This window comes from Globicephala melas, chromosome 10, assembly GCF_963455315.2.
Source record: "Globicephala melas chromosome 10, mGloMel1.2, whole genome shotgun sequence".
NCBI classification, from domain to species: Eukaryota; Metazoa; Chordata; class Mammalia; order Artiodactyla; family Delphinidae; genus Globicephala; species Globicephala melas.
Genome location: NC_083323.1, coordinates 79,940,172 through 80,001,119, shown reverse-complemented (window position 1 = coordinate 80,001,119; position 60,948 = coordinate 79,940,172). Strand labels below are relative to the sequence as shown.

Here is a 60,948-nt window from a genome sequence, read left to right as displayed (position 1 = left end):
AGTAAGTCAGAAAGAGAGAGACAAATACCGTATGCTAACACATATATATGGAATTTAAGAAAAAAAAAATGTCATGAAAAACCTAGGGGTGAAACAGGAATAAAGACACAGACTTACTAGAGAATGGACTTGAGGCTATGGGGAGGGGGAAGGGTAAACGGTGACAAAGCAATAAAGAGGCATGGACATGTATACACTACCAAACGTAAGGTAGATAGCTAGTGGGAAGCAGCCGCATAGCACAGGGAGATCAGCTCGGTGCTGTGTGACCGCCTGGAGGGGTGGGATAGGGAGGGTGGGAGGGAGGGTGACGCAAGCGGGAAGAGATATGGGAACATATGTATATATATGGCTGATTCATTTTGTTGTGAAGCTGAAACTAACATACCATTGTAAAGCAATTATGCTCCAATAAAGATGTTTAAAAAAGAAAAAAATAAATAAAATAAAAATAAAAGAATGTCTATACAAATAATTTTTAAAAACAGCTTCCTGAATAACTTAAATATTTTAAGGTAATTTAAATCTTGATATCCCCCCCAAATTGCCTGAGTTTTTTTCCCTAATGTATTAAGAAAGAAATTGATAACATTTATGATATGTAATATGAATAGCAAATTAATGTAAATCGATTATATTTTAAAAATTCAGACTTATTTGTGGTTAATATTCTGAGGGAAGAGTGCTATTTTATTAATCTTATAATAGGATTTCCTCTTTATTCATTATGCTTAAATGGCTGTCTTTCAATGTCCTCACATTAAAAAATATTTTCAGAGATGAGATTAAGGGCCTAAAGTTTAAGATCATTAGAGACTTGAATTACAGTTTTCTACGCTTAAGAGTCAGAGTATAAGATTTAGGGGTGAATCTGGTGTAAGTGGACAGAGCGTGAAATACCTAGAGCTAATATTTGCACCTGGGAAAACAACTTATACAACTGAGGGACATAAACTAAAAACTCCCAAGATTTATTCAACAGAAGTCAACAGAAAACTCAAAGATCTTAGTGCCATAATTATTGAGAGGCATGTCAGTTTTTGAAAAAGAAGCTGATCGATTAAGATTGAGAAAGATTAATCAATTGAACATAAAAAATTATATAAAAATCAGGAAACTTTTGCTCATGGGTTAGTAACTGTAATCGTTTATAGTGCTTTTCTGCTCAAGCCACTAAAAGATTTCATTAAAATATGTGACAATAATGTGACCTTGACAGGAACCAAATATGATGTTATGGTGTTTTCCTCCCTGTATCTTTTTTCCATACTCATTGAGAAAATGGAGGCTTGTAGTCCAACAGTGATTTTGAGCATGGACTTTTTAACCATGTTGCCTATTAAGTCAGGCTTTGCTACATACTAGCTGTGTGACTTTAGGCAAGATACTTAGCCTCTCTTTCCTCAGTTTCCTCATCTGTAAAATGTGATAAGAACAGTGTAATAGTTAACAGTAGTATACTTATCTCACAGAGTTCAAGGAATCAACAAGTTAATACATGTACAGCACTTAAAACTATCTCTTACATGGTGCTGAATAACTGCAGAGATTAGAATTTTCGAACTTCAGCCAAAGGTACACTATTCAAAAAATGGAAATAATCAAAAAGACAATTATGTTTATCAAACATTGGCATTCTTTAGAGATTGGTAAGAATGGGTATCTGTGCTTTTTGTTTTTTTTTAACCAAACTGCCCTCGTCTTACAGAAAACTACAAATGATACTCTTAAAAGCTTACAATGCTCACATCTTTTACCATTAAGAGCGCTCCTTCAGAATGGTACATTTTTTAATTTGCTTGGATCCTGACTTTCTCTGTCCTAGTTTATACTGGCCCTGGTGCTTTCGACAGCATCCAGATGCCAGGATGACTACACAACAGCAGAGGAAGGTGACAGAAGTGCAGAGGACCACAGGAACCAACCACGTCTTGGAAGTCACAGGTGCCCCATCAGGTGTTGTGTCTTCATTCTCAGATGTACGGTTTCTGCTGTTGTACCCTTTGGTTTTGTTCAGTACTTGTTTGCTACTGTTGAGTTGGGATGGAAAAGGCACATGAGAAAGTTTTGTGTCTGTCGGCACAAAGAAAGGAGAAATAGTCTTGTTATCTGGATTGCTGATGAACTTGGTACTGGCTGACACCATATTTATGTTTGTGGTAATGGAGTCATTCAGAGAAATGAATCTTGCCCAAGAGTCTGTGGTTAATTCCTTGGAATACCTAGTATCATTTGTGGTTGCAAACAAATCTTGATATGTGGTTGAAGATGGAGCCTCTACTGATGGTAGCATTTGGTTTATCATGGTCGTTTGTTGTTTATCTAAATACATAGCTTTTAGAATCCTTAGTCTCTCCCGTATGTTAGATGAATAACGGGTGTTTAGATATGTGGGCAGTGATTGTTCAAAAACCAGCAAATCTGGATCTACACCTGAAATATAAATAAGGCATCATTTAAATTTTATTTTTAATTTAGAAGACAGGACCTTAAAGTACAGTTTGGAGAAGTCTTGGATTTTGCCACTATAAGTTATTGAACTAAGCTAATTTCAAGTTCCACCTAATTTCAAGTTTCAGCCTACTTCTGAAAGGCTTAGAAGCATACTAGCCATGTTTGAATTTTTCTTAACTTTCTAAGACATTTTCTGTTGCAAACGAACTTGGCTACATCACACGTGGAGAAAACTGCCAGGGCTTTTGCGCAACAATAGCAGTATTGGGCAAGAGCTGCAGAAACAGTAACCATTTGATATGTATGACAATTAAAGTCAAACAAAATGGGGCCTGAGAAGTGTAACTATTCAAAATTATTAGCAGAGCCCTAAATCTCATCCCTTCCCAGTGCCTGAGGGTCCAGTGCCTGAGGACCTTCAGGGTTCTCTCTCTTCTTGTAAAACTCCTGTCCCTCTGGCTTCAAAAACTCTCAACAGCTTTACAGTTGTCACACTGTTTCCCTTTCAGTCTCTCTTGAGCGTGCTCTCACTCTCAACACACCATCACCTACTCCCTTCCTTTCCTTTCTGACTTTGTTTTGTGCCTTCTGTCATTTTGTTTTCATCCTCACTATTCTGCCAATTCTGCTTCTGGGGTGATCAGTACTTTCCCTATTTCCTGATCACTGTATCTCATTGCTTTGGCTTCTCTCTTGTTCTTGATACTGATGGCCACCTCTCCTTGCATTCTTCTCCCGTGACTCCCTGGACCCCAAATTCCTTTGGCACTTTATCTCAGACTGCCTGCCTCTCGCTTTTCCCTTCCTTTGTGCTGGTTCTCTCCTTGGTCCTCACTGATTGTCCGATAATCTTTAGTCTTTAGTCCTTGGTTTTCTGCTGTATTTCTCGTCATCCCATACCAACCACCCTCCCACCCCCAGTCACCAAAAGATTATCCTCATCAACTGTCACCACTACATTGATGGCCCTGAAATCCACATCCCCAGTTTTTTCCTCTTTCTTGAGCTCTGATCTCAGTTCTCCTGTGCTCTACTGGAGGTTCCCACCTAAACATCTCACATCACCGCTGGCATTCTCAAAACCATCATCTGGTCTACCTCTTTGTCTTTTTCAGCAGCATCATCATTCTTCTGTCACCCATGCTGGACTCTGCACTGCAACGGGATTTTTGAATCCTCAGTTCTCTTCTTCTTTATCCAAAAAGCATCTAAGTGCTATCCAAGCCCTTACCAATATGCTAGCAACCATCCCTCCTCTTCGCTGCAACTATAGTCACCTTGTCCAGATATAACATTACCCTGACTGCATTTTCTAATCTGCATCCTACACATAATTTTCCTGGGCTAAGATAACCAGACATCACTTTAATGATAGTGCTTTCTCATGAAATACCTTTGCTGGTCCCATATTTCTGACAAAGTCAAACCAAAACTCTCCTCTGTCCTTTTGTTACCTGGCCTACCCTATCCTGCCCATATTTCCATTGCAGCCCCAAATGTGCCCCTATTGGAGCCACACCAGTGTTTGTGCTTTCCTGGGGTGTGATACGGAGCTCCTTATCTTGCCTCTACCTGGCCTCTTCCATGAAGCCTCCTCTGAATAATTGAGCTTTCTTTAGTCTCCCCTTCTTGTGAGCCTTTGTACTTGGGGCAGTATCACACATTTTTGTATTTAATTGTACATCTTACACTAATTGTAAGACTTGTTGCATCAACTAGATTAGAAGGAGCTCGAGGGCAGAGATATGGCTGTAATCTCATGCAGTGTGGATCACAGCATGGAGCATTATGTGTTCAATAAGTACAGACTGATCAAAAAATTTACCTCCTTTGTATCGTGTTGGCAAAAATCTATTCTTTGATGTTTACTGATTTGTACCCTGAGATTATATACACGGGAAAGGACACTTAAATATGTATTTTTCTAAAGGAAAATGCAGTCGTTATCTTGGGACCAATGCTTGCTAATGTGTGGCTGTAAGTGCATTTCCCCATCCCTGACATCCATCTTTGTAGAATCCTTGTATACAGCATCAGCGAACCTCAAAACTGACATTTAGCATTTTCTTTATTTCCTAGTGGTATCCTTAACCACTACAGTAGAAATACCTATTTTGGTTCTTGCTGAAGGCTCTTGGAATAAATGAAATACAGTGCTCTTGTTCAGTCACATATGATTTGTATCTGGGATGAACTCATCCTTGCTGAACATGCCAAATGAATGGGAATTTCCTTTTAGTTTTCTGCCCTGGAAGTCCCAAACTTTTCCAGACAGACTTCACTGGGAAATAATGATTTAGATTCATACATGGCTACTGCCCACCAATTTCTAGGTTTTATGCCTCTACTAAAATATCACTGACATTCTTCAAAATACATACAAAGGACATAAATCATTACCGTCTGTTATGTTGTATAAAATGGCGCTGGTTCCGGGCTCCAATATGCAGCTCTCCAGGGTTGGGCAGTGAATATGGAGGCAGTTGACATCGCCATGAATAGGGTCATGGAAGAAGACAGCCAAGTTACAGAAAACTGAAAAGGAAGCAGGCAAAGTACATCTGCAGATGGTCTTGATTTCTGCAGCTTGTTGAGCTCTGAGTAGCTTACATTTCTTTCAAGAGCACTGGATTAACAGTACGTGGCAGGGCTATGTTCAGACATCTTACAGAACATTATGAACTATCGCAAATGCTTCTGTGAATATGGGAAAATGCCTCTTCAAAAAAATAGCTGCAAGAGGGAAGAGATATGGGAACATATGTATATGTATAACTGATTCACTTTGTTATAAAGCAGAAACTAACACACCATTGTAAAGCAATTATACTCTAGTAGAGATGTAAAAAAAAAAAAAGAAAATAGCTACCAATATTCTCAGTAATCTTTCACACACCCCATGCTACACAGATTACCTGGAATCATTTCCCAGTCCCAGTATTTTATGTTCAGGAAAATCCAGTTGGCTACAAAAACCTCTGGGGATTTATATAGATCAGATTTCTAGATGCAATACCCTCTCAGAATACTAAGGCACTGAAGTTCAACAGAGAAAGAAAGAGGGAAAAAAATAGACAAAGCCTGTAACAAAAGGGGGAGTGATAGGAAGGGCAAAAACAGTAATGACCCGTGTTGTTGGGAGAGGCCCAGGTGGCATAAAGGCAGCAGGCTGGGTGAACATTACCTCGACCCCGACTGCGGGTGTGTGCTAGCCCCATGCTGCAAAGCCACGTCCAGTGAAAAGCTGATCGGTGTCATTCAGAGAGGAAGGGAGTAGACAGACAAGGTGGTTAGCATTTGGGATTCTAGTGGGGATGGGCTCCTCACTTGCTCTTGCCGGCTCCCCTTTTCTAAGTAGATTTGCTCCATAAAAGATACCATGTTATTTCTGGAAGGTCAGATTTGTTGAATGCAAATCTTCAGTCTGTCCTCCTTTAAGTGCAGCACAGATTTTCCTCCTGCTGTAGTGTAGTAGGAACCATGTGATGGGAAATATTCATTGGCCCAAAGGTATCAGCTTCTTTAATAAAATGAGATTACGGAGGGAGAGTGTACGATTACCAGACCTCCGAGTGTGCCTACAGCTGCTGTGGAATTGCTGGCAGAACCTGCTCTGCTTCTGTGTAAGGTTAACTGCGGGGGTTACATCTCCCCTATTACTTCTGGGACACCCCGTGTTTCTACACTCTATTTTTCCAGAAGGAGACAGAATAGGACAAAAGTCAATTAATAATACATTGCTAATACATTATAGATTACAAATACATTCCCTGAGGACTGTGCTGTAAAGTTTAAGGAAAAGGAAGAAAGAATATTCAAATTTAGACATCTAAATTTCTGATAAAGTAGTGGATGCTGTAGGGAGCAATTTTTCAAGCTCTTTTACATTCTTCATGCATATTTCAGAGTCCCAGTTCTGAGTAGGTTAGCTATTGCAGGATTGTGCATTTTAAAGTTCTGGCTTCTAGGTAAAAACTGGGATGTGTGTTCATGCCTTTTCTTCTTCTGGAGAAAGAAAGCCACAACTTGGAAGCCACAGAGGCTCTAAAATCCTGGAATTCTACTGGATGCTTTTAGTATCCCCAAAAGTCCAGAGGCCACAGCTTCCCTGGTGTGGAGAGTCAGGTAAATTCATGCCACGGGAAAATGCTGAAAAGGTATCACCCCTCCCTCATCTCTTCTCAGTGAAGGCTTCTGGGGTTATAAGCATCTGAAAGCAGAATATCTAGATTTGCTACCTTTTCCAAAATTTCCCTTTTATAAATTAATTGCTCTCTTCTGTGCCTGATTAACTTTTGAGGGCTAAGCCTGTGACAACTTCTCACACTGTGGTCTCTTGACAGTCGGTTTAGACTCTCCAAGGAGCTCCAATTTGCATCCCAGAAATCTTACATGGATAATTGGATAGGAGGCATTGGCAATGAGAGTCAGTAAGAAATCACGGGAAGAAAATGTGGAACAACAAGAGAATTATTTTAAAGTGCTGTGTTGCTTTTGTTGTTTCTTTCCAAGTAGCTTTCAAATCTTGGAAAAATGAAAAATAAATGAAGTCTTTAATCAAATGTAACTTGAAATTCTGCAACAATGAAATGTTTTCCTAGTTATAGGCCTTGATTATATTATATGAATGATATTTAACCCTGAATCCAGATTTCAGACAAAAAAAAAAATTCTGTTAGGATATTTTGAAAACTAACTTTCTCTCTCTCTCATTCTCTCTCTCTCTCACACACACTCTCTCTCTCTCTCCCTCCTTTCCTCTTTTTCTAGTTGACATATATTTCCCTATTTCTTTCAAAACATGAATCACAATCGAAATTCCTGTTCAGTACATCCCCACACTTGGTCAACCCAAGCAAGCACATTTCAAAAGTGTGATACGACACCAATATCACCAAAAGAACCTTGAAAAGGAAATATTTTTGAAATCATATATGCTATATTCTGGGCTATAGAAATATTGTTAGCCAGCCCTCAAGGCAATATTTTCATTTAGCACTTTAGTGAAGAGAAGAGGTTCTCTGTTACCTGTAGGTTCATAGCCTCCCGGGTCATTACTAGATTTGTAAATGGAGCCTGCACTGGCCCCAGCTGCAAAATCAGTCTCAGTGTCTCTCCCTCTCTGCCCACTGACTCATCCCAGGGCATCTTGTTTAGTCCCCATCAACTGTTCACTGCACCCTCTGCCTAAGGGTCCTTTCTTAGGTCCTCATTTTGCAAGTTTCCCCTGATTTTTGCTCAGGTCTATCATCGACACTTACCATCCTTCCTAAGACAGCAGCTCCGACTGCACTTCTGACCAGTGCTTTCGGAATAATACTTCAAGAACTGGGCCCCCAGCTTCTGAGACTCCTCCAGGTCAATTAGGAGACCTGGGAAGCGTCGGATCCAGCAGTCTCTGTAAAACACAGTGGGTGAGCAGAGAGAGTCTGAGGTCCACCCCATGCTTAAGAGCAAAATCACGTCTGCTGCCACAACCACCACATGCATTTCCCTGGGATGAAGACTCGGCAATAAGTCTGATGACCAGACAGACGCTGAAGCTGACCATCAGGGTTTAGAATGGTTTCTGGAACTTCAGGACTGTTGCTAAGGGAGAAGGCTCCCTTGGAACTCTGTGAAGGGTCACTTTCTAGAAAAATGAAGTGGCTCTTTGACTGCACGTCGATTTTTCTTTTGTTTCTTCCCAGTTGCACCCCAGGTGAACATTTGACTTGCTGCTGTTAATGCTGAACACTTTCCAGGCCATTTCAATACTCTGTCCTTTAGCCTTTGGAAGACGTAGATTCTTTCCTCTGCTTTTATTCTTTCTGTGAAAGTGAAGTCACAGACACCTTATACTAAGTAAATATAAAGGCAAATTGAAAGCCAAGAGTGTTTCTGAGGAAAACAATAGTTTAGTCACTTGATGTCAGATAAAGGAAGGATCCATTTCACCAGGAACAAGACATCATTTTGTCAGGACACTTCTATAAAGTTTTTTAAGAAACTTGTGACTGCAGGGTTTTTTTTTTTTCAATTATCTTATTTTCTTTGATTTGAAGTTCTAATTCAGGTTCACTAGAAAACTAGTTTGAGCATGGGTTTAAATTCTTTGTTTTCACCAAAAAAAAAAAAAAAAAAATCAAAAGTAAATGAAAACTGAAAATGAAATAAAAAATTTAAATTTTGCAGTGATTTTGAAAACACTGAATATGAATCCTGGTCACTTCTTAGTGCCAGGCATTTTTTTGCAAAGGCTAGCTGCAAGCTTTTTAAAAAGAAGATTAAAGATCCAGCCAAAAGAATATCCTTATAACATAGATGAAGCACAACACCCATTAAAGTGTATTTTGTTCAATCAAGACTAAAAAGCATAATTGAAAATTGTGATGAAGTTCAAACTGGGGGTTGCCTAATCTGTTTTCTGATATTTATGTTTTCAAGTTACAAAGAAGTCTTTGGGAAGCACACACATAAAGGCATCTCTGAGCAGATGTAGTTACAAGAAATGTGCATTAGGGAAATAGTTTTAAATTTCTACATATTAATAAAGTTACTTCCACTGCAATGCCAAAACATTTGAAAAAAATATTAAAAACAGTGAAAATGGCTTCCTTTGTGAAGACTGTGTGTTCCATATCCCATACATTCCAAGATGAAATTAGTTCAAAGCATGGAACTGTTGCTTTTTTGTATCCATTTTTATACAAAACATTAGTGGTAATTAGTTTGGGGCATAAAGTACCATACTGCTCTTTTAAAAAAAGAAAAAAAAAGAAACTTTTTCTCTCTGGTGATCTGTTTCTCTTATACTTTTTTGCACACTCACTTGACACAAAAATGTTAACATTCTTTGAACTTTCATCTCTTCACCTGTCTATTAATAAGTTTAATAATCATATCTTTTGATTTTTAGAAGCATAGTATTAACGATTGATAACAAAGAGGATGACAGTCAAAAGACAGAATAACTTTAAAAAAATTTCACTTTCTTCTGAGCAAAAATTATATCATGGACTAACACCTAACCTTCCATAAGCCACATAAAATGCACTAAAAATAAAAAATATTTTATTCTAATGAACTTCTCTTAGAAAGCAAGTTTCAGTTGCTTACCTGCAAGCAATCTGACTGTTTCATCTGTTCGGAGGAAAGAGGGAAGAGAGGTTTCCTAAAGGCAAAACAGGAGACAGATGAGGAACAAAAGAGTACTCCCTGTTTTACCATGAGGTTCCATAGCTATTTTGATTAGTTCATGCCCTGGGGACATAAACCGGAAAGTCAACTTTCTAACCTTCTAACCTCCACATCTTTCAGTCGCATTAAATGTGGTTTCTTTCCTGTGATATATAATTCCTTGAAGTTCTCATGTTCCCTGCAGGGATAGTGGAACAATCCACAGTTGTTTAATCCTTTTGCTGTCAGAGGATATTCAAGGGGAGACCAAAGTTGCATTTTAAAGAATCTACAAGTTCCAATGTAAAAGCAGGCTCTAAAATTTTTTAAAATAAATTTTGGGGTGATTGATAAACATTGAGTCTGGAAACAGGTAACTTCTTGGAGCTGGGTATTTTGAAAAGGAGAGATTAAAAACTGAACAGCAGGGACAGAGGGAGAAAACTTCAACCAACTGAGATGTGGAGCAGAAACATCCCCGCATGAGCCTGATTCAGTAGCTCTGGTGTGGGAACCAGAATTCTTATTTTTATAAAAAGTGTCTCAGGTGATTTCCTAAGATGTTTGGAAAACACTGAAATAGGTGACTGAAATAAGTGAAAGTTTTGCCTACATGAAATGCTCAGCCTGAATTAAATAGAATCATTTTAAGAACTGTGCTACTTTAAACTCATTTAAATTGCCCCCTATGCTTTAATGAAAGCAAGATATTTCAGTTTTGCTTATTAAAAAAACAAAAAAGAAATAAAGTTGATTTAGAAGTATTGGAGGTACTAAAAAATAGAGATAAACAATTTTTAAGTGGTAGTGAAGTAATAGCATAGGTTTCCTAAATTCAAAAGATTAAAAAAAGTCAATATGTCATCCTTGTTTTAAAGATGCTAATTGTAGTATTTACTTAACATTTTCATTTCATCAGTTCATAAAATTGGTGGAAATCATTTTGTAAAATGGGGCCTGAGAAATTGGAATATATCATTAATTATTAAAGTGACATGCATTCACTTAAAAAACCCAAACCATACCGAACAGTACAATAAGAAATAATAACCATCCAAGATCTTACAATGTTAACATTTTGGTAAACATCCTTCCAGACATCTCCATTCAAAAAATAGATACTTATATACAATTTTACAAAAATGGATTCACAGTTTCAGAAACTGTTTTTTAAAAATCCAGTGTAAAATTACATGTTCAGTGTCTCTCAAGAAAGCTCTACATCTAAAATTGTAATAGCTCTATGGTATTTCATTCTACCCATGTACCAAAATTTACTCTGAGCCATAGTTGTAAAAGAGTATTAAAACATTATAATCTACGGAGAGCATTTACAACATGTAATAAACTTTCAATAAATGTTAGCTACTCCTAACATTATACATTGTTTTTCAATTTTTTTATTATTCAAAGCAACACTGTGACAAACATCTTGTACTTTGATTTTTTTCCATTCTAGGTCAAAAGGTATATATACCTTCCATAAAAATTCTTGAAGAAATAGCCTAACTCTGTGTTTGACCATTACTTTAGGGTTTTGTTAAACAGATCATTATGTGTTTGAAGTGAATCATGGTGCCACAAAGGCCACTCTTTATTATTCATTAATCAGTGGATAACTATAAAAGTATACCTCCAGCTATAGACAAGCAACATTTTCATGAAGCTTAAAAATAATTTTTTATTTAAAATAGTTTATCTTGCTTTGACTTTGCATTTCTAGTTTAACAGAAAACTTACTTTGTGAGTTATTAAAATGACTTGATCTTTAAGAGGCTTTCAATTCTAAATGAACTTATGTCAGGGGCCAAAAAGCTTACAGGATCAGTGCCCAGTACTATCAAGCTGACACCCCAGATTACCTGCCCAAGATCTGCTCCGATAATATTACTGTCCGTGAATTACCTTTCTAGTGCACATGGGTTTTTTTTGGTCTGTTTTTAAAAAGCAAGAAAATACCAGTCTGAGGCATATCTATGATGGCTGGGAAACAAAAGCATCCACTGGTGAAAGATTCTAAAGGGACCAAGGAGAGACTAAGAGCCTGTTCTTCGCTGCCCCACTGAATCTGGCACTGTCGCTGATGGAGGGACAAATAAATCCCAGGTCCAAGACTCTGACACAGGGGGCAACTTCCAGCAAAATTTCCCCAGCTAAATGCCTAATGCTGGACGTGGAACATTAGAGGATGCTAAATTCATGACCACCTACCCCCAAAGAACCTTAGATGTCTCCACTACATGCTCATTGAGAAAAGAAGTGTGAAAGGGCCAGGTGAGAACTGAATTGTATCAGTAAGGATTTAAAGGCCAGCTGAAACAAGGTGAAAGCTAGACGTTTTTCCCAGGATCCAAGAAAATATCTTGAAAGAGGCAAGTCATAGGTCCATCTTTGTTTCCTTCACTTTTCCCAGGGAGGCCAGAACCTACTAGAATTTTTTTCTGTCTTCAAAATTTTAGTTTCTTGTTCATGGTGTATTATAAAGAAAATAAGGGATGACAACACCTCACTGTGAAGCTGTTAGTTACACAGAAAGAAGTGCAAATGTAACCGAACAATGTGTTGAAAGAATTTCATGTTTTACGACATGACTTTCTCCTCTGTTTTTTAACCCTTCCCCTTCCTAACATAAAATGTTAATTAGCTTTGTAGGAGGTATCTTTTGTTTGAAATACCCGGCAATGTACTTACGAAGAAGTTACTATTTAACAACTTGTCATTCATGAAGAAAGCTAAAACTTGTTAAAAAAAAAAAAAAAGTCCAAATACATATTCTCTCCCCAAGTAGAGGACTACTATTTGGTTCTCAGTCTCTGGTCTGAGAAAGTTTCCAAGCGGTTTTTGGTTAAGATAAGGGTGAAAACAACACACACACACACACACACACACACACACACACACACACACACACACACACACACACACACACACACACACACACACACACACACACACACACACACCACACACACACACACCACACACACACACACCACACACACACACACACACACACACACACACACACACACACACATTGCTCCCTCCCAATACTATCCCTTCTTCTACTCAAAGGTAACCTAACAATTACCGCCTACTCCGCCTTTTGAGGATTAATTCATAGCTCATGAGCAGCACAAGATCCTTATTATTTGGGGTGACGTTTCTATTTGCAATGTTCGGTGTAAGAAGATGGGGAAGAAGTATCCTTCCTTATGAAGTCCTCAGACTGCAGGGTCAGGGGTAAGGGAAGGGTAAGAGGGTGGCGAGAAGAGCCACCTCTGAAGGCAAATATGCGTAAAAGCGGCCAGACCTTTTGCTCAGAGGTAACATTCCGTGATGGCTAGTCCAACCAAACTGAAATTGGGAATGCAATGGCTGTTAGAAAATATTTAAAAGGCACGTGATCTAACTTTATTTAGTTGAGTTGTACTTCTTTCTTTTAATAGCATAAAGAGAACAGGCCCCAGCAGCAAATACAAGCTCCTCTGCTTCCCAGCCCTTTCTATCGGGCGCACCCCGTGCGCCGAGACCTGCAGAACCTGCTACCATCTGGCTGGCCCTTCTTCCTGCAAGATGGCTCCTACGCGATGACCATTCCGAAGAATCAGCTCGAGGTGCCACCTACACGCTCAGAGACGGCCCGTGTGCCTCGGCCCCCCCGGGACACGATGCCGGACTCGACAGGACTGGCGATCCCCGATGTGATGTCTTTTTGACTCCCGGACCCCGACTTATTTCATCCCTTTCCTCCCACGCCCGTTTCTTTTCCTTATCCCTTCCCGCTGGTAAGGCGCCTTGGAAGAAAAGGCAACCGGCTTCATCCCGCCTCCCGCGCGCCCGGAGCATAGCCGCAGATCCGGCGGGCGGCAGGGTCTCGGCGCCCGGCGCGCGGGGGCGGCCGCGGGGACGCGCCTTCCCGAGGCCCGCCGCCGAGGCCTGCCACCTCCTACCCTCCGCGAAAGCCGGAGCCGGGCGGCGGGGGTCCTGCGGGCGGAAGTGAGAAGCCAGGCGTGGGAGGAGGCTGCCTGCTGGGGGGCTGGGATCCCCTCCCGGCCGACGGCCCGGGACGACCCGAGCGGGGAGCTATCGCCGCCCGGGCCTTTTTTGGCGCGGACGGAGGCCGGAGGGGCTGAGCCGCCGGTCCCGGGGGGCGAGGCCGAGCCACCGCCCCCGGGACCGGGAGGAGGGGCCGCCTTGGTCCGGAGAGGCTGGGCGGGCGCGGGCGGGCGGGGGCGGCCCTGCGCCGCCGCCGCCGCCTCCGCCGCCTCCTCCCGGCGCCCGCGCTCGGCGACCGACCCGGAACCCGGCGAGCGAGCGGGGGCGGGAGGCGGGCGCTCAGAGCTGGCTGGAGCCCCGGCCGCCCCCGGGCCCCCGGCCATGTCGACGGAGGAGATGGTGCAGATTCTCCTGGAGGACCGCTGCTACCCGGTGAGCAAGAGGAAGCTCATCGAGCAGAGCGACTACTTCCGCGCCCTCTACCGCTCCGGCATGCGCGAGGCCCGGAGGCCGGAGGCCGGCGGCCCCGAGGTGCAGCAGCTGCGCGGCCTCAGCGCCCCAGGCCTGCGCCTGGTGCTGGACTTTATCAACGCCGGCGGCGCCCGCGAAGGCTGGCTCCTGGGCCGGCGCGGGGAGCCGGGCGGTGTCGGGGAGGAGGAGGAGGACATGGACGAGGTGAGCCTGCTGTCCGAGCTGGTGGAGGCCGCCTCGTTCCTGCAGGTCACGTCCCTGCTGCAGCTGCTGCTGTCACAGGTGCGGCTCACCAACTGCCTGGAGCTGTACCGCCTGGCGCAGGTGTACGGGCTGCCCGACCTGCAGGAGGCCTGCCTGCGCTTCATGGCCGTCCACTTTCACGAAGTGCTGTGCAAGCCCCAGTTCCACCTCCTGGGCTCTTCTCCTCAAGCCCCCGGGGATGTCAGCCTGAAGCAGAGGCTGAGAGAGGCCCGGATGACAGGGACTCCTGTCCTCGTGGCGTTGGGGGATTTCCTGGGGGGACCCCTGGCCCCTCACCCCTACCAAGGGGAGCCCCCGTCCATGCTCAGGTACGAGGAGATGACTGAACGCTGGTTCCCGCTGGCCAACAACCTTCCTCCTGACCTGGTGAATGTCAGGGGCTACGGGTCCGCCATCCTGGACAACTACCTCTTCATCGTGGGCGGCTACAGGATCACCAGCCAGGAGATCTCCGCGGCGCATTCCTATAACCCCAGCACCAACGAGTGGCTCCAGGTGGCCTCCATGAACCAGAAGAGGTAAGCACCCAGCCGCGGTGCTGCTTTCCCATGCATCCACCTGTTCGGGACTCCGTTCCCGCGTGTTTACTGGGCAGTCACAGGAGGTTGTGCTGAGGTGGGAATGACATCCTCGGGAGTGTTGCTGGCCTTGACTCTGGCAAAGTTCCCGATGGACTAAGAACTTGCTAGGAAGCAGAGGCCCTGGTGAGGTCAACTAGCTGAGTAGTTTCCTCGCAGGTATTGCGCCGTTAGACAAATTGCCTCTTTTTGGCATCTCAGTGGAAAAAAAAGATGTCTGTGGTTTCCTAGAAGGATACTTTCAAAGAAAGCTCTCTTTAATTTTGCTTGTATTTTTACCTTTTTTTGTTTTTTAGGAACTAATCGTGATTATAATGACACATGGGCAGTAACCTGTAACACTGACTTTGGAGGATCTTGTTGTTAATGACTTTGAAGCTTTCCGCACTGAGGCACCAGGCTATGATCGGAAAATAATCATTGGACTTGTGTTAATATTAGCTATACAGGATTACCTTTCTTACTTTTTGTCCTCTCTTTTGCATATCACTTTTCTTCCCAGACAGTCTTCATTATGGACCCAAGACTTGAACCTGGCATTGGTCACCTAAAGAATTAGAACATTACCATCCACACCAGCCTTCTCCCTTCCCATTCTGCAAATCCCTCCCAACATGCACTTGGGTGACTTGAAGAAAGGCAGAGAAAAGGAGGAGATTGCGGGGAGGAGGAGGGAACAGAGCCAGGAAAAGTATTGGAAAATAAGAGCAAAGAGCATTATAGGAAGAAGTGGTAGGGGAAAAAAAGATGGTAGGGCCCAAGATGGCCCAGAGCCATTCAGAAGTGGGAAGAAGAATCAGTGTAACCCAAGAAAGGACAGGAATACCTTTTCTTCTTGTCCACCTGTACCCATCTCAAGACCCGCCATGGCTCCTCCTCTGAAGTGTGGAACGAGGAGTTGGGGGACTCACAGCCAGGCAAAAAAAAACAAACCCAAAAAACTCTTAAAGGAATGGGAAGGTCATTACACATATTTACTTGACTCAAGGTTCCCCCCCACCAGCCTAAGGGGGGGAGGGGTCCACTGGTGTTATTTCTACTATAATATAAAATTCAATTTGGAAAGTTTTTTTCTGATGATAAAAAATACATAGTTATGCTAGAAAACTGGGAAAATGTCAAAGAATGAAGAAGCAAAAAGACTATCACTCCCACTCCCTCTGATAACCATCTACAGGTTGGCTTATTTTCTTCCAGCCCTTCTTTTTTTTTTTTTTTTTTTTTTGCGGTACGTGGGCCTGTCACTGCTGTGGCCTCTCCCGTTGCGGAGCACAGGCTCCAGACACGCAGGCTCAGCGGCCATGGCTCACGGGCCCAGCCGCTCTGCGGCATGTGGGATCTTCCCGGACCGGGGCACGAACCCGCGTTCCCTGCATCGGCAGGCGGACTCTCAACCACTGCGCCACCAGGGAAGCCCCTTCCAGCCCTTCTTTAGTGCATTATTTACACCATTGGGATGATGTATTCAAAATTTGATATCAGAGTGTTATTTTTAAACGGATTCTAAGAGCTTTAGTTGAAGCAACAAGGGAACATGCAGTGGTGATGGGCGGTGCTCAGATGAGGGGTACAAGGCCCAGCAGGTTGTCACCTCTACACATGTGTCTCCTGCTGTACATTTGGTGCTCAACGCGCCACCCCTAGCTCCAGAACTCTAACACGGCACCTCATGGGATTCTCTTTTCTCCACAAATCCTTGGTAGTCCTTTCCCCCCACCCCCAGGAATGCCCTTACTGTCCTCTTTAGGGGGGAAAAAAAAGTATTTGAGTAATGCATGAATACATGCTTAGAAAAATTGTAAATGACAAAAAACACGGAGTAAAAAAATATGTGTATCTGTAGACATGTTATAGTTATGTAAGTCTATAAACATTTATATTTATACATTATAAAGGTATATTTATAAATATGGTGATAGTGGTTAACGGGAAAATGTCTGCATCTTACACATATTTTTACTCTAAAATTGATTAGCTTATGCTGATTATTGTGGCCCTTGATATTTCCACTCTGAGCGTCTTGTCTATATCAGCACATATAGATCCACCTCACTCTTGTTAATGGCTGTTCAGTGTTCCAGCCTATGGATGCACAGGACTGTAATTAGTTCTTCCCTTATTCGTGAGCATTTAGGTCATTTCCATTGGCCATTAATAAACAGTGCCATGTTGAACATCTTGGTGTATGTGTGCCTAGCTTAGTAGGCATATGTGAGTTAGTTCTATATGGCAAATGCCTAGAATCCCTGGATAGGTGGGGCAGAGCGTACATGCATTTAAAATTTTGGTAGCTCCTGCCAAATCGTCCATCAAAGGATTGTTCTAGTTTCCTCTCCTGTCAACAGTGTTTGGGCTTGCCAGTTCCCTAGACTCTTGCCAAGATAAGACATTATCATCATTTTTAAATTTTTACCAATCTAGTAGGCAGAAACACTGGTGTGAATGTCTTTGCTTGGAAGAGAGATTGTTTGTTTCATATGTTTATTGGCCATTTGTATATCTTTTATAAATGGCCTTTGCCGGTTTTTAAAACATTGGCTTATCTTTTTCGTATTCATTTTAGAAGTTCTCTTTACGTATATAGATATTAGTCTCTCGTCTCTTAGGTAATGTTGCACATGTTTTTCCCCTGCTGTTACTTTATCAGAAGGCTCAAAAGTGAAATGCCTTAAGTGAACAGGCAGGTAAGGTCAGTGAGTAGAGGGGTGGGTGACAGTTACGATGAACCAGAGAGCTACTGACCCACCGCAAGAGGGCTCCACCTCTTGGCCGCAGCTGGTTACTGCCGCAAAGGCGTGAGGAATGGTGTTGGCAGACATCCAGCTATCTTGATTTTTTTTTTTTTTTTAGATGTTGGGGGTAGGAGTTTATTAATTAATTTATTTAATTTTGCTGTGTTGCGTCTTCGTTTCTGTGCGAAGGCTTTCTCTAGTTGTGGCAAGCGGGAGCCACTCTTCATCGCGGTGCGCGGGCCTCTCACTATTGCGGCCTCTCTTATTGCGGAGCACAGGCTCCAGACGCGCAGGCACGGTAGTTGTGGCTCACGGGCCTAGTTGCTCCGCAGCATGTGGGATCCTCCCAGACCACGGCTCGAACCCGTGTCCCCTGCATTAGCAGGCAGATTTTCAACCACTGCGCCACCAGGGAAGCCCCTGGATATCCTGATTTTTAAATGTTGACAACTTACTCCATTTAAAAAGCAAACAAGTCAACAACAACACAAACCTTGTAGACAAAACAAAGTGTAGGCCACAACTGGCCTTGTGAGCGTCCAGTTTTGGACTTCAGGTTTATAGGGTATTCTAATAGGAAGAGATGTTAAATATTTTGTAGTCAGATTGGTCACGTGGGTCCTGTGAGCTTTTTGTCTTGCATACGAAAGGCTTCTACAAGCCAGGACTAAATACTCATCTGTCTCGTGCTCTATTACTTTTATAGTTTTGCCACTTTACCTTGACATCTGAATCTGCTTGGGATTTATTTCCATATGAGGCATACTATAAGGTTATAACATGTTCTCTGAATGTCCCAATAGCCTTAATTCTTCACTGTGATTTGCCAAATCAATTATCCTATGCTAATTTTCCTGTTTTCAAACTGGTAGATTGGCCATTCCTCTACCTATGACACATTTTTAAATTTTTATAGCTTGGGAATCTTGTCTGGTAGAACAGACACCCATCTGTTCTGTTTTGTTTTATCTTAATTCTCTTGGTTATTCTTCATACATTTTCTCCTTCAGATATACTTTAGAATCGCCTTGTCAAGTCCTGGTGGAATTTTGGCTGGAATTACATTGTATCATAGGTTAATCTGGAGGAGGATTCACAGATTTCTGACACTTTGTAGCTGGAAAAATGGCTTGTTTTTCCATGTATTTATTTGGGTCTTTTGGTCCTTCAGAAAAGGTTTCTTTTATTACCTTTGCATGGTCTGTGTACTTTTTGTTAGAATTATTCTTAGGTATTTTCTAGTTATTATTGTTCTTTTTTTATCCTTCCACTTTTTTTCATTATATTTTTTTAAATTGGGTTCCATATCGGAATTTGTACCCTTCTTTATCTCCTTCATACTTTGACTCAGATCTGACATGGTCTCAACCAGGAGTCCCTTCCTGAACCCTCAGTTGGGCTAAATGATCAAACTTCATGCTTTTCTAGCACACTCCTCACCTTGAATTGAAATCTTCTGTTTATGTTTGTTTCTCTCCTTCCAATTGGGGCCTATTGCTTATTCAATGCTTATGTGTATTCATACTGCTAACATGGTGTCCAATAAATAATGGATGCTTAAAAATACTTGGCTTTTTTGAATCGTGGAATATATTTTACATTATTGTAATAAAAGTGAACACATATATATATATGTTTTGTTCTTTTAAAATGTAACATTACAGTGAATATTTTTATCTTGTAACAGTCATTATAGTTATTTAGAATAGCTGAAAAATAATAGTAACATTTAATTAAGCATTTACTCTGTACTAGGTACTGTTCCTACTGCTTTGCATATATCCTCTCACTTATTCTTCACAAAGATTATATTAGGTAGGTTCTCATTTTACAGAGGCAGAGACTGAGGCACAGAAAGTGAATTGCTCAAGGTGTGTAAAAAGTAGAGTAACCGAAATGTAAATATCCGTTGACTAGATATAATGGTTTAGAGAGTTTATAAGTTTTGGCTTAATGACTGACAGTGACCATCTTCATGCAGACCTTTAACTTTTCCTTTTAAAAGTGATTTTCTTCCAAGGAGTGGAGCACAGATATTTCATGCTACTTGCATTGCTTTTCAGAATTTCATTGTGTGTGCCTCAGCCTCACCTCAGCCTCTGTGCCAGCATTAGTCTAGTCACTATTGAATAAACAACAAAGGTGATATGGCTCCCTCCCAGAAGGAGTTTATAGTTGAGTTTGGATGATGAGACAAATAAAAATGAAACCTAGAGTGGGATTATCCCTGGATAATGCGTTCAACACAGATTCCGAAAACACTGGAGGAAACTTAGAACCTTGAGTACAAAGGGCACCTTTAGGCCTCTGGTTACACAGCATTTCACATCTACCTCGATTCACTGCCTTTGCGATGTATTCGGCTGGTTGACAAAGGGGTCAAAGGCAGAGCAGCCCGCTTTCCCCAGGGACTGAACAGTGCAGTGATCCCAGAATCTTAAATAACAAGAGATAGGCGGGAACTCTGGGACTGGGAGATTTTATAAAGCCCTTTGCACCCTGGAGAAAATGGTACAAAAACAAACAAAAAACACAAAGAAACGTTTAGTGCTGTGCTCACTACTTGAAAACAGCAGTGTGAGTACACAGCACTGTTGGAGAGGCTGCTTTGAAGTCCAAGTACACAACACTGCCCGGTGGTCTGAACGTGAATTTGATCTCAGGCGTTGTCAGGACATAACTTTTTACGTGTAAAGGCTTGTGTGCCCATGGAGTTGCTTGCTTCCCTTCCTCACTTTAATTAGCAATAACTTGCCGGAACTGGCACTGTTGCAGCCATCAGTTCATTATTTTCTGTATTTCTAGAGTTATCTCTAGTAACTTCTGTTGCCTTGCACCCTTGCTCTGAAATCGGAGTCGTGTTGTGCCATCCTGTTCTGTGTGTGAACACAGCAACGTTGGGAGAGAAACCTAACAGACAAGTCTCCCGGCAGAGAAGTAATTGCAGTTGTCAGCTTTGACTGTCCCCTTTCCTCTGAGCCAAAGTTTAGTATTTTAGAGCATTTCTAGAGGCATGAAACCTTCGAGAGATTTTGTCCTCTGTGGTTAATTGCAGTGGAGCACAAGGATAGTATGAAGTAAACTATATGTTCACCTCCCCCCAGTATAATTTTGGCCAGCAGTTTAAACTGGTTTGTGCATTAGGTTTGCTCAGAGGTGGTAGGTAGTAGGGAGCAACCATGACTTTTTTTGTTGCGGTTCGCGGGCCTGTCGCGGCCTCTCCCGTTGCGGAGCACGGGCTCCGGACGCGCAGGCTCAGCGGCCATGGCTCACGCGCCCAGCCACTCCGCGGCATGTGGGATCTTCCCGGACCGGGGCACGAACCCGCGTGCCCTGCATCGGCAGGCGGACTCTCAACCACTGCGCCACCAGGGAAGCCCCACCATGACTTTTTCTGTCTCCTAACCTTCCCTTCTCCCCTCCCTAGTCCCTAGGGGAGGGTAATGCTTGGGGGAAGTGGCAGAGGGGAAAGAGGAGACAAAAGGCCCTGATGGTCCACAGGCTGCACAGTCCTCCCCGGAGAGCTGGAGAAAGGGCTAGGGAAAGGAGCTTGCCTTTGATTCTAAGTTTTACCCTAATGGTAACAACTTTTCTAAGCAACAGATCCTAACAGTGGTTTACATGTCTTGAGCTGTCACTCAGGGCTGCATGTCGTGGTCACTACTTTAAATGTCCTGCTCTCTGAGACGGGCATTATTATTGGCCCCATTTCCCCAAAGGGGAAGCTGAGGCTCAGTGAGTTTCATTAACTTGCACATATCACAGGGCCCGCGCTCTAAGCCACTCAGACCCCGAATCATCCTGCCCTTCCGATGGTTACAATAGCTCTTGTTAGTCTTTGATACCTGTGTGCTGGTGGTTGGCTGGGTTCGTGTTACTCAGCTTTTAAGGATTTCAAAAGCTTTTTATTTCTTCTAAGTGAAGTAGAAATTAGATCGTCATCTCAGTTTTGTCACTTTCATTTCTATTTACTGTAAGTCAAGTATGTAGCTACAACAAATCGTTATTTGATTTAAAATTCTTTTTGCCTCCTGAATGGAGTATGTCAGGGATCAATATTAAGAAAACACTGTAGGGAGTTCCCTGGTGGTGCAGTGGTTAGGAATCCGCCTGCCAATGCAGGGGACATGGGTTTGAGCCCTGGTCCGGGAAGATCCCACATGCTGTGGAGCAACTAAGCCCGTGTGCCACAACTACTGAGGCTGCGCTCTAGAGCTCATGAGCCACAACTACTGAGCCCGTGTGCCACAACTACTGAAGCCCGCGTGCCTAGAGCCCGTGCTCCACAGCAAGAGAAGCCACTGCAATGAGAAGAGTAGCCCCCGCTCACCGCAACTAGAGAAAGCCCACGTGTAGTAACGAAGACCCAACGCAGCCAAAAATAAATAAATAAATTTATAAAAAAAAAAAGAAAGAAAACACTGTAGAGGTGATACTTTTTAAAAATCAGTGATAGCTTGGATTCACACCTTTACCCTTCAGAATGTGGAGAGTAGAAAAGTTATTTTCAGAAAATGGGAAAAGGCAAGAATTTATGGAAGTGAAAGCACTTTGTACAGAAGTCCAGCACTTTGTCCATTACAGCCAGTGACTATTGCAGTTGACAAATGAGAAACCCATCCTCCTGAGGTTAAGAAACGTAGGCAGTGACATGCAGGCAAGCATTCCCTCTAGTGACCCCTTTCTGCAAGTTACCCTTTTCAACTCTTACAACGTGCTTTTCTTTTCCCTACTGAGACTCAGATCAACTGAGATTTAATGACTTGTTCAAGCTCACAGAGCTGTTGAGTAGGGGAGCTGAGACTTCCCTGTACAAGCCTGGGTTCATAATCCTTGGCAGTCTGCCTCTTCATCAAGTGGCCTGTTTTGGGGAGGCAATTGCATCATAAAACAAATTCAATATTGGAAAAGTGTTTCTCTTTTCAAGTGAATTTGAGCATGTTGGGGTCTGGAGAGACAGAGTTGTTTACTTTTAACTGCCTATTCGTTCAGCCTCAGAAAGAAGCCCCTCACATATTGCTTAGGACAAATGATTATGCTGGAGGAATATCAAAAACTGTTCTGATCTTACAAAATTTACTATCTGTGTACCTTTGGGAAGCAAACACAGATTGTGGGCTGGTAAAATTTTAAGCTTTCTTTCCTTCGGATCCCCAAATTTGCACACACAGGGAGGGCATCATGGTCAGATTTTAAGGACCATTGGCAGCAGGAAAGGTAAGCAAAATGAACCAAGGGCCCCCCAGTAACTGCCACCCCGGTGAAGTCTATTGGCGTGAAAAACTGAGTGGCTGGCTGAGGTTAGTGGACAATATGAGGTTCTTGATGAAGAGTACCCTGTTTACTCTCTGATTTGAAAAACAAAACTAAGCTAAAACTCATTTTTTTTTTTTTTTTTTTTTTGCGGTACGTGGGCCTCTCACTGCTGTGGCCTCTCCCGCTGCGGAGCACAGGCTCCGGACGTGCAGTCTCAGCGGCCATGGCTCACGGGCTCAGCCATTCCACGGCATGTGGGATCCTTCCGGACCGGGGCACGAACCCATGTCCCCTGCATCGGCAGGCGGACTGTCAACCACTGCGCCACCAGGGAAGCCCTAAAACTCATTTTTAATGTAACGTAAACATTACAGGGAACTTTGAAAAAAATCTTAATTTTTTAGTAGGTGACTATTACCAACATATGTTCTAGATCATAATGCACCATTGTTTATTAAACATCTGTCAGGAGATCAGGCGTGGCTACTTGTTCACTGCTGCTTTTTAATCTACCCTCTGACATGCTTTTTCCATTTGGAGCCTCTACCCCCATTCTTTCTTAGGATGTTGTTACTTTTGAAGAGCTCATTGTGTTGGCATTAGATGAGGTCTCTAAATTCACCGGGTCTAGCTTCTTTATTTCAAACACTAGAAAACTGAGAAATTTTAGTGATGGTATCTTTTCTCTGTGTAGTACTTTCTGATAAGCTGTGTGGTGTAATTGTCTCGACCACCCTGTGATGGGTATGGTCCCCACGCTAGAGACAAAGGTCAGATAGCTGGTTATCAGCAGAGCGGGTCTAGAAGCAGGTCTCCTGCTCCTACAGTAATGCGAAGCTGCTCGTATTACCGTAAACTTGAGATGGTTGCACGTATCACAGTCGGCTGACCCAGCACTTGCAAATGCTTATATCCTCCCTGGCCTTCAAAGAGTCCATTAATGTTTATGTACTACACTGAAAGAAATTAATTTTTTTCTTTTCGATTCAAAAGTCATGAGGCTTTTATTTAGTATCTGAAGCCGATAAGCAGAGTTTAGTTGTATTACTGAATATGGGCCTTAAAACCAATGCATTTCTCTTCTAAAAATTATTTACTCTTGTTATAGGTGATCATTTGTTGATAGAGGTGTTTGTTAACATGTGTGAATACCCTAAGAATGCCAGATCAAAATAGTTTTAATTACTTCACTGCTTACCTCCCCCTACCTTATATGTTGTGAAGCAACATAGAAGACGCCCTCATATCGAGGAGGATGGGCGAGTGATCTGCTTAGGTGAACTCATGGTAAAGGGGTGTCTGGACCACCCTGTAGCAAACAACCTTTGCATGTGCTTGTCTGTGTAGGCAAGCCCTGGTGTGTACGTAGGATGGAGCCTACCCACGGGGAATAGAGAGAGGCGAGGGAATGGGGTGGGTACTTGCTCCCACTCTTGGAAGAGGTATTGAGTTTATTTTATTTATTTATTTTTGAGGTATAGTTGATTTACAATGTGGGTTTTTTCTATTTTTTATTGAAGTGTATTTTTACATTTATTTTTCTTGAAGTATAGAGGTATTGAGTTTAGCACATACAAAGTGGTTCTTGGTTTAAGCAAAGCAAGATTAGTCCTTGTTATACTGAAAATTGCTTATCTTCAATACCTAAAGTTTGGAGAATGCACCAAACTTGTGGATTCTTGGGGACAAGAGTGAAATTTGAGATGCCGTTCAGTCATTCCTTTGTCCCCAGGCAGAATAGCACCCAAATTGGAGAGCTCATTTCCTTCAAATATCCAGCAGATTCCTCACGCTGCTTTAGCAGATCATGCCGTTGTCTTACTTCTTTTTCTTGTTTATACTGGCCTAATTTTTCGCTTTCAAAAGCTGTACATTTTATTTTTGGCTGTGCCGTGCAGCTTGCGGGATCTTAGTTCCCCAATCAGGGATCAAACCCGTGCCCACTCCATTGGAAGTGCGGAGTCTTAACCACTGGACCGGGAAAGTCCGTTTTGTCTTACTTCTTCTTTTTTTAAATTATCCTTTATTTATTTAATTTACGTTTTTGGCTGCGTCGGGTCTTAGTTGCGGCACGCAGACTCTTCGTTGTGGTGCGTGGGCTTCTCTCTAGTCGTGGCGTGTGGGTTTTCTCTCTCTCGTTGTGGCGCGCGGGTTCCAGGGCGCATGGGCTCTGTAGTTCGCGACATGTGGGCTCTCTCGTTGAGGCGTGTGAACTCAGTAGTTGTGGCGCACGGGCTTAGTTGCCCCGAGGCATGTGGGATCTTAGTTCCCTGACCAGGGATCGAACCTGCGTCCCCCACATTGTAAAGTGAATTCTTTACCACTGGACCACCAGGGAAGTCCCTGTCTTCTGAATGATCAAAAGAACTGACTTTGTGGGCCTTTGTGTCTCTCTTTCAGGTCTAACTTCAAACTCGTGGCTGTTAATTCAAAACTCTATGCCATTGGTGGGCAGGCCGTTTCTAACGTTGAATGTTACAGCCCCGAGCAGGATGCCTGGAATTTCGTGGCACCCTTACCAAACCCTCTGGCTGAGTTTTCTGCGTGTGAGTGTAAGGGGAACATTTATGTCATTGGAGGATATACTACGAGAGGTAAGTAAAGGGGCCTAGTAAGTGGTCCTCCTACACGTGAGCTTTGGCAGCCTGGGAAAGGGCAGCAGGGGCTGGAGGAAACCCTCTAGTGTGATTTTATGTGTTACATAGTATATATTTACGTATCTGGAAAAAAGAGCATCCTGTATGACAGGGGCAGTTTGGAGAGGAGGGGCCTTTGATGCCTTTGTGTGAGCATGAAAATTGAAAGGGGGAGGGGGAGCTGTGCACAAAATGGATTTTCTTCCTGCTTTGGAAACCCCACCTTGTGGTCAGCCATTCTGTGACTTGGCTGGGTAACTCCCATCCTTCTCCCAAACGCACACTGAATCCGCCCCGTCCAACACTATGGAATTTAGTGCCACAGCATTCTTGCAGATCTTTGTTTTCACTTTCTCCCTTGTGTTTGGGCACAAGCATATCAGATACAGATTCCAGAAGTTCAGCTCCAGGCGGTTGTTCCCATATCATAGAAGGAGCAAGTACATGAAGAGGATTCTTTCCTGACCAGTGATGGGAAGGGGTTGTGCTGGTTATTAAACCGTACATATGTGTTTTTCACTTTTGTGGGTGGGCATTTTATAGTTAATGATATGGAAACAAAAAGTTTCTCCAGAGGTTTTATACTGCTGGTCTTGGTAGGAAGCATCTCACAGCTTGGTTTTCTGTTACTTGGTTTTCTATTATTAACAGTAAGAAAGGCAATGGTGGACCACCAGGAAGAGGTGTGTCTTTCCTGTTATCTCTTTCCTTCCCATAAAGCAGTTGTTTCCAAGTTTTCTCATGGCCAAGGCAGTTTATTTCTTCTTTTGGTCTGTCTGACTGTATAGTGCCCAGAACTTTTAGAAAAGGCATAACTGGACTCTTAGCCACATTGAAGTAGTAGAGTTACCATTATATTTGACGTAGTGAAATAACCTATCACCCCTGTATGGTGTGATGTGGGCAGGACAGAGCTCTCCAGCCCTGGCTGATAACAGGCGTGTGCTGATGGCCCCAGGAAGCTGCATGTGACCATTTATAACTTTGCAAAGAACAGAAATCCACATAATAATAATATGAAGTAGGTGGCAAAAATTCTTTCAACATAACCAGATGTGTCTTGTTTTGGGGATATATGTTTGAGGAAGAAGTTAAATGTAAGGTATTTTATGAGCATTTGATTTACTTTTTTTTTTTTTGGTGACAGCGAAAGATTTTGATGAACACTTCTTAGAGTACCTCTAAACAGTTGATTGGTGGGGAGGGTGGTAGGCGGTGTTTTTGTTTCCTGTGGCTGACTTAACAAATGACCACAATCTTGGTGGCCTAAAGCAACAGAAATGTATTCTCTCACAGTTCTGGAGGCCAGGAGTCTGAAGACAAGGTGTCAGGAGGATCACGCTCCCCCGAAGGCTCTAGGGCAGAAACCTTCCTTGCCTCTTCCCGGCTCTGGTGGCGCCAGGTGTTCCTTGGCTAGAGGCTGCATGATTCCAATCCCTGCCTCTGTCTCCTCTGTGTGTATCCGTGTCTTCCTCTTCTCTTATAAAGACACACATCTCATTGGATTTAGAGCCCAGCTGGGTAATCCAGGATGACCTCGTCTTGAGATTCTTAACTAAATTACATCCAATAAAAAGTCACATTCAAAAGTTCTGGGGGTTAGAAGATGAACGTATGTTTCAAGGGGTCACCATTCAGCTTTCTGCAGGTGGTTATGTTTATTTATGCGTTTAAGAAGATGCAGTGGTGACATGGGAAGAGGAGAACAGTGAGGCTTTTTCTTTTTCACTCCAAGTTTTCATTACTTGTCCCTAGTGACTCTCCACTGATGATAAGATAATTGCCAGCTTTTCCTTTGCGGATACTTGAAAGAAAATGAGACCGAGCAGTCATTTCTTTCACCTTCAACACTGGTGTTCAGGTTACAGTGCTCAATTTTATAGACTTGACTAAACCATAGACCCGGGTGAATTCCTGTGCGTGCATATGTACCTCTATGTGTATCTGTGTGTCTTCTCTCCTAGGAAAGTAAATACAGTTATTTACTTTTGCACATTTCTAAGAATTCTGATTCCTCCCTAGATTTTGTGACACAGCATGCACCCTGTGGGCTGACCCAATGCACACATATCCCTTGGCTTCTCTTCTAACCAGGAGCTGGGAAGCGCTGACAGGAAGCACTGTAACCTGAAGACTATGCCCCTGGTAGATTTCCTAGTTTTTCCATGACCCTGACTGAGCAAATGTTCTTTAGAGTTGACCTGGAAAACCCTTGCTTGTGTGTTTTCTAGTTTCACAAGCTGCTACTAAAGTGCCTTCTTGACTTGGGCCACCCACTGTGATTCCTGTCCCGGCTTCCCCGAGCCAAATCCCCACGATGGGATGGTTAGGTGACGTGGACGGATGACTGTTTGTGTAAGGACTGAAAACGAGTTTTCTACGATGGGAGGGCAGGACAGTTCCTCGTCCTCTGAAGCCCCCCCTCCTCCTCTGCTTGGGCTCTTCCCAGCACTTCCTAATAGTGCCTTGTCTTGAAAACAAGAAGTCATAATTGTCATGAAAAAAAAAAATTCAGGACTTAAGGTTGGCTTCGTAGCCTGCCGACTTCTTACGTTAGGTGAGACTTTTAAAATTTAGTAAGGAAGAGTTTGTGATTTTTATGATAGCTCTTTGATTGTTTTAATTCTTTGGCCGGCACTGAAGAAATGAAATTCGATAGAAAGTAGTAGTAACCACTAAAAGGAAGAAAGGTGATTTGTTAAATGTCAGAATCAACTCTAAATGTAAAAGCAGAAAGATCTTTCCGCCAACTCAAACGACCTCATCATGGTCTGAGCCCTTGTTGGGTGAGGAGAGAAAACATTTACAGAAGACCTGGAAGGACCTTCAGACCTGGACCTGAGAAATAAATACATTGAAGCTGTGCTAGAATAAGTCTTTTATTCGTGGGGTGGGGAGGGGTTACTGAGGGGCACTAGTTGGATAGATTAGTAACCAAACTCCCTAGGGCTGACTCCTAGGATAAGCTGTATCACAGTCGCTACAAAGAAAAGAAAGAGGGGAGGTCATAGTCTTGGTGGAAAACAGAAGTTGTAACAATTTTGACATTTCTGCAGGCTCCGGACGGGTGCACACACAGGATCTGGATCCTTTCCCTTCCCTCTGTGCCCTCTTAGGAGACACTTGACTCGGTATCAGAGAGCACAGTGGAGCTCTAATTACTGCCCACTGTGAGTGGGTCCTTCTGTCTCAGGATCAAGTACTCCTCCCAGCTTCTGCAGCCATCAAAAGGCTGTGCGCGTCACTTGGACATCAGTTCCCAAGCTGGACTGTCTCGTACACTGATTTTGTTGTTTAAAAAACAACAACAAACAGAAAGTTCATTATTTTGGCTAATTCAGAGCATTTTTAGTTTTTTTTTTCTAAGTCTAAAATATTCCATTTATTCTTTCCTTGAGGAGAAAAGGAGAAAAAAAAGAAGAACGATAGAAAAAAAGAAAAATGAAACTAGATATTTTAAATTTCACAAGCATTTTTCAAAAAGAGAGTAGGCAATAATTTTCCTGGAAAAAGCTCTTCAAAATGATGTCAGGGTAGTCTTTCATTTACCATCCGATTTTATCCACACAATAATTAACCATCTCTTGTGAAACGGGTGGGGAAGGGGGAACGGCCTTTGCCAGTGTCTCTGGTGTTACAGTTGGGAAACAGAATTGCCAATGATTCTGTGGCTTGAAGGTCAGAGGTGAGATTTGCTTGCATCTCTCCTGACATGCAGCTCTGCGTCCTTTCCTTTAGACAGCTCCAGAGATCCTGCTCGGCTCGCTTGGCTTGTTTTGTAGAATCTGTTGTCAAGGATAGATCCTCTTGGGGCTCTGCCAGTCGTCTGCGTTAAGCAGTCAGTCATTCAGTAGATACTGATGAGGGTTCTGAGGCTCGGATTCTTTGTACGTTGGCCTGGTGGTTCTCAAAGTTGCAAGGGTCCCAGGGAGGAGGGGGTGCTCTGTCACAGCGGCTCATCTGCCTGGCCTGGCCTGACCGACTCTGACAGCCTCCCAGGCAGGGGACGTACCCGGCAGGCCAGTGGGGATGATTCTGCACGGATCTCCTCCCAGCCATTTCGAAAACTATTTCCCCAACCTCGGCTTTCCTGAAATAGTTTTGCCTCTGTGTTAGCCAATCACTCAGGTGGAGGTAGGCATGTATGTCCAGCCCAGGCAGCCGGCCTTGCTCCCGGTCGCTGTGTCATCATGCGGCTTCTTCCTGCCTTTCAGACCGGAACCTGAACATCTTGCAGTACTGCCCCTCCGCTGACACCTGGACACTCTTTGAAACGTGCGACGTCCACATCCGCAAGCAGCAGATGGTGTCCGTGGAGGAGACCATCTACATCGTGGGGGGCTGTCTCCACGAGCTGGGGCCCACCCGGAGGGGCAGCCAGAGCGAGGACATGCTCACCGTGCAGTCCTACAACACTGTCACCCGCCAGTGGCTCTACCTCAAGGAGAACACGTCCAAGTCGGGCCTCAACCTGACGTGCGCGCTTCACAATGACGGCATCTACATCATGAGCAGAGACGTGACCCTGTCCACCAGCTTGGAACACCGAGTCTTCCTCAAGTACAACATCTTTTCGGATAGCTGGGAAGCCTTTAGGCGTTTCCCAGCCTTTGGACACAACTTGCTGGTCTCTTCACTTTATCTGCCCAATAAAGCAGAGACATGACTGAATCGACTTAGTATTTAAAAGAAACCTGGTTCAAGACCAAAAAACAAAAGAACCATGTCTAATTTCGAGAGAGACTGATTTTTAAAGGGAAAATGTGGGGTTTAGGTCATTTATACAAAAGCTGTAAATACACCTACTTGAACTAATTACTTGAAAACTTGTGGAAAAAAGAGACCAACTTTATTATTTTTTTAATTATTGATTTTTAAATTATGGGAGCAAATCCATGATAATGTTTTCATACAAATGTGATACCCTTCGGCCGGTGACTGAAACTGATTCTCAAAAAGAAGATTCATTGTGCCTGCTTGGTAAAGGGCCAAAGTCAATAATTGGCATGAATGGTAAAGATGATTTTAAAATCAGTTTTATTTAGGTCACTTGAAATATCATTGATACCTTAAGTGAGAGATTATTTTTTTGGTTATTAATTTACTTGACAAACATATTAACACTGTCTTTCTCCCCCGGTCACACCCGCATATATTGCAGTGTATTTAAAATAGGTTCTATGTTCGTATATTTTATTTGCACACGACTTCCCAGGAAACTTACACCAGTGGAACCAGTACCCAGTCCTCCCCAAAACCTGCATAAAAACATTCTCAGCTATTTTTCCAGTCTTCTTTTACAGTTATGAATGCTGAGTAAATAGGAAGGTATAACCTCTTATTTCATTTACGTAGCAGATTGCAGATTTATGTGGTCAGATGAGTTGTATTGCTAGGTGTTCTGTATTTCTTAAAAGAGAGGATATATTGTTTCATTCTGTTCTTTTAAAAGGACAGATCTCTGTGTTTTTAAAATCGAGTCTTAAATTTAAGTGGGAAGGAAAGGAAGCACCAAATAACGGGGAAAAATGCCTTTGAGAGTTATTTTATTGACTGTATTTGACTTAGTTCTTTTTTTAAAGTTTGAAACAGTAACTTTATATTTCGGTCAGACACCTTTCTAATTTAATCTCGGCTTTTTAATTCATGCTTTGCTTTTGTGGGGTAAGGTGAGGGTAGCTTTGAAACGTTTGTGCTGGAGAGAGGGGAAGAAGCCCCTACAGAGATGGAATGGATCTGGTAGGATTTCTGGAATCTGGTAAGGTGCTCTGCTTGCCTTGGTTGGTAAATCAAGTGGAACCCAGCTCAAGCAGTTGTTTACAGTAAGTCAGTTAACAAATGAATACAATCTTCTGCCAGTTACAGATCAGCATTTCTTTAAAAATATACAGGCGTATCTCAGAGATAGTTCAGTTCCAGACCACTGCAATAAAGCAAGTTGCAAGAATTTTTGGGTTTCCCAGCATGTATAACGGTTATATATACAGTATACTGTCGTCTGTTAAGTGTGCAATAGTACTATGTCTAGAAAAACAATGTACATACCTTACTTTAAAAATGCTCTATTGCTAAAAAATGCCAACCCTTATACCTGACAAGCTGGGGTTGCCGCAGATCTTCAATTTATAAAAAACGCGTTATCTTCGAAGTGCAATCAAGTGAAGCGCAATGAAACAAGATATGCCTGTATACACGCACGTAAAGAAATTTTATTTTCATTGAAAAACACTTTCTGAGATTCCCTGATTTTCTGTGATGGAATAAGTTTAAACTGTGAGCTGGACCGTATCTTTCTGTCCTAACATTCCAGTTTCAGCATGCCCCGCTTTAAGAAACTCCCGTAGAAAAAGAAAAACTGTTGCAGCAAATTCATGCACTCAGCACACGTGCTGAGCGCCTCTAGTATGCATTCACCATGCAGCTGTCACAGAGGAGGCGGTAACCTTGACAGGCTTCACTTTACCCAAGGAGTCACCCCAGGGTTTCCGGGCAGCTGTGGCGTCCCGTACATATATTATGGTATTTTTAAAATTAGGGTCTACTTGTAAAAATTCTAGTTGCATAACTTTTCAGCAATACTTCTGTTAGGTAAAATGAGGTGTCTTTATTGCGGACCTCGAGACAGATCTTTGCATCTTGTCACCAAATCTTATCAGCACTCTCCTTTCAACGCTATTTAAGGGTTTCTAAGCCAGATCCATTTGTTCTCAAATACTTAGCCTTTCTTTTTCTTTTTTAAAAAAACAACAACTCTGAACTGAAATCTTCCTGGAAATGGTACTTTAATAATAGAGTTATATTAATTTATATTCACTATAGAATTGAATTTCCAATGACCAAGAATTTCATTACATATATTTAAAAATCTAATTTATTTTAGATAGCATTAACTTTTGTTACTATAGATCTTAACATCTTTAAGGCTTATCCTTATATATTCATAAGATTCTAGCCAGCTGAATTAATTCTGGACAAACAATTGGAGATTAGCTTGTAAATACCCACATTGTAAAAACTACAGTATTATTCCTGCCAACCAGTTCTCTTCCTCATTACATTCTTTGGGTCCATTTTCTGAATGCTGACAACTAGATGCTTGGACCAAGTGAAGGCATACTCTGATCCACAAAGCTCTTTTTATAAACCAGGTTTGATGTGTGTGTGTATGTGCAACTCTGTGTGTGTGTGTGTATTTGCATTTGCACCCATCTGGCATATTAAGCTCTCTCTAAGATACGCAGACTCCTAACAAGACTGTTTCTTGGGGCTGCCAGTGGTACGTAGGCAAAGTGGAAAGTGCAGTAGGACAGATCTGTGGATTTGGGACATTATCCTTCCTGCTGTACACGTCAGCTGTGTTGGCATTTTGAGGGTAATTTTAATTTAGCCCTGTTCTCTCACTGGTGCCAATGTTACACTAAAGGCTGTACCTGTGACGAAGGCAATGTTGCTTTGAAAGTCTCCCTTTGTTTCCTCTCTTTCTCTATACATGTTCTCCTTCTTTTCAGAGATGCTTCTGAGGGGTGCTGACCTCTCTGTAGGGAGGGGAGTTACTGAGAGGACCCCAGTGGTGGCCACCCTGCCAGAGGCGGCTTATTTCACTGAGAACGGTCTGAATGGCAGAATGAGTCCTGAGTGTGAATTGTTAGAGGAAGGTTGTTTGTTCTTCCTGTCATTCTTTCTGGCTTTCTCTTCTGCACCCTTAGTTTCAGAGGCCTCTCCCTTTGCTTTTCTGATGCATGTGTAGGAGTTGACTATTTCAACCGTATTTGTTAAATCTTAACAAAGACGTACTGAGAAGGTCATGGATACTAGTAAGAAGCAAGTAGATGTAGATTAAGCATGAATACCAAAGAGAATTTCACTCTGCCATTTGTTTTGAACCAAAATCCCAAGTCATTCCAAGTGTCTTAGATATCAATTAAAGTTGTACTGAGATGGACAAAGCTCTTTCTCTACAGAGAGAGTAATCAAGTACATGCCTGTCCTCTTTCAATAAACCATTACCGAGCAGTGTGGATGCAGTGTTTACAGATTTCCAGGTAAATTCATGGCTCTACCTGTTTGGCTGCACAGGTAAATCAAGTGGAAAGGCTTTGGGCTTCCTGGTCAACCAGCATTTAATAAGCAGTGGCTTAGTGCAGAGCACTGGAGAGACAGCATAGCAACAGAAAGGGAATATGGGTGGGTTGTTAGATGCCTTTCTCCTGCACCAGGGGTGGGAATGCAGAACATCTGTGCCACCATTCTTTCAAGGAGGCATTGTGAATGAGCGGCACTCCTCTCCTCCCGGACAGGAACTGGTCTTAAAATCTGTGTCATTAATGCTTCCAGGCATCCACTACCAGTGCATCAGAGTGAGATGAAGTCGATTTGTCATCCCTGCCTTAGGCAGAGGAGTGAATGAATTACGTGAGTAGACACCACCCAAGATGGCTTTGAAAGCAGTGAGCTGATTCAGCTCAGTTCCCTGGTTCCCAGAAATATGTATTAAATATCTATCATGTGAGAGAAAGTGCTAAGAAGTGGGGATACAGACATAAGTAAGCCACCATCCCCAGCCTTGAAGAGCTTACAGCCTTGTGAAAGTGTTTGTCGTGATGGTCGTAACTAGACTGTTCGTCTGGAAGATGCCCACTTTTGTCAGGCGCACTGGGGCTCCCTGGCCTTCCTGCCTCTTCAGTCCTGGTTCCAGTCTGTCCCCTACTTTATGGTTGACTAACAGTCATCATGAACCAGCTTTTCTCTAGATTTGAACATTACATCCTATGGTTTCTGTTTTTCACAGTATGCTCTTTTCTCACTACTTTCCGTAGTCTTCTCTGTACTTCATTTTTCAGAAAAGAATGATAGGAGATCTGCTTTATTTAAAATACTTACCAGGCTCCACAGCTTATGGAGCTGAGAGCTCAGCAGCTTGATCCCATGAAAAGGAGGAGCAAAGCCAGGGAAGCAGGCAGGTATTGGGAGAGAAGCAAGCTGTTCACGTATGCGTTTGTACCTGTGCCTTTAACACACTTCCATAAAAAGGATTAATAAAGAAATGGACATTGAGACACTAGTCCTGACTGAAAGCCAGTTGAGTTTTTGCCTTTGTGATAACTGTCAAAGGGTATGTTTCATTCACATGAGAGTATTTAGTTTTCATTTTCTGGTGTTAATTTAGGAACACGATACAAAATACACACCGGTTGACGCAGGCTAACTTCTGCCCTTGAAGTAACCATTTTTATCCATTCCTGTAGGAGACAGATTAAATGTAAAAGACGGTCAATTCTGAGTTGCAAAGGGTGCTGTAATGACCTTGATAGAGTTGGCTGCTGCTCTGTCAAATGGATGTCACAGTCTCTTACTAGTAAAGAGAAAGAAAATGTCATTTGCATTCTTGTGTCATTTTTCTAAAACAATACTTAATGGGGACTCTTTCGATGTCTCTGCAAGGTTTTCATATCTAGTGGTCATTTTAGGCAAAATGATAATCCGTAGAATGAATGGTTATGTTTTGTTATGACTGATTCTTTGTTGAAAAGGTTGTATTGAGTCTTCAATTTCAAGTGTGGCTTAAAATGTAAACACAGCACATGATTCATTTCAGTACAATGATGCCTGCGAAGCACTTACTCAAACAGCATTCCTTTGTGTTTAGAACGACAGAAGAAAATCTCTTCAAATAAAATAGTTCTGAATCAGTGTATGTTGTCCTTGAAGTATGAGCTGTGGACTCAGGGCTGGGAGGAGGCAGACAATGCGTGAGACAGGCCCGTGCGGTGGGAGCTCCTGACTGCCTGGAAGGCCAGACGAACACGTGAGCCAGTTAGAGAGATGGCATTTGGCTGGAGGAGGAGTCACGTGGGGCGTGTCGCGAGAGCTGCTAGTGTTGGGAGAAGAGGGATCGTGGAGGAGGGTCTCTGAGTCCTTCTAATTCTGAATAAAAGAACGAAGTCTAAATCTTACCGTGTAGCAGCTGTGTCCCTCCACAATCTATGTTTTCTACCACTTCCCACTGTTGTAAGCGCCCCTCACTCCAGGAAAACTGAAGCACACAACTCCTTTTCTATTGTGTTAGTTATGGTGCTGTCTGCGAGGCTGAGAGAAGTTGGGGGTCAGTGTCACAAAATGGGGTTCAGGGGCTTCCCTGGTGGCGCAGCGGTTAAGAATCCACCTGCCAACGCAGGGGACACGGGTTCGAGCCTCGGTCCGGGAAGATCCCACATGCCGCGGAGCAACGAAGCCCGTGTGCCACAACTACTGAGCCCACGTGCCGCAACTACTGAAGCCCACCCACCTAGAGCTCGTGCTCCACAACAAGAGAAGCCACCGCAATGAGAAGCCCGCCCACCACAACCAAGAGTAGCCCCCGCTCACCACAACTAGAGAAAGCCCACGTGCAGCAACAAAGACCCAACGCATCCAATAAATAATAAATAAATACATAAATTTATAAAAACAAAGCAAAACAGAAAACAAAATGGGGTTCAGTTACTAGATGATGGCCTACGGATGTCCATCTTCTTCTTCATTTTTTTTTTTTGGCCACTCCCCACGGCTAGCAGTATCTTAGTTCCCTGACCAGGGATTGAACCCAGGACCCCCGTAGTGGAAACGCAGGATGCTAACCACTGGACTTCCAGGGAAGTCGCTGATGCCCATCTTCTATCCTTCGATTGCCCTGCCTGTGGGAACACGTGTGCATGCACATGCCCTTCTTATACATACAATTTTAAGAATGACCCAACTTAAACTACTACTACTACCCCATTAAAAATCAAAGACACACTCATCTTTTCCCCAAGGGAAACAATCAAAAATCAGATCTAGCTACTGTATCCAAAGGTGACCTCACAGCTCACTGAGTCCCAAGTCCAGGGTTGTCAGGGATTATCCATCCCTCCGAAGCCCATGGGTGACCACCCATTTCTGGCAGTCTATAAACTAACGAAGAAGTTAACTATTTCGGACACACCCCACGCTAACGGAGCACTTACTCTGTGACAGGAAATCTAGGCATTTTTCTATTTAACTTATTTAATCCTCACAGCAATCCCATGTGGTAAATATGAATATTACCCCCCTTTACAGCTGAGGAAACTGAGGCACTGCAGGTCACAAGTTGCCATTTGGGGAAAGGCAGAAGGGAAAACGGCCTGCAACAGTCACTTGTCCAGATGGCATACATCTTCCTGCAGGTAGCGGCTGGCAAGGGCCCTGGTGGTGGAGTGGGTTTCTGGGCAATCTGGAAGCCCATGATTCTGCTCTGCAGCAGGGTGTTCCATGGCCGCGCGTGAATGGGTGTGCCCAGGTGGCGGCCACGTTCCTGTTGGCAGGGTTATGGGAGCTGTGGGGAGGAAGCCTGAGACCCTCTATAGGCACTGTGGAATCCCAGGCCCCTGTCTGCAGGCCATAAACATTTCCTTGGCAACAAAACCCTTTAAAAACCCAATTAGATGCTGGTACATCTGATCTCTGGCAACTCTGTGGGCCAGTGGCCCAGATCTAATGGAGCCCAGCTCCTTGACCTTGGAGCCCACCTTTGTGATTTCTGTCGTCACCCTTCACCCTCAGCTTGATGGCTCCAATCTCTTCCTCAGCTTTGGGACAACCTGAGGCAGTAGGGTTCTGCTCTTCCAGACTACATCCCAGGGAATGCTGCTTTAGTGGAAATGGTTGCCTCTATGTGGCAGGAGGGGTTTGGGGATACAATTCCCACCTTATTTCTTTGCCTCCTCCGAGAACCCAGTCTGACTGTTTTGCTCATGCACCCTTGCAAGGCAAAGGTGGCTCTTGTAGTTCTGCAAGGCACATGTTATGTGACCCTCTGTGGCTGCCTGGCTGCAGGCAGGAGGGTTAAAAGCATGGGCTGCAGAGCAAGACTGGCTGAGTTTGCTTCCCAGTCCTGCCACTTTCTAGCTGTATAGCCTTGGTCAGTTTACTGTATCTCCCTGGACCTCAGTTGCTTTATCTGTAAGGAAGGGTAACAATAGTATCCACTCTATGGGATCATTGTGGAAATTGAATAAGGAAATCCATTCCTCAAAAACAGCTTATACCAAAGAAGTAGGGGAGGAAGTCCACATCCACACTTATTTGGAAGATGTGCTGGAATGAAGGGAACTGGAATAAAAGAGACCACCCTGTGTTTCCCGGGATTGTTGGTGCCATTGCTGAGTGAGGGTTCAGGTAGGGACACCAAGGTGTCCTGCAACAGAGTAGCCAGCACCCCTGGTACAAATTCCTGTTGCGGAGAGGAGATGCTAGCTGTCACCTCTGGGCCAGTGGTAAATGGCCAGCCTCTGCGCTGGGGCAGACTCATGCACAGTGATTCTGTGCCACTAAAACCTAAAGAAAAGGCATGTCTGTGTCTTTTCCCAGCTCTGTTTTCCAAGAGGTGAATAGGTGTTTTCTAGTAGTGCTGATGTTTATTTGTTCTGAAGTCTTTTCTGCTCTGTTGTGGGTCTTGAAAATCACCAATCTTCAAAGGCAGCTTTGTAAAGTGGCGTTTCGATGTCACATACTCGTGGACTTGTTGCATGGCTTCAGAACGTTTCCCATCATGGTACCTGCCCAGGGGTCTCTGTCAAGCATGGTGATTGCCTCTCTCTCACCCTCCTGTTTCCTTCTGAGCTTTGTAGTTATTCAAGCTCTACTGTGTAAGCAGTGGGGTCAATCTTACTAGGAGGAGGCTGGATGGAACGACAGCTCCTGTGAATGCTGTGCAGAGTAAACCCTGGGCCCATACACTCTCCTGCTTTGAGCTGGACACATCCATATAGACAAAATTCCAAGTGAAGAAAATTTCAATGTTGAGAGAGAACTAGAGAAAATTACCGTAGGACTAGGTGTATTTGCATGGGACGGAAACCCTAAAGTAACATACCTTAAATACAAGAGAAGTTAATTTTCTCTGATGAAACAGAAGCCTGGAGGCAGGCAGCGTGGAGCTGGTACAGCCCATGGTGTGCTGGGCTGGCTTGTTCCAGCTCGTGAGAACCAATTGTTAACATCTCTTCCCAACTCTATGTTCACTGATGTCACATTGGTAACTCAAAATTGGCCATGGTGGAGTAGTCACGTCACAGAAATTGGCAAACGCTACAAGTCAGGGTTTTGCCTTCCAAAGAGCCTGTTGTTTAACATTTAACAGCACCCCTCTGGGTATAGCTCTCTACAGAATTAGGGACCCAGGCTTTTTCTATCCTACTGCTCCATCATCCTTGTATGTGGTTCCCATTCTTAGGGTCATTCATGTCCACAATTGCTGAAAAAGTTCCAGACATTGAAATTACATATTCCAGGTGACAAGAAGGAATCCAAAAACAAGGGGACAAATATTGGCACCAGCAGTATCTTAAGGACGTTTCTGGGAAGGTGCTATACAACATTTCTTTGGCTAGCACTAGGGACATGGCTGTACCTAACTGTAAGGGAGCCTGGGAGATGTAGTGTGTATTTGGGGATCCATCTGTAAAGCTAAAAGGTAGGGGTCTATGGTAAACAGAGCTCTAAGATATCCCTGTGCTCTTTACCCTTGTATAATCTCCTCCCCTTGAATATGGACTCGCAAATATGAAGAGATAGCACTCCTGTGAGTGCTCCTATTATGCTATATCCCCAATTAACTTTTTTTAAAATGGTATGGGTGACTTTCTTTTTATTTTATTTATTTAGTTTGGTTGCGCCAGGTCTTAGTTGCTGCAGGTGGGATCCTTTAGTTGCAGCATGTGTGCTCCTTAGTTGCAGCTCACGGGCTCCTTAGTTGTGGCATGCAAACTCTTAGTTGCAGCATGCATGTGGGATCTAGTTCCCTGACCAGGGATCGAACCTGTGTCCCCTGCATTGGGAAGCGGATTCTTAACCACTGTGCCACCAGGGAAGTCCCAAATTAATTAACTTTAAGATAGGGAGATTTTCTGTGTATGCCTGACCTAATCACAAAAGCCCTTTAAATCCAAGTCTAGAGGTCAGAAATGGAGAAAGCTAGAGATTAGAAGCATGAGAAAGATTCAGTGTGCCATTGCTGGCTTGAAGATACAGGTAGCCCTGTGGTAAGGAAGGCAGGAAGCCTCTAGGAGCTGAAAGTGAACCCCTGCTAACACCCAACAAGGAAATGAGAATCTCAGTCCTACAACCACAAGGAACTGAATTCTGCCAGTGTGGTGAAGAAATTGGCTCTTTTTCCCTTAGACACTTGATTGTTTTAAAGCTGTCAGTGTCCTAAATTCTAGCATATTTTGTGCTAAGTCGAACTTGGTAAATTCTTTTTTTTTAAATTTATTTTATTTATTTTTGGCTGTGTTGGGTCTTCGTTGCTGCGTGCAGTCTTTCTCTAGTTGTGGCAAGCGGGGACTACTCTTCATTGCAGTGCATGGGGTTCTCATTGCAGTGGCTTCTCTTGTTACAGAACATGGGCTCTAGGCATGCAGGCTCAGTAGTTGTGGCTCGTGGGCTCTAGAGCACAGGCTCTGTAGTTGTGGCGCACGGGCTTAGTTACTCCGCGGCATGTGGGATCTTCCTGGACCAGGGCTCGAACCCGTGTCCCCTGCATTAGCAGGTGGATTCTTAACCACTGGGCCACCAGGGAAGCCCGAACTTGGTAAATTCTTAATCAACAGATATTTATTAAGCAAATACTAGCATGGCTGCCATTGGAATACAAAATAAATAAAAACTTTGTCCTAACAGGAACTTGAAGTCTAGTTCAGGGATAGATGTGGACATTAATGCAATTAGAGAAAAGAGGGTGTTCATATAGTCACATTATACATTGACCCAGAAATGAGTGCAGTAGAGCCTAGAACAGTATTTTACTTGGGTGATGGCTGAATTTACCAGGATGTTTTGGACTGCGAGTAAGAGAAAACTCAAAATGAACTGGCCTAAACAATTAAGGAAATCATTAGATAGAAGATAAATGAGAAACCTAAGGCTAGCACAGACTCTAGTCAAGTTTTGATCCAGCAGTTTAACTATATCACCATGTATGAGGTTTCCTCAGTGTCCTCACGAGGCTGTCTGCTTTTGCAGTTTCAAGATGGCACATCCAGTGGGGAAAAGATCATCTTCGTTACAGCATTTCCTGTGTTAGTTCTGAGATTCATTCTGATTGAATTGGCTTAGGTAACACTGAACTGACATCGTGTTTGAGGGACTTGAGGAGTGTGGAATGAGCTGATTGCTATAGCAAAGGTCACTGTTCTCCCCCTGGGGCCAGAGCTGAAATCAGCTTTCTTGGATCTGCACATGAGAGAAAGGATATACAGATGTATGTGTGTGTGTGTGTGTGTGTGTGTAGCTAGGGGACTGGGACAGGAAGGAGCTTTTGGGAGAAGGAAAAGGAACTAGAATGTGAGTGATAACTACAAATGTCCACTACCCTACACCAGCAGTTAGTGTGAAGTAGTTAAGGAAGGGAGATGGTATTTGGAGATGATACAATTATTTTTGATTTTCCCAAGGTACTGGTATGTGTAATTGATTAAGGTATAAGGAAGTAGAGACAGGAAGAACAATTAGCAGGCAATTGTGGTAAAATACACAGGAGGTTCTGAAGTCCTGAAACAGGTTGGTAGCAGTGGAAATGGAAGCTTTTTAGAGACAATATGGGAGAAGATCTCCAGGATTTGGTGAGGGGTGAAAGTAGGGGGAATTATTTCAAGATTTTGATTCTGAAAGATTAAAAGTACTCTAGTGCGACTAACAGAGATGGAGGGCTTGGGAGGGAAGCTGGTTTGTGGGGCAGGGAGAGAAGGAATAGTGGGTTTCAGCCATTTTGAGTTTAGAGTAACTACAGAAGATCAAAAAGAACTGGGTAAATGTAGCTAGAGAGAAGAGCCTCAGGTCAAGGAGTGAACCTCAGGCACACCCACAGTTAGAGGAGAAGTTGAAAGAAACAAGGACAGTGAAATATCAACAAGGTCAAGAAAGGAATTTCTGAGAGGAGTGGTGTGGAAGAAGATGGAATTTGTGATCTCTGTTGATTTAAGTTTCAGGCCTACAGATTAGCCCTAAGAATGCTAATAAAACATGGAAGAAGGCAAAAAAAAAAAAAAAGGTTTATATACAAAAACAATGAAATCAAGCATAACTTGACTGATATGGGAGAAACCCTTGGTTACCTCACCATATACATTTCCCAATTCTCCCTTGATATGTTAGTTATCTATTGCTGTATAACAAATTTCCATAAATGTTGTAGCTTAAAGCAGTACACGTTTATTATCCAACAATTTTTGTAGATCAGGAGTCTGGGTATGACTTAGCTGAATCTTTCATTTAGGGTCTCACAAAGCTGCAGTCAAAGTGTTATCTGAGCTGAATTCTTATCTGGAGACTTGACTGGGGAAGAACCCACTTCTAAGGTCACTCAAGTTGATAGCAGAATTCATGTCCTTATGGTTATAGGACTGAGACTCCTGGCTTCTTGCTAGCTCAGCTCTTAGAGGCCATCCGCAGCTCCTTGTCATGCAGGCCTCCCAACACGGCCATGTCTTTCTTCAAAGCCAGCTAGGGAGAGAGAGTCTCTAGAATGAGTCTTAGCAAAACAGAATTGTATATAATATTACATAATCATGGAAGTGGCATTCCATCATTTTTGCCATATGCTGTTGGCTAGAAGCAAGTCACAGGTCCCTCCCACACTGAAGGAAAATGAATTGAACAAGAGTGTGAAAACCAGAAAGTGGGGGTCACTCTGGAGTCTGTTTCTCATACTTGACCTCAATTTTGTTTCGCGGTCTCTGTGTGGCTAGTTCTAGATCATAGTTGATCTAAGCTAACTGTGATACTGTTTCCTGATTTTCTGACCTCTCTTCCTGTGAAGAGTGGTCATATGAATCAGGTGTGGCAGTGGCAACTAAGCAACAGTCTCCTGGGAGGTCCAGGGAAATCTTTTGGGCTCCCCTAATAAACAGGAACGGTTACAGATGGTACCACTCTTTCTCCTTTTAACTTTCAAATGAGTCTATGATAACTGGAGCTACAACAGCACAGGACCACAAAGGGGAGGCCAAAAGAATCATAGAGCACCAGTCTTAAGGCTAGTGATGCCTATAGCTGAACTTCTTGGGATGTCAGAATAATTCATTTTCATTTGTTTAAGCCACTGTACCCTGTTTTTTGTTACTTGCAGCCCACAGCATTCCTAACTAATACAATTGGCCATGATTTTTCTGCCCTCAGCCCTAAGTAATTATGTTTTTGACTAAAGTAGACAATTTTGAAGATATCCGTGAAGGTTGAGATCTCTGTTCTCTGACTGAGAATTTTGGTTTGTGACTTTGGCTCTGGTCATAGTTGGTTGGACATGGAGTGAACTCTTGACCAAAACTGGGCCAGTCAGATTTTCTTTAGCATTTAAACTGAGAGACACAAGAAAAGGGTGTTGGGAGCTGAGTCACATCAATTTCAGAGCTTTGAAATAAGGGTTTGTCATCTTCTGCAGCTGAGGTCTTGGAGCTATCTAAGTTCCAGCCCTTTCTGAGGGCTGGCTGTCCAGTTTTTCATTGGATTCCATGAAAAACATCTATATCCTCAGAATCAATTCTTCTTCGCTTGAGCAAGGTAGATTCTGACACGTATAAGGAGTCCCAACTAGGAAACATGGCATACCCAGCCCTTAGCAATCTGACTTCTCTCTCTTTCTTGAGCCATATTTCCTATGCTCATCCTCAGTTCTACCATTATCTTCTCAGCAAAGACTTCCTTGAACCCAACAGGGCAAGACAATTGATGTCTCACCCCCTATACCTGCACATCACACTATGCTTATCTGACTTAGAAGGTAGGCACTCCATCTTTTTCATTTTTGTATTTCTAGAAGATAGCACAGTCTGGCACTTATTAGGTCCTCAGTAAATGCTTTTTGAATAAAGGCAGAGATAAGAGTTTCTGACTAAAGCAACAGTACAAGCATAATCACAAGAGAATTGAAATACATAGGATTCTATGCTGCTGGAGTGTCAGAGACCATGTCTTATTCAGCTTAGCACAGTATTTGGCACATAGTAGACATTTAGTAAATGTCTAATGAGCTGAACTGCACTGTGCCTTGTTTTTCAGAGAATACTAAGTACCCCTATGGGGCTGGAACATAAGAGCTGTGTGTGTGTGTATGTGAGTGAGTGTGTAGGATGTGATGGTAGGTGGGAGGACTAGTGGAAATGAAATGGAAAAGGTAGACTAGGGCCATACTATGGAAGACTTTGCACACAAGGCTAGGGTTCTTGACATTTATTTTATATGCAATGAAAAAATATGAAGGTACTTTATGCACACATGTAATTGGAGTGAGAGGTAGGCAGACTAACTTATAATCTTCTAAACAGTTCAGAAAATAAATAACAAATAACTGAACCAGGGTGGCAGCAATAGAAATAGAAAAGAGCACCAGCTCTCAAGATTTAACTGTAAATTTCAGGAATTTTATGAGCCAGATGTTAAAGATTTGGTAATTTTAAATTGGTCATAGTGGGTATATTCACACCACAGAAACGGGCAAACACTACAAATCAGGGCTTTAAAAAAATCTCACTTTATTATTATTATTATTTTTACATCTTTATTGGAGGATAATTGCTTTACAATGGTGTGTTAGTTTCTGCTTTATAACAAAGTGAATCAGTTATACATATATATATGTTCCCATATCTCTTCCCTCTTGTGTCTCCCTCCCTCCCACCCTCCCTATCCCACCCCTCCAGGCGGTCACAAAGCACCGAGCTGATCTCCCTGTGCTATGCGGCTGCTTCCCACTAGCTATCTACCTTACGTTTGGTAGTGTATATATGTCCATGCCTCTCTCTTGCTTTGTCACAGCTTACCCTTCCCCCTCCCCATATCCTCAAGTCCATTCTCTAGTAGGTCTGTGTCTTTATTCCTGTCTTACCCCTAGATTCTTCATGACATTTTTTCCCTTAAATTCCATATATATGTGTTAGCATACGGTATTTGTCTTTCTCTTTCTGACTTACTTCACTCTGTATGACAGACTCTAGGTCTATCCACCTCATTACAAATAGCTCAATTTCGTTTCTTTTTATGGCTGAGTAATATTCCATTGTATATATGTACCACGTCTTCTTTATCCATTCATCCGATGATGGACACTTAGGTTGTTTCCATCTGCAGGCTATTGTAAATAGAGCTGCAATGAACAATTTGGTGCGTGACTCTTTTTGAATTATGGTTGCCTCAGGGTATATGCCCAGTAGTGGGATTGCTGGGTCATATGGTAGTTCTATTTGTAGTTTTTTAAGGAACCTCCATACTTTTCTCCACAGGGGCTGTATCAATTTACATTCCCACCAGCAGTGCAAGAGGGTTCCCTCTTCTCCACACCCCCTCCAGCATTTATTGTTTCTAGATTTTTTGATGATGGCCATTCTGACTGGTGTGAGATGATATCTCATTGTAGTTTTGATTTGCATTTCTCTAATGATTAATGATGTTGAGCATCCTTTCATGTGTCTGTTGGCAGTCTGTATATCTTCTTTGGAGAAATGTCTACTTAGGTCTTCTGCCCATTTTTGGATTGGATTGTTTGGTTTTTTGTTATTGAGCTGCATGAGCTGCTTATAAATTTTGGAGATTAATCCTTTGTCAGTTGCTTCCTTTGCAAATATTTTCTCCCATTCCGAGGGTTGTCTTTTGGTCTTGTTTATGGTTTCCTTTGCTGTGCAAAAGCTTTGAAGTTTCATTAGGTCCCATTTGTTCATTTTTGTTTTTATTTCCATTTCTCTAGGAGGTGGGTCAAAAAGGATCTTGCTGTGATTTATGTCATAGAGTGTTCTGCCTATGTTTTCCTCTAAGAGTCTGATAGTTTCTGGCCTTACCTTTAGGTCTTTAATCCATTTTGAGCTTATTTTTGTGTATGGTGTTAGGGAGTGATCTAATCTTATACTTTTACATGTACCTGTCCAGTTTTCCCAGCACCACTTATTGAAGAAGCTGTCCTTTCTCCACTGTACATTCCTGCCTCCTTTATCAAAGATAAGGTGACCATATGTGCTTGGGTTTATCTCTGGGCTTTCTATCCTGTTCCATTGATCTGTGTTTCTGTTTTTGTGCCAGTACCATACTGTCTTGATTACTGTAGCTTTGTAGTATAGTCTGAAGACAGGGAGTCTGATTCCTCCAGCTCCGCTTTTCATTCTCAAGATTGGTTTGGTTATTCGGGGTCTTTTGTGTTTCCATACAAATTGTGAAAGTTTTTGTTCTAGTTCTGTGAAAAATGCCATTGGTAGTTTGATAGAGATTGCATTGAATCTGTAGATTGCTTTGGGAAGTAGAGTCATTTTCACAATGTTGATTCTTCCAATCCAAGAACATGGTATATCTCTCCATCTATTTGTATCATCTTTAATTTGTTTCATCAGTGTCTTATAATTTTCTGAATACAGGTCTTTTGTCTCCTTAGGTAGGTTTATTCCTAGGTATTTTATTCTTTTTGTTGCAATGGTAAATGGGAGTGTTTTCTTGATTTCACTTTCAGATTTTTCATCATTAGTGTATAGGAATGCCGGAGATTTCTGTGCATTAATTTTGTATCCTGCTACTTTACCAAATTCATTGATTAGCTCTAGTAGTTTTCTGGTAGCATCTTTAGGATTCTCTATGTATAGTATCATGTCATCTGCAAACAGTGACAGCTTTACATCTTGTTTTCCGATTTGGATTCCTTTTATTTCCTTTTCTTCTCTGATTGCTGTGGCTAAAACTTCCAAAACTATGTTGAATAAGAGTGGTGAGAGTGGGCAACCTTGTCTTGTTCCTGATCTTAGTGGAAATGCTTTCAGTTTTTCACCATTGAGGACGATGTTGGCTGTGGGTTTGTCATATATGGCCTTTATTATGTTGAGGAAAATTCCCTCTATGCCTACCTTCTGTAGGGTTTTTATCATAAATGGGTGTTGAATTTTGTCAAAAGCTTTCTCTGCATCTATTGAGATGATCATATGGTTTTTCTCCTTCAATTTGTTAATATGGTGTATCATGTTGGTTGATTTGCGTATATTGAAGAATCCTTGCATTCCTGGAATAAACCCCACTTGATCATGGTGTATGATCCATTTAATGTGCTGTTGGATTCTGTTTGCTAGTATTTTGTTGAGGATTTTTGCATCTATGTTCATCAGTGATATTGGCCTGGAGTTTTCTTCCTTTGTGACATCCTTGTCTGGTTTTGGTATCAGGGTGATGGTGGCCTCATAGAATGAGTTTGGGAGTGTTCCTCCCTCTGCTATATTTTGGAAGAGTTTGAGAAGGATAGGTGTTAGCTCTTCTCTAAATGTTGGATAGAATTCGCCTGTGAAGGCATCTGGTCCTGGGCTTTTGTTTGTTGGAAGAGTTTTAATCACAGTTTCAATTTCAGTGCTTGTGATTCGTCTGTTCGTATTTTCTATTTCTTCCTGATTCAGTCTTGGCAGGTTGTGCATTTCTAAGAATTTGTCCATTTCTTCCAGGTTGTCCATTTTATTGGCATAGGGTTGCTTGTAGTAATCTCATGATCTTTTGTACTTCTGCAGTGTCAGTTGTTACTTCTCCTTTTTCATTTCTACTTCTATTGATTTGAGTGTTCTCCCTTTTTTTCTTGATGAGTCTGGCTAATGGTTTATCAATTTTGTTTATCTTCTCAAAGAACCAGCCTTTAGTTTTATTGATCTTTGCTAGTGATTCCTTCATTTCTTTTTCATTTATTTCTGATCTGATTTTTATGATTTCTTTCCTTCTGCTAACTTTGGGGTTTTTTTGTTCTTTCTCTAATTGCTTTAGGTGCAAGGTTAGGTTGTTTATTCGAGATGTTTCCTGTTTCTTAAGGTAGGATTGAATTGCTATAAACTTCCCTCTTAGAACTGCTTTTGCTGCATCCCATAGATTTTGGGTTGTTGTGTCTCCATTGTCATTTGTTTTTAGGTATTTTTTATTTCCTCTTTGATTTCTTCAGTGAACACTTCGTTATTAAGTAGTGTATTGTTTAGCCTCCATGTGTTTGTATTTTTTACAGATCTTTTCCTGTAATTGATATCTAGTCTCATAGCATTGTGGTTGGAAAAGGTACTTGATACAATTTCAATTTTCTTAAATTTACCAAGGCTTGATTTGTGACCCAAGATATGATCTATCCTTGAGAATGTTCCATGAGCACTTGAGAAAAATGTGTATTCTGTTGTTTTTCGATGGAATATCCTATAAATATCAATTAAGTCCATCTTGTTTAATGTATTATTTAAAGCTTGTGTCTCCTTATTTATTTTCATTTTGGATGATCTGTCCATGGGTGAAAGTGGGGTGTTAAAGTCCCCTACTATGAATGTGTTACTGTTGATTTCCCCTTTTATGGCTGTTAGTATTTGCCTTATGTATTGAGGTGCTCCTATGTTGGGTGCATAAATACTTACAATTGTTATATCTTCTTCTTGGATTGATCCCTTGATCATTATGTAGTGTCCTTCTTTTTCTCTTGTAATAGTCTTTATTTTAAAGTCTATTTTGTCTGATATGAGAATTGCTACTCCAACTTTCTTTTGGTTTCCATTTGCATGGAATATCTTTCTCCATCCCCTCACTTTCAGTCTGTATGTGTCTCTAGATCTGAAGTGGGTCTCTTCTAGGCAGCAAATATATGGGTCTTGTTTTTGTATCCATTCAGCCAATCTGTGTCTTTTGGTGGGAGCATTTAGTCCATTTACATTTAAGGTAATTATCGATACGTATGTTCCTATTCCCATTTTCTTAATTGTTTTGGGTCCGTTATTGTAGGTCTTTTCCTTCTCTTGTGTTTCTTTCCTAGAGAAGTTCCTTTAGCAGTTGTTGTAAAGCCGGTTTGGTGGTGCTGAACTCTTTCAGCTTTTGCTTGTCTGTAAAGGTTTTAATTTCTCCATAAAATCTGAATGAGATCCTTGCTGGATACAGTAATCTTGGTTGCAGGTTTTTCTCCTTCATCACTTTCAATATGTCCTGCCAGTCCCTACTGGCTTGCAGAGTTTATGCTGAAAGATCAGCTGTTAACCTTATCGGGATTCCCTTGGGTGTTATTTGTTGTGTTTCCCTTGCTGCCTTTAGTATGTTTTCTTTGTATTTAATTTTTGACAGTTTGATTAATATGTGTCTTGGCGTTTTTCTCCTTGGATTTATCCTGTATGGGACTCTCTGTGCTTCCTGGACTTGACTAACTATTTCCTTTCCCATATTAGGGAAGTTTTCAACTGTAAGCTCTTGAAAAATTTTCTCAGTCCCTTTCTTTTTCTCTTCTTCTTCTGGAACCCCTATAATTCGAGTGTTGGTGCGTTTGATGTTGTCCTAGAGGTCTCTGAGACTGTCCTCAGTTCTTTTCATTCTTTTTTCTTTATTCTGCTCTGCAGTAGTTATTTCCACTATTTTATCTTCCAGGTCACCTATCCATTCTTCTGCCTCAGTTATTCTGCTATTGATCCCATCTAGAGTATTTTTAATTTCATTTATTGTGTTGTTCATCGTTGTTTCTTTCATCTTTAGTTATTCTAGGTCCTTGTTAAATGTTTCTTTCATTTTGTCTATTCTATTTCCAAGATTTTGGATCATCTTTACTATCATTATTCTGAATTCTTTTTCAGGTAGACTGCCTATTTCCTCTTCATTTGTTAGGTCTGGTGGGTTTTTATCTTGCTCCTTCATCTGCTGTGTGTTTTTCTGTCTTCTCATTTTCCTTATCTTACTGTGTTTGGGGTCTCCTTTTTGCAGGCTGGAGGTTCATAGTTCCCATTGTTTTTGGTGTCTGTCCCCAGTGGCTAAGGTTGGTTCAGTGGGTTGTGTAGGCTTCCTGGTGGAGGGAACTAGTGCCTGTGTTCTGGTGGATGAGGCTGGATCTTGTCTTTCTGGTGGGCAGGTCCACATCTGGTGGTGTGTTTTGGAGTGTCTCTGGACTTATTATGATTTTAGTCAGCCTCTCTGCTAATGGGTGGGGTTGTGTTCCTGTCTTGCTAGTTGTTTGGCATAGGATGTCCAGCACTGTAGCTTGCTGGTCGTTGAGTGAAGCTGGGTGCTGGTGTTGAGATGGAGATCTCTGGGAGATTTTCACCGTTTGATATTATGTGGAGCTGGGAGGTCTCTTGTGGACCAGTGTCCTGAAGTTGGCTCTGCCTCCTCAGTGGCACAGAACTGACTCCTGGCTGCTGCACCAAGAGCCTTTCAGCCACATGGCGCAGAATAAAAGGGAGAAAAAGTAGAAAGAAAGTATTATTAGAAGTAGAAAGAGAGAAAGAAAGAAAGAAAGAAAGAAAAAGAAAGAAAGAAAGAAAGAAAAAGAAAGAAAGAAAGAAAGGAGGGAGGGAGGAAGGAAGGAGGGAAGGAAGGAAGGAAAAAAGGAGATAAAGTAAAATAAAATAAAGTAAGATAAAATATAATAAAGTTATTAAAATAAAAAAATAATTATTAAGAGAAAAAAGAAAAAAATTAAAAAAACAACAACAAAAAAAATGGACGGATAGAACCCTAGGACAAATGGTGGAAGCAAAGCTATACAGACAAAATCTCACACAGAAGCATACACATACACACTCACCAAAAGAGGAAAAGGGGAAAAAATCATAGATCTTGCTCCCAAAGTCTACCTCCTCAATTTGGGATGATTCGTTGTGTATTCATGTATTCCACAGATGCAGGGTACATCAAGTTGATTGTGGAGCTTTAATCCGCTGCTTCTGAGGTTGCTGGGAGAGATTTCCCTTTGTCTTCTTTGTTCTCACAGTTCCCAGGGGCTCAGCTTTGGATTTGGCCCCGCCTCTGCGTGTAGGTTGCCGGAGGGCGTCTGTTCTTCACTCAGACAGGACGGGGTTCAAGGAGCCGCTGATTCGGGGGCTCTGGCTCACTCAGGCCGGGGGGAGGGAGGGGCACAGAGTGCGGGGCGAGCCTGCGGAGGCAGATGCCAGCGTGACGTTGCACCAGCCTGAGGCGCGCCATGCGTTCTCCCGGGGGAGTTGTCCCTGGATCCCGGGACCCTGGCAGTGGCGGGCTGCACCGGCTCCCCAGAAGCGGGGTGTGGATAGTGACCTGTGCTCGCACACAGGCTTCTTGGTGGCGGCTGCAGCAGCCTTAGCGTCTCATGCCCGTCCCTGGGGTCCGCGCTTTTAGCCGTGGCTCACGCCTGTCTCTGGAGCTCCTTTAAACAGCGCTCTTAATCCCCTCTCCTCGCGCACCAGGAAACAAAGAGGTAAGAAAAAGTCTCTTGCATCTTCGTTAGGTCCAGACTTTTCCCCGGACTCCCTCCCGGCCAGCCGTGGCGCACTAACCCCTTCAGGCTGTGTTCACGCCGCCAACCCCAGTCCTCTCCCTGCTCTCCGACCGAAGCCCGAGCCTCAACTCCCAGCCCCGCCCACCCCGGCGGGCAAGCAGACAAACCTCTCGGACTGGTGAGTGCCGGTTCGCCCTGATCCTCTGTGCGGAAATCTCTCCGCTTTGCCCTCTGCACCCCTGTTGCTGCGCTCTCCTCCGTGGTTCCCAAGCTTCCCCCTCTGCCACCCACAGTTTCCACCAGCGAAGGGGCTTCTAGTGTGTGGAAACCTTTCCTCCTTCACAGCTCCCTCCCACTGGTGCAGGTCCCGTCCCTATCCTTTTGTCTCTGTTTTTTCTTTTGCCCTACCCAGGTACGTGGGGAGTTTCTTGCCTTTTGGGAGGTCTGAGGTCTTCTGCCAGCGTTCAGTAGGTGTTCTGTAGGAGTTGTTCCACGTGTAGATGTATTTCTGGTGTATCTGTGGGGAGGAAGGTGATCTCTGCATCTTACTCTTCCGCCATCTTCCCGGAAGCCTCTATTATTATTATTTTTTGGCCACGCCATGAGGCTTGCAGGATCTTAGTTCCCCAACCAGGGATTGAACCCGGTCCCATGGCAGTGAAAGGGCTGGGTCTTAACCACTGGAACGCCAGAGAATTCCCTCACTTTTTTGATGTCATTTTACTAGCACACCACTGAGAAAGATTTCAGAGAGACATCTGGGTAGAAATGACAGGCCTTGATGATTGGTTGGGGCAGGTGTGGGGTTGAAAAATTGTTAAAGATGTTTCTGAAGTTTCTTATCAAAAGTTGTAACTCTGGGTGACTTGGAGGATAAGGATGTTGTTAGAGCCAATAGTGGAAACATCAGTGGGAGACTAAGTTTTGGGGAAAAGATGATGAATGTGATTTGCTACATGAATTTGGGATATAACACAACATGGATATGTCTCATCCAAAAACAAAATTGATGCCTCTGTTAGATGCTCAGATCTGGCTGACCTGGTGTGTAGATTTGGAATCAGCTGTGACTGAAGCTTTATGAGTGGACACCTGTTCCAAGGATGAGGATCAGAGTGAGAAAACAGGGCAACAGAGGGAACACTGGGAACACCTAGGTTCAAGAAGCAGGCAGGAGAAGAGGGCACTGAAGGAGAATCTGAGAAGTCAAGAGCCATCAGTCCATAAAACAGAAACACCTCCTAATTTTCAAGTCCTCCTTCTTGCATTTCTGCTGGACATCTCTTTGGTCTTTTGCCCTCCTTTTGGACCTTAGGTTCCAAGAAAATTGCTTATACTAGTGCCTCAAGCCTATTAGACTCAACACTTTCTTTTTATTGTATTTTATAATGTTCCCTCTTCTACCTTGAGATGTAGTTTATAAATAATGTAGCCTCCCTACACACTTCATTACAAATCAACATGATGCTCTGATGGTGAAAGGAGAAATAAAAGGAAAATAATCTATAAATAGATAATATGTTTACCAATATGTACATGTTTGGGCACAGTTATACTAAAAGAGACAATGAAGTACTCAGATACTTGTACCTACAAGGAATCACTGTGCACGTGACAGCTACAAATGCAGACTGGTAAAGCTGTGTTGTACCAGTGATTCAAGTACCTGCTGTGGCCTTGCCAGGGGGGATGTGGATTTCCACAATAGTGAACATCTCTTGGCAAAATTCAAAAATCAAGACAAGCAGCTCTTGATTTACACAGTAGTTGTATTTCTGGAAAATTCAGCATATAGTCATACTATGCAAAAAAATAGTTGATGCCTGTATATAAAATGGACTTGGGTTCTAGGTAAGAAAAATTATAAACAGAATATTCTGAATGTCTTTGGGCCACACGAACGTTGCATGGAATGCTGGATAATTCATTGCATAGGACTGTCCCATTTATTGCAGAATATATAACACTGGAAATACTGTGCACTAAATGTAGGAAATATAACCAGCAAAATGCCATGCCAATTTCCAAAATGCCCCGCAGGGGGCAGTTCTAACCCCAGGGAGAACTCTGGTTTACTCAGTGCTCAGTGGTTTTGTGGTAAAAAAGCAGTGGAACTAGGATAGCAGACGGCACTAGCCATGTTGTATGGACACCTCTCAATTTCTGGAGAACTGGGGGCAGTGGATCTGCAGGTCAGCTGGCCAAGAAGAAGAGACAAAGGATCATAGCTTGGAAGATAGTTTGCTCCTTCAAAAGTTGAGTCCTGGGCTTCCCTGGTGGAGCAGTGGTTGACAGTCTGCCTGCTGATGCAGGGAACACGGGTTCGTGCCCCGGTCCGGGAAGATCCCACATGCTGCAGAGCGGCTGGGCCCGTGAGCCATGGCCGCTGAGCCTGCGCGTCCAGAGCCTGTGCTCCGCAACGGGAGAGGCCACAACAGTGAGAGGCCCACGTATCGCAAAAAAAAAAAAAAAAAAAAAGTTGAGTCTTTGGTAGCAACCTCAAGGACTTGATTTAAAAAAACATTCTTTAGGGAATTCCCTGGCGGTTCAGCGGTTAGGACTCGGCGCTTTCACTGCCGAGTGAAAGCCTGTCTCACGACGCCGCCAAAAAAATTCTTAAAAAAATTCAAAATAATAACAATGCAAGCTTATTGTTTAAAATCCAATCACACACATACACATAGTCAAGAAGGCAAAGGTATTTGTTGCAGATGTCTCTCACCCACTTAATTTCTTCTCCTTCCTTGAACAAGAATTGAGAATATCAAAAACATGTATTTAATTCCTGTCATTAACTTTCTTATATATGTTTAATTATTTTAAGACAGAACATCAAACAGGAATTCCAGAGACATATTCCCTCAACAAAGTATTGGAGACCCGCGGGCTGCTATTCTTAACCTAAGGTGGGGCTGGAACTAGCTGCACATTCCCTTTCACTTCACCCCCTCTTCCAAGTCTTAATTTCACAAACACATAGTTCCACAGCTGCTAGAAGCACTCATCACTCCTCGGCATCTAAAGAATGCTTTTGCGTGCTCCTCAGTTTTAATTAACTCTCAAATATTGAAGCAGTTTGCTGAGGTTGCCAATGAAACAGAGCCCAGAACCCGAGTGACCCTCTCCTGTGCCCAGTCCCATGTTCCACATTTTCGGATTTAAGCATAGGGTGCCCATGGGGGCCGTCACAGAAGCAAATGCCACTCATGAGACATGATTACTTATGGATGGTTCCTGCTTCATGTAGTTATGAATGGATCGGAAAAGGGGAGACGATTGAATAACTTTGATTATACATCTTTGAAAAGAGGTAAATTGCTAACATGTAATATTTTGTCCATAGGATCAAATATTTGAGGAAAATACTTGTTTTCGGCTATTAATTTTATGCTTTCATTTGCATTGGGGCAAGGAGATTTGCTTTACCCCCAAGACCAAAAAAAAAAAAAAAAAAAAAGAAGGCCTTACCTGCACTATTTACTATTCTCTGTGAAGTATGATTCCTTTTTAGTGCACTAGGAACATTTTAGACTGCTAAGTTGGTACTCCTGCATCACTTTTTTTTTCTTTTTTTAATTTATTTTTTTGCGGTACGCGGGCCTCTACATTGTTGTGGCCTCTCTCGTTGCAGAGCACAGGCTCCGGAAACGCAGGCTCAGCGGCCATGGCTCACGGGACCAGCCGCTCCGCGGCATGTGGGATCTTCCCGGATCGGGGCACGAACCCGTGTCCCCTGCATCGGCAGGCGGACTCTCAACCACTGTGACACCAGGGAAGCCCCTGCATCACTTATTAACTTCTGGCCTTGTCCCTGCCGTCCCTCCTAATGCCTAACTCCTTCACTGTGTGATCATCTTCCTATTCAGATGTATTGTGAAGGGCAGTGCTTCTGAACGGGCATGTGTTTTCAGTTCACCTGGGCATCTTATGAAAATGCAGAGGGCTTCCCTGGTGGCGCAATGCTTGAGAGTCCGCCTGCCGATGCAGGGGACACGGGTTCGTGCACCGGTCCGGGAAGATCCCACATGCCGCGGAGCGGCTGGTCCCGTGAGCCATGGCCGCCGAGCCTGCGCGTCCGGAGCCTGTGCTCCGCAACGGGAGAGGCCACAACAGTGAGAGGCCCGCGTACCGCAAAAAAAAAAAAAAAAAAAAAAAGAAAATGCAGATTCTCAGTAAGGACCTACTGTACAGCACAGGGAACTCTACTCAATATTCTGTAATAACCTATATGGGAAAAGAACCTGAAAAAGAATAGATATATGTATAGCGGAGTCACTTTGCTGTGCACCTGAAACTCACACAACAACTATACTCCAATATAAAATAAAAGCTAAAAAAAAAAAAAAATGCAGATTCTGCTTTACAGTCCACCTGGGAAGCTTTTAAAAATGCAGATTCTGATTCAGTAAATTGAGATTGAGCCTGAGGTTCTGTTTTTCCCACAAGCTCCTAGTAAATGTAGGTGTAGCTGATCAGAGAGCCATGCTCTTGAATAGAAAGGTATAGTGGAGGAATGACACGTGGAGTCAGAAGGGAAGATTACCTTTCAGAGATCCACAAACCACCTGGGAAAGTAAGCTCCAGGAAGCGGCGAGAAGAGGTGCATATATGTGATTACGTATCTATGTATATGAAGGTATAAGATTTATATGAACATATAAACTCTGTTTATCTCTGTTTAAAAATGGCATCATTCAATAGACATTTGGCATAAACATTTAAAAAGGAGGTATGGAGCTCTTTAGGAGTGTTTTATAGATAATCTTTAATATTTCATGTGTCATAGCTTAAAATGAGTTAAAATGTATAAAATGCTTACATAGTGACTGGTCTATTTTAAGCACAACCTAAACATTAACTATTATATTTATTATTAGTATCACTGTTATAGTTTAATGCTGACTCTAGGATTCAAAGATCTAGGAATTAAAATGGAAAGGAGTTTCTTGGAGAAGTTAAATCTTTCCTATAAAGGACAGTCATGGGGATAGTCACCAGGAAATGGAACAAATCAAAGAGCCACCTACGTCTTCCTTAAGTCTTGTGTGAAAACTAGACTGAGGAGGGCCTGGGAAGTAAAATCTTTCGAGGAGTTTTTACGATGTGGATTAGCTGCAACACGAGAAGCTGTAGTAGCTTCTAACTTCAGTTGTATTTGCAGCCTGAGACTCTCCTGACAACTGAGGTTCCACATATGGGGGAAGAAAAGTTAAAATTGTCTTCTTAAAAATAGAAAAAGTAGAGACTTCCCTGATGGTCCAGTATTTAAGACTCTGTGCTCCCAATGCAGGAGGCCTGGGTTTGATCACTGGTCAGGGAACTAGATCCCACATGAACTAGGCAATGAAGATCCCACGTGCTGCAACTAAGACTGGGCACAGCCAAATAAATATAAATAAATAAATAAATAAATATTTAAAAAAAAAGGTGTGGTGGTGAGGCATTCATTTAAAAAAATAATAGAGAGGACTTCTCTGGTGGCGCAGTGGTTAAGAATCCGCCTGCCAACGCAGGGGACGCGGATTCGAGCCCTGGTCTGGGAAGATCCCACATGCCGCGGAGCAACTAAGCCCGTGCACCACAACTACTGAGCCTGCGCTCTAGAGCCCATGAGCCACAACTACTGAGCCCACTCGCCACAACTACTGAAGCTCGCGTGCCTAGAGCCCGTGCTCCGCAACAAGAGAAGCCACCACAATGAGAAGCCCGCACACAGCAACCAGAGAAAGCCTGCGCGCAGCAACAAAGACCCAATGCAGCCAAAAATAAAAAAATTTATTTAAAAAATTAGAAAAAGTAAAACCAAAATTAGATTCAGCAATAATTAGCAGTAATTGAATTTTAGTGAGATAAGCACCGAATTATAACAATTTGAAGACTTCTCTTTGTCCCAAATCGGTTAATTAGTTCTCATGCTTATTTAAAAAAGGTTATTTTTACAAAATAGCATAATTAAGTGGGATTTGGTATAACAGATGAGATTTTTTTTATACCACATGGTTTTATTGTTCTCTCGCCCCTTTTAAATGATAAAATCTTGTTTTTCAGTGGAGCTCACTGTCTTAATTAAAGCTGGTATAACTGATTTTATAAACTTATATGTTTATCAGGTCCTGGGGAAAGCTTACTAGTTATTCAGCAAAACCATTAATAAGTATACAAAGCACTACCATCCACCTAGTGGGAAAAATCTGAATTGCAAGCATTGTGCATACGTTGAGAGGCTTCAAACTGCTTTTGAGGGGTTAGCCACGCAAAACCCAGGCTCTGTAACCACAGGGCCTACGTGAGGTCAGTTGTGGCTCTGTCATTCCTAGGGGGGTTCAGTGGACCCCCCAAAAGTGTGGACAACTCATGCACTGCCTTTGAGGCTGGTGCTAATACCTCCTGGAAAAGTTCACTGCTTATTTCCTTCTTAAGAATTTATTAATACATGTTAGACCTCTTGGTATATGAGAGATAAATACGTAATGCTCTAATTCTCATAACCGCACGCAAAGTTAAGTAGTACTTTCCCAAGTTTGTGAATAGAATGGAAGAAATGACGTAAGTATTTAACCTATGTTACTACTGATAGAGCTTATCAAAATTGAAGTGACGAAGATCACAGTCAAAATTACGAGTAAGAGGCTCGCAGAATGTTTTACACCATTTTAATTCTTGCTTATTGCTTCTTATTGTGAGGCAGCGTCATAGAACAGAAAGACCACCGGTAAGGCACAAACTTGGTTGGAAGCCTTTGGCAAGCTCTCGGAAACTGTTTCTCCATCTTTAAAATGGGAAAATAACAGGGACCATATACTGTTATGAGATTAAATAATACATGTTCCGCACTTAGCACAGTGTGATCTTAGAGCCTAGTTTAGGGAGCAGCAGTGAAGATCATAAGTTTTTCCTTGGTTTTCGGATGTTTGCAAGGAGTTAGCACCTCCAGGAGCACAGTACCGCCAGCACCACCTGGGCTCATGAGCTCAGCATTGAGTCAGAGGAAAAGAGGTCGCTTTCTGATTCATGGTTCCACTTCCTGAGGTTCCTTAGTCATCTGAACTGGTCCAGACGAGGCTGCCCCTACTGAGAAACGTTCATGCCCTGTTTTGAGTCAAATGACATTATTTACTGATAGTCTTGGCTAGATGGAAAGGGTGTTTGTGTATTGGTGCATGATGTGGCCAAGGTAACACATATGTTCTTCCAAAGCTGGCTTTTATTTCTTTGGAGAAAGTTATGAATAGCCGCAGAGAACTGGAAACTGTCTTCCAGCTCAGAGGCACAGCGGAAGTCGGTGCTGGGTGGGGCAGGGGCTGACTAACTTGCACGGCGACCTCTGGGAGGTGCTCCAGAACCTCTGGCTTGGCCACCTGTACTGTGGAAGCCATTATCCCAGGGTCGCTGCCCTGTTGCTGGTGAGAGTTGCCTTCCGGAGACGTTCCCAAGCCCTTTGATTAAATATTAGCCTTTCAATCATAATGATTGCCACACTGATGGCTGTGGTAGCTGATCCCGTTGCTCTGGGATTATGGTGGTGAATAATCTGAATTATGTGAGTTTTGTGATTCGAAAGAAAAAATGAATATCCACAAGACTCAGAACTAGAAGTGTCTTTGTTCAGAAAACTGGTGCACAACACTTTCCCTCTACTTATTAAAATGATCCAGGCTCAAGATAGAATGTTTGGTACGTGTGGATCATAATGAAAACTGTAATCGCCCCCAGTTAGACCATACATACCAGTGCCCCCAGGACAGACCCAGTCCTGCTAGCACCTCCTTTCACTCTCAAGTATTTCTTTGGAACAATAGTTTATGTGATCACTCTGTCCTACGGCTCCCTCCCAGAGGGCAATAACGTGCATACGGTGGTCTACAGATTCCTTTTTGCAACCGTAGGGTCACATGGCAGAGCGATAAAGAACCTGTGTGCTGGGGGGCTGATAAACTGGCTCTGGAGTTCCTGGGTCGCTTACCAGCTCTGTGAGTTTCAGCAAATGCTTTTTATAAAAAAATGAAATTATTTTCTTGTCACTTAAAATGCATCAAATGATAAAAAATGGTAAATAATTCCTAAGAGTAGACAGGAGTACAAGATTTCTTCCACCGCACCTCTACCCTCCTCCCCAGAGGTAGTCATCTTCAGTCGGATCGGTTCCTTCGCCTTTCTTTGCACCTCAGTCTCTCATCTGTGAAATGGGCATGTTGAACTCATCTCACATACATTCATCTATACGGACCTGATGTGCCCGCCACAGGTCCTGATGTATAGTAAATGCTCACGAAGGGTTATTAATATTATGATTCCTGGCCTGCTCCTTTGTAGGCTGCGTATTTTCACTTAGCAAGTATACAGAATGGTTTCTGAACCTCATTTGTAATAAACAGAAATCCCCCAGTAAATGTGGAAATGTGAGTTTTCTGAGGGGCCTCTATTCAAATGTTGTTCTTAAGCAAATATTACCAGGCTCAATAAGCATAGAAATGGAACCATCATCCCTCTGCTCGAAACGGGTCCTTCCAGGTGGGGTTTGGGGCAGTCTGGGTGTGTGGGAGACGGCGGGCTGGAACATTTACACTGCTGTTTGTGGTGTACCTGTTCAGTCATCAACAGAGAGCTTTAGTTTCCATCTGGTTTCTCTCACTGGCACTCAACTCACATGGAAAAGAAAGAGAGAAAGAGAGTAATGAAAGAGAAAGGCATCTAAAGGGCTCCATGGATAGGTTCAAAAACAAACTTGGTCCTACGATCCCAGGTTTTCATGTGGTCAGAAGAAGGCAGGAGATGGAGGTTTCTGAAAGAAAAGAACCCAAGGGGATGTATTTTGACATGTAGAAGGTTAGCTGCTGTCAGTTCGCTGTGACGAGTGCTACTCTGTAGTCAAAACATCCCGCTGAAACTGGGGACCGCTGACAAGAATGTCCTCCCTTTCCTGTTGCTTTATTTAGTGACAGCCAGTTCCAGCTTGTTGTGTCACAGTCAGGCGCTAGGGAGATGCCTCCGTTATCCTCAATAGGATGGAAACTTCTGGTTCACAGAATTTACTCTTTTTAGGCTCTTCCAGCCCCATGTCTCTCCTTGCAGGCTCCACCCTGACTGTCTGTCACACTGGATTTGAAAACCCTTTCCTGAGAGTGGGTAGGGATCCAGAGTTTGTGCTGTGGTAATTAGAATGCCCAGCCCCTGTTCGCACCCAAGCCTATGTCTTCTTGAGCCCTTTTAAGTGGATTAAAATCCAGTCCCCCTCATACCCGCAGGTGGGGAGCATGCAGATTAGTAAACACTGACATTTTTTTTCAATTATCGAGCCATTCTGGCGCCAAAAGTATATCAATAGGAGTTTATTCAGAAGACATTCTTGGCACATTGGTAAAAGCCAAGGATTTTTACCAACCTGAAGACTCATAGGTTATAGGTCTGTGCTCCTTTCTCCAGAGATGACACCTTGACTCCAGAAAGCATTTCTTCATGTTCATGTTCTTTACATACACAGAGTGACATGTAGCAAATGGGTCTTAATGATTATATTCCATGTCTTTTAGTAAAATGCATCTTTAGGTAATAAATCTTTTTAAGCACACAGACATTTTTTAAAAAAATTATTTTATTGAGGTATAGTTAACTTACAATGTTGCATTAATTTCTGCAGTGCAGCAAAGTGATTCAGTTATACATATATATATTCTTTTTCATATTCTTTTCCATTATGGTTTATCACAGTTTACTGAATATAGTTCTCTGTGCTATACAGTAGGACCTTGTTGTTTATCCATCCTGTATATAATAGTTTGCATCTGCTAATCCCAAACTCCCAATCCATTCCTCCCCCACTCCCCTTCCCCTTGGCAACCACAAGTCTGTTCTCTATGTCTATGAGTCTGTTTATGTTTTCTGTTTATGTTTTGTAGATAAGTTCATTTGTGTCATACTTTAGATTCCACGTGTAAGCACTATTATATAATATTTGTCTGTCTTTGTCTGACTTACTTCACTTAGTATTATAATCTCTAGGTCCATCCGTGTTGCTGCAGATGGCATTACATTGTTCTTTTTTATGGCTGAGTAGTATTCCATTGTACATCCATTCCATTCCACATCTTCTGTATCCCTTCATCTGTCGATGGATATTTAGGTTGTTTCCGACCTTTGTTGTTTTTAACCACATTAATGCAACACTTTAAAGAAGTTTTTCTGTGTTAGCTGTCTATATT

At 42.7% G+C, this 60,948-nt stretch overlaps 2 protein-coding genes across 7 annotated transcripts; one reads left to right on the top strand and one right to left on the bottom strand.

Annotated features, from left to right (window-relative positions):
- Window positions 1–950: 950 nt before the first annotated feature.
- MANSC4 (MANSC domain containing 4) lies at window positions 951–13,803 on the bottom strand. 6 transcript variants are annotated; one of them, XM_060306478.1, is made up of 5 exons: window positions 13,566–13,803; window positions 9,553–9,607; window positions 7,716–8,264; window positions 4,855–4,989; window positions 951–2,433 (listed from the first exon to the last, which is right to left on the bottom strand). In XM_060306478.1, exons 3-5 carry the CDS (start codon window positions 7,942–7,944, stop codon window positions 1,760–1,762), a joined length of 1,038 nt encoding a protein of 345 aa, XP_060162461.1. In that variant the 5' UTR covers window positions 7,945–8,264; window positions 9,553–9,607; window positions 13,566–13,803; the 3' UTR covers window positions 951–1,759. The 6 variants fall into 6 exon arrangements, with proteins under 6 accessions (XP_060162461.1, XP_060162460.1, XP_060162459.1 ...); XM_060306477.2 differs by lacking the exon at window positions 13,566–13,803 and adding an exon at window positions 13,155–13,536; XM_060306476.2 differs by lacking the exon at window positions 13,566–13,803 and adding an exon at window positions 13,241–13,536.
- A 74-nt stretch (window positions 13,804–13,877) lies between these two features.
- KLHL42 (kelch like family member 42) lies at window positions 13,878–35,408 on the top strand. Its single transcript, XM_030830487.3, has 3 exons — window positions 13,878–14,864; window positions 25,313–25,506; window positions 29,763–35,408. The coding sequence occupies exons 1-3, from the start codon at window positions 13,993–13,995 to the stop codon at window positions 30,212–30,214; spliced, it is 1,518 nt and encodes a 505-aa protein (XP_030686347.1). The 5' UTR covers window positions 13,878–13,992; the 3' UTR covers window positions 30,215–35,408.
- The last annotated feature ends 25,540 nt before the right edge of the window (window positions 35,409–60,948 follow it).

Coding starts and splice junctions, on each gene's coding strand:
- MANSC4 (XM_060306478.1), bottom strand. CDS start 7,944: ATGCATGTGGTGGTTGTGGCAGCAGACGTGATTTTGCTCTTAAGCATG. Junction 4,990..7,715: donor CTGCTGTCTTAGGAAGGATG/GTAAGTGTCGAT, acceptor CTTCCTTTTCAG/TTTTCTGTAACTTGGCTGTC. Junction 2,434..4,854: donor TTTATACAACATAACAGACG/GTAATGATTTAT, acceptor TTTATATTTCAG/GTGTAGATCCAGATTTGCTG.
- KLHL42 (XM_030830487.3), top strand. CDS start 13,993: ATGTCGACGGAGGAGATGGTGCAGATTCTCCTGGAGGACCGCTGCTAC. Junction 14,865..25,312: donor GCCTCCATGAACCAGAAGAG/GTAAGCACCCAG, acceptor TCTCTCTTTCAG/GTCTAACTTCAAACTCGTGG. Junction 25,507..29,762: donor TGGAGGATATACTACGAGAG/GTAAGTAAAGGG, acceptor CCTGCCTTTCAG/ACCGGAACCTGAACATCTTG.